Source organism: Diadema antillarum, unplaced genomic scaffold (genome assembly GCF_040938485.1).
Source record: "Diadema antillarum isolate AM-2024a unplaced genomic scaffold, OU_Dant_1.0 scf00000050, whole genome shotgun sequence".
NCBI classification, from domain to species: Eukaryota; Metazoa; Echinodermata; class Echinoidea; order Diadematoida; family Diadematidae; genus Diadema; species Diadema antillarum.
This window is the reverse complement of record NW_027270939.1, coordinates 559,417-631,505: the sequence shown is the minus strand read 5'-3', so window position 1 is coordinate 631,505 and position 72,089 is coordinate 559,417. Positions and strand designations below refer to the sequence as shown.

At 38.7% G+C, this 72,089-nt stretch overlaps 1 protein-coding gene across 1 annotated transcript; it reads right to left on the bottom strand.

Moving 5' to 3' along the window:
• Positions 1–43,365: 43,365 nt before the first annotated feature.
• Positions 43,366–52,351, bottom strand: LOC139715547 (uncharacterized). Its single transcript, XM_071627111.1, has 5 exons — positions 52,224–52,351; positions 49,196–49,399; positions 47,213–47,446; positions 45,325–45,406; positions 43,366–43,546 (listed from the first exon to the last, which is right to left on the bottom strand). Exons 1-5 carry the CDS (start codon positions 52,294–52,296, stop codon positions 43,495–43,497), a joined length of 645 nt encoding a protein of 214 aa, XP_071483212.1. The 5' UTR covers positions 52,297–52,351; the 3' UTR covers positions 43,366–43,494.
• Positions 52,352–72,089: the final 19,738 nt, after the last annotated feature.

Here is a 72,089-nt window from a genome sequence, read left to right as displayed (position 1 = left end):
GGAAGGAGAAAGAAGAGAAGGGACCAGAAGGAAAGGGAGGAAGAGAAAAGAGGAAGGAAAAAGAAGGCTCCTGAAGGATCAAAGAGAACATTACAACAATAATAAGAAAAAAAAAACATTAAAATACGATAAGAAGCAAGAAAAAATGGTGGCAAAAGAGCATTCAACGCTACAATAATCCCAAACAAACACACAAGGGGGAAGACACAATAATAGGAAGAAATATAGGATGATAGTGACATCCATCGTGAGGTGCTTTTTTTTTCTGGGAAATATCATTATGTTTCAGTATTCGTTTATTGAGTTCCTTTGGATAGTGCTGCACTCCCTTTCTTTCGTTGTAGCGGCGAATAGATAAGCTGGTAAATGGCATTACACCTACTTTAAATCACAGAAAATTATGATGTGCGTGAGATGTCTGAAATTTCCAGCTGCTAAGTGGACACTGGTGCAGTCAAAGTAACGAGAATCGAATAAGTGAGTGAAATGCAAACCCCAAACGTGCTTAGCTGACTTTGTCTATCTGGATAGAACCGGACCCTTCATAATTGGCTCTCTAGACGTTACAATAAGATGGTGATTGATTATAATAGTACAATCGTATTTGATCTGGCGAGGCTTATTAAAGGTAGCATGCCGTGCTTTAGAGGTGGGGCAGTCTGAAACACAAGCAGACATGGTATAATACATTATAACTGAAGCTTCTCTTGATGTCATTTCGCATACATAAGTACATTGTCTATGAGAAACATGTACAAAAGAGAATCCAAACTTTCCTCGCAAAGCAACCAGATGGTTTGTGTGCTCATTCTGAGATAACCAAAGTTAAAAACTTTTTTGAAAAATTTGGCTTACTCTCTGCCCTTTGCAATAATTGTTATGTTACGTAAGAAGAAGAAGAGCAAAAAAAAAAAAACACGAGAAAGAGAGTATATTGATAAGAAGATAAAAAGAAAAGAGATATAAAAAGTGATGACGAAGAGAAGCTGCAGTGGAAAACTTCAAAATGTATGCGAGATGGAGAGAAAAAAGACAAAGAGAGAGAGAGAGAGGGGGGGGGGTGGGGTGAGGGAGAGACCAGAAATACAGTAGTATCTAGGTCAAGCAAAAGTCGCTTGTTACAAGTAACATCCCGCAAGCCTTCATTTCCAATCAACCTTTACACGGGGCATTCTTTTTATTAGAACGAATTTCTTGAGTCGTCGCTCGCGACACGAGTAGGCCTGATGCACCTCCACTAAAGACATATAGTTCTTCCCAGTTCTCCTCTAGCATAATTTGCTGTCTGAAGCTAGTATTTGCATTTCTTTGAGCAACAAATTGCGTTGCTGATAGATTGATTGATTTGCGAATATACTGTATATCCTTTTCTTTAAAAAAAAGCATACAGAAAATAATCCGGGCAACTTAACTAAAATGTCAAGCGGGTCAGTTTGTCTCCCTCCGGCTAAACTAGAAGGGGAAAAAATCTCAGCTATGTGTATTGTAGATAGAATGCGCTCTGTTAGCGAGTGATGCTTTCATTACTGACACACTGGCACCGCTTTCAATAGCGGACACTACTGTCACTCTTTCACTCGTGTCAGAATGCGCGCCTATTATATTCTTTTCATACCATATCTTGCATCATCGCTGAATTGGATCTACGGGAAAAGCAGAATGACGCGTTCTAGTATGATAATAGAATTCTCGACTGGAGGTCGAAAGAAGTGACTGTAAAACATGTAGACGGAACAATTCATTATTCGACTCTGACATTTCTAAACTATGTAAACTCATTTGACCATGTGAGGTGCTAATACCACTTTTTTTTTGCTTGTCAGCTGAACAAACCCGGTAGTGGAAGGAGAAAGATGAGCTGATGACCTTTTTTTTTTTTTTGCTTCTTAGCTCAAGAAACCCGGAAGTGCCCCCCCCCCCCCCCCACACACTTTTGAAAACGCTCCGCCGGCCCTGATATATAGATGTATATTTTATACAGTAATGAAATAAAACAAAGTTTCTCCCTTTACATGAACAGCCCCTCTGTAGAACATGAGGATTCTTAATACCTTAATAATCGGTTAATACCTTAATAAGCGTGAACTTGACAAACGTCTATTCCAGCCAGTTTCGGGTAATTACCGCTTTCCCCATCAATACAAATCAACTGGCGAGACATTCACCAGACCGCTCTATTGCTACTGCGGCTGTTTTCACAGTGGAAATCGCTATTTTTTTTCTTGAAAAGTTCGCAAGATCGAGTTGTTATTAATCTGGATATCCAAGACCAAGCTATAGAGCAAACCCCACGCATTCTCTGACCTTTTCCCGAAAGTGCAACTCAAAAAAATATGTATTACAAGCCATTGTTTCCCGTGATATCTCGGGCACACGCGAGAACATTTTCATCCCGCCGATGAAGTAACACTGGTATGATGTATACATATGTGTGCTTGAGATATTCAGACTGTTTTTCTGATCACGGAAACTAGTTCACCACAGCCGATTTATTTTTTGCTGTTGTTATTGTTGTTAGAAGCGGAAGTGTTATTGGCGATGCTGCTTTTTTTTTTAAATCAGAGTTCCATTTCAATCATTTTGATGCAAGTTCTGAACTCCACCATCGAATGTCTTTGCCACACAAAAGGGTAGGAAACATTGTACCCGTGATTTCCCGCCAATATCAGAGTTAAAATAATATCGTTCGTATATCCACTCGGCGGCGTGTATGGTTTGTCATTATCTGAGGACACTGGAGAGGGGCACCCGTTGTGAGACTAATTGCATAACAAAAGGGAGAGAGAGAGAGAGAGAGAGAGAGAGAGAGAGAGAGAGGTGGGGGAGGGAGGGAGAAGAAGAGAGGGAGAGGGAAGAAGCGGCAGAGCGCCAAACGAGCCGGGAAATTGAAGGGGCCGATGCGATGCCGCCATTTGGAGTCGCGTCATTTTTCTTCACGTGACTCACACGAAATGACGTATAAAATGCATCCACATGGCGTGAGCAGTTGACGCAATCAATACATGTGTGATGCTGATAGCTGTTTTATTCTTTTTTCACAGTATCATCATCTTCATGTACATCACCTCTTATAAATTGTTGTATGTGGAAAAAAAAAGATTAATGTGCGTATTTTTATATCGTCATGGTTCTAATTCTGTAGGCTAATAATTAACGATTAAAACATAAATTTCGATTAATTTTGAAACACAAAAATATTAATGTCAATATCAGTTAACGGTGCATGGTGATCATGAACACACACACAAACAAACACACACACACACACACACACACACACACACACACACACACACTCTCTCTCTCTCTCTCTCTCTCTGCATTGTTATTTTCTTTCACTTGGTTTCAGCCTGGGTCCAATCAGTTTGACAATGAATATGAAACAAAAACAAAAAACAGCGAAAAATCGTGTGTGCGTGAGAAAAAAAAAAATATGAGATCAAGCAAGCAAAAGAGTTAACAGAGATAGAAATTTAATAAGAGAAGGATGAATATGAAGAGAGGTAGAGAGAGTTAGGACGAGGGAACTCGAAACACCTAAACACATTTCAGATGTCTTACCACTCGTCGTATGTGTAATCTAATCCGATGAATCCGGAAATGGTTAAAGCGCGACAACATAATCCTGTCATTTCTTCAACACATCTTTTCGCGTGTGACTATACAAACCCACTGTCGAGAAGATATTCGACGGCCTCCTATGAATACATTAAATGATATTATCACGAGATATTCCCTCAGTTAAAGTTTCTTATGTTTTAATCCCATGGTGAATCAGACTAATCCAAAACTTGCAGAAATCAAGCATATCAACCTGTATTACTGTCCGTTCAAGTAACATAATAGGGTGACGCGTATAATAATTATGTCAAAGCTTACGAATAAAAGTCAACGTACCCTCAGATCTTAAGATGACGTTGCCGATTTAGAGAAGTTGAGTGCCTGAGGTCTATTATCCTATAAGGGCAGAAGAACATATTTATCAACCGTTCCGAACCATAGGCGCTCTTTTAGAACCTTTAATTGGGTTAATGTGACATTTCTGACCGAGAAAAGAAAACTAGGACTTCGCCCCTCCGCCCCCTTTCTGGCCTTATTGCCCCAATTTGGATAATCAAATATCTTGCTAAGATGTATGCATATCTGTATCACCGGACTGATTTGCTTTAAGGCAATCAGTCACATGTTCTCAAGTGCATTTGTTATCTTTATGTTTGTCCCTACAACGAAAGGAAAAAAGATAGGCAAAAGAAACAAATATGAGGGGATAATATTTTGCGTTCAGTCGCCTCCAAGGCTTGCACTGAACGCGGTTAAGGACACACGCCTCTTCAGGTTTCTACTTGAGATGGCAGAAGTTACAATACGATGTGAGGCCCTCCCCTATTACTCTCACTCCGTGCTCTAATTATACTGCCGAAGTGTAATTTTTGTCCACCTCCTATATTTCTCGACTCCGACATCAGTGATTCAAGATGAATGAACTAGAGTGTGGTCCTTTCCCGGTCTTGAATTTTAAGCACTACTGAGCATTTCTCATGTATGTATAATTCATATCATGTATTGGCATACTTCTGACTGAACTGTATTTGCTTTCTTCTTTCTACTATTCTTTAACTAGCAAAACCTCCATTGCCATGATCTACTTTGGATAGAAAGGGAGCGTGATGGAGTCTTTTGAGCCGTCTTTTTTTACATTTGTCTTTGTCGATCATGGGATATGGTCGTATCAAATGCTGACATCTTACTGACTATTCCCTTTATTTCATCACAAGGTTAACACCCTTTGTATCTCCCTGGAGAAGTAGTGGGCTATCAACCTTTCAGAGAGTGGAATATGAGAGGTGTTTTTTTTTCTTCTTTGTTGTTGACGTGGAGGTTAATGACACGACGGCCGAAAGCTTTGCTGGACAACTCGACCGTAATGGCTATCTATCGAGCAGCTGACAGCGAGGAATTACATCCCCCACACCTTACCTTGCAGCTGATAATAATTTCAACCTCAGAGCGAGCCACTTACGTACACTTTACGTACTCCAAGACGCCATGAAGTGTGCTTAGCTTTCTCCAGTCAAAGATTGGATTTGGAAGGGAGGGAGAGGGGGAGAGGGTGTGACGCCCCAAACTCTTAGTTGAAGCTCTCAATGAGATGCCGAAAAATAAAGGTTAACTCCCTAGCAGGGCTTAATTCCTCCACTATCGAATTACGCATGAGCCAACATCTTCATCTCTTCAAAGTACGTGCGACCGGACATCGTTGCTTATATCTCGGCACTGATGCATTGCCTGCAGTGCTTAATGGGACGTTGATTGGAGTTCGTCGGTTTAAATATTCACTTTGAATAAAAGCAACGGACGTACAAAATTTCTCAGAAGTCCTTTTGTGGAAGTTTTTTTGTTTCTAACACTAAAACCTACCTTTACTGTGTTGCAATGTATAGGTTTACCCAGAACTGATATAATAACACGTTGACGAAAATTAAAAGGAATGGGCATAACACGTTGTAAGTTTGCAATAAGACAAGGAAACCTCTGGGGCCTACTTTCTAAAGCTTGCTGACATATTCTGATTACATCAATGAATTGAAGAAGTTTCCAAAATATGCCTTCATGACTTCTTATTTACGATGTTCACTACATACTTTTCCGGCAAATTCTCTTGATTTCGTTAAAGTCCGTGTCTTCTTTAAAAGAAGGAGTTGCCCTGCAGGAAATATCAGTAAAGGTGACTTTCCTGTGTCTCTGATTCTGGTTTTTTTTTTCGTCATTCTAAGCTGCCGTGTGGGATGTTGCTATTGGATCACAAGCGGTAATGATGCACAACACCTGCTCGTCAGACGATGATGCTGACGCACGGATGTTGGGGGCGTTTGGACTGGAGGAGCTTGTGCCTCGCGGACGAACGGACGAGCGCGTGGAGGAGCGCACTCAGGAGCAGGACGAGTCTTGTCACTTTTTTTCTTAGTTTCTTGCCTCATCTCATTATCTCTAGTCTCGTCTCGGTCATTTGGCCCCCGCACGGTGGCGATGGGGGTATCAAATCGCCGCATTCATTTCACTCGGTGCCAGCCCAGGGGTGCACGTTCATGTCAAATCCGGCGCGGCTGTTGACATATCGCGCGCGAAAACTAGAGGGAGAGAGAGAAAAAATGGAGTAAGAAAGGAAAAAGGAAAGAAAGATTAGTTAAAAAGACGTGGGAAGCCAACATGGGTAAGCACTTATCCTTGGCAAATAACTCAACAGTGCTTTTAAGCGGGATGCTGGGTGAGTGTTTGTATAGAGTGGTCTTCACAGCGGTGTATGTATACAAACAAGTCAAACGGATTCACAAATTGATTAGGACTCGCCCATTTACCGTTTACCAACATCCTTATACCTACCTACACACACACACACACACACACACACACACATACACACACACACACACACACACACACACACACACACACACACACACACACACACACACACACACACACACACACACACACACACACACACACACACACACAAGTACGCCTGAACGTTACTAACATGTAACAACTTCTTATCCAAAGTTAATTTGTTAATAGTTACACTCTAGAATTATTAAGGGATTCGATTTCTTCTGTTCGAATGAATCTAAGATTAAGTTATACGAAGTGTGTATTCTGATCGAAGGCTTGTCAATAGCTTGTGCAACTATTACTTCACCACTTCTACTGATTTGAATAGGAAATGTAACCGAATCACTGCTTCTCAAAAATACATAAGACTGTGAAATTTAACATCATGTTTTCTCAGTTTTATCCACTTTTCTTTTCTTTGACTTCATTCTCGTCATTGAAGTCATCTGGAAGATGGCTATGAAATCTCACTTTAAGCCCCGTGGAAAGAGCCGTTGCCTTCCCTAATACACCTCAAGACGATGAGGAGCTAACGCATGCATGCTGCCACCAGTGGTTCACTCGTAAAGAGGTCGCACAAATAGACAGGTGATAAGATGAAGTGTGTCTGGACCGTCGCCTCTATTGGTTCACCTTGATTCGAACAAACCTCTGTACATGGGCAGCAGAAGACTCTCTTTACACCTCGAAAATAGCACCTTTTTCCTTCCGTGTCAATCAGGGACTGATAAAACTTTACATTTACTACTATAATCATTGATCCACATATATATAAAATGTCAATAGATGAAAAAATAAGCACATATTCATGTACATAAACATGTACATGATATTACATTTGTATTTTTATGTATGAGAGAGAGTGTTTGTGTATGTGTATTTGAATGTGCGTGCGCAGATGCGTGTGATACAGAAAGATAGAGAGAATGCGTGTGTGTGTGTGTGTGTGTGTGTGTGTGTGCTTTGTCTTATTTTTCTATTAGCCATTCTTTGCATGTTCACGAAGGTTTGATTCTGATGGCATTGACTATCGATGATACTGCTACACGTATACTTCATTGTCAAGTACAAAAGGTTCACGGTTAGCCACACCCATCATACCCATTTGATCAGCCAGCGCAATTTTGATATAATGCAATTTTGTTGATAGTATTCTGATTGATATGTAATAAATTAGGCTTTCTGAAATAAAGAGACATGCAGGTTAGCGGCTGCTTTGATATCTTGTCATTAAAATGGGCATCATCGGCAATCAGTAATCATAGTCCTTTAAGCGTACGGTCATGATCATTATTATCTCAGGACGTGAATTTTATTAGCCCTACCCATATAATTATAGCTCAACTATTATGTATACGTGATGTACTACTTGGAGAGCGTGTTGTGAACTCGTTTGGTCTGGATGGAATTGGTAAGAACCATTGTAGCTCTTGACGCCTCATGCAGCTACCTGTGTTTTGTGTGTGTGTGGGGGGGGGGGGGTGTTCGTTTGCAAAATCCAATGTGAGAAATGCTTTACCAATTAAGGGTTCATTTCCAACATGGCGAGTTCTAGTGTACCCGATTTGTATTAAAAACGGTACCTGTCACCCGAGTCTCATTAACTAATATACTGTAACGACCCAAGGGAACAAGAATAAATAAAATCTAGCTATGATTTGTAGACCCTATGTTTCATTTTCATTTAATTTCGTTTATTAGGTTTCCACGCAAATCATACAGTGTTGTGTTTACGATATCCATCAATGATAATGTAAAGTGACACATGAATTATAAATTATAAGTTCAGTATTTACAAAAAGCATTTAAATAGCACAAAATCAATTGAAATTATTCTCAAGGGAACATTCATGACGGATGAATAAAATTGTGTGTGGAGGGAACCTATATTGCAGGCGTATTGTCAATTTTCTAACGAATTTCTCTTTTTTTATGAATTTTAGAGTATGGACTGCAAAGAATGAGTTGGGGAACTGCCAGTTTTGTTCCTTTTATGGGTTTACTTTTCGAAAGAAGACGTTAAGGAGGCATAATCCTACTAATGTATATACCTTGTACACAAACGTTGCTCGCGATGTCAGTATTTGAGAGCTTGCTCAGGGTTTTGTCTCACCTGAAGCAACAGCTGAAATGTATGCAAAGTAAACTTCATCCTAAAAAAAAATGAATTGAATGCAGAAGGTAAATGAATTGGTAGGATCACTACAGGCAGCAGCACTGCAGTGGCTGTTGTTTGGTTTGTTAGCGTTTGTCAAGTCAAACATGTCTATTTACGCCAGTGCAGTCCAGTGACTAGGCCTACAGCACTGGTTTCTGTTATGTTCCATAAGTGAAAACCACGTCAAGGCTACATAACCCTTGTTGTTTTGTATTTGATAGGACAGTGTTTCCATGTCATCTGGTCAGTCTTATTTTATTATTCACGCAAATTGATTAATCTTTTCAGGGGGATAGGGGTTTTAGGTGATTACACTTTTGTATCGGATGACTTCGACGATGACCATTGTACAATAATGTTTACCACTATGGTATCACTCCATGGGTATATACTAACCAGTCTAAGGTTAGCAAAAAGTATATTTCTTTTTTTTTTTTTTAAAGTCATTGATTTTATACGGGAGCGGTGGAGAGCCACTTGCATATCGTCCATGGTTGTGGAATTAATCATAGTGGGTTATTAATTTGGATAAGTTGCCTCACGCGTACGGGGAGGTTGTGGCATATGGGTGCTTGGTTCCCCTAAGCTCTTAATGGAATAGGGTGTAGCATATCAAGTTGTATCAATTTTGTTACGTTGAAAAGTCATGCCAAACTAAATTAGTGCCTTTATTATTGTTTTGACGGAAAGTATCATGGGAAAAAAGTGGGCGTGGTGTGTCCCTTTGTTCTGAAATATTCCTTAAAAAATGAGCTATGATGTTAAACCTCCTTTGTTTAATCATAACACACACACACACACACACACACACACACACATACACGTCATCAAATGATGGTTGTTTCTATTAATATTGATTGAAAAGGAGATGAACTCTTGCAATATGATAATGATGATGATTCTTAAAACTCAATCATTGAATAATGTTAAGGATAATGTGGTTCATATTATACCTCGCATTATACAATTGTTATAACATCTGCATATCCATGCCCACAAGTCTTCATCAATGTGGTAAGTGGACCGCAAAACATTATCTGTGTATGAAATTGGGGAAAAAATGTTGCCGATCAATGTTAGCTGCTATTCTTTATATGGATCATGATGGGGCCTATATACCGAAAGCTTTAAGCAAACAGGATAATGTTTTATTACCATCAGTCACTAGACAAAAAAAAAAAAGGTCGTTTCATCAACATTCGTCGTATCTTTTGTGAATATTAACCCATTGATAGAATAATTCGAGTATACCATTTAAGGGTGTATATAACGGTTCTTTCTGTTCTCAATGAAAGAGCTGTTCTTTTGCTTTGATTGAAACTGACACATCGACCGCTATGTACTATGTTCGTATTTCTTTTTATGTATATCCACGATGGACATTATGTATAATCATAATTTGTTATATTTTTATGTATTTTCCATAGACAAATACGAAAATAGAATTGAAGATGAAAAGGGATAAAGAGAACGCATGCGCTGTCGAGTATTGCACTCCTCACGGATAATAAGCCGTTCCGTATCATGGAGATACCAAGACAATCATTGTTGGTGGTGATATCGATAGTCTGTGCCGTCTTATCGATTCTTCCACCAGATATCGATCTGCTTTGATGCAAACAAAGTCATGGCCATGGTTCTTGCTAGTTTACATTCCAAACTCTTTCCTTTCCTCCCTTACTCCAGGAAGACATACTGCAATTTTTGTCCTTGAACTGAGCCAGCAGCTTGCTCCGCCTTCCATAATTATATGAAGTAAGGATGGAGTCGGCAACGACTTAAATAACGCGCTTTGATCGTGAAAACATCTTATGTCAAGTGCCTTAGAATGTAACAGTATTGACAGTTGAGAAGAGCATAATTATGTAGATCATTCTTTTGTTATGTATTTGAAACAATCTTCTGTGGCAAGCGATTATTATGCGTATACGGTTTCGCTTTGCAGACATGAAATAGTTGTGACACTATAACGAAATCTTTCTGGAATGTGAGTGAGTCAATGAGATTCTTTTTTTCATGATAGTTTTGGGAATCATCATTATCATCATCTGATCATCCTCACCACCACCACCACCACTACCACCATCACCATCACCATCACCACCACCACCACCACTACCACCATCACCATCACCACCACCACTACCACCACCACCACCACCAACACCACCACCAACACCAACACCACCACCAACACCAACACCACCATCACCACTACCACCACCAACACCACCACCAACACCACCATCACCACCACCGCCATCACCACCACCACTACCACCACTACCACCATTACCACCACCACCATCACCACTACCACCACTACCACCATTACCACCACCACCACCACTACCACCACTACCACCATTACCACCACCACCACCACTACCGCCATCACCACCACCACCACCATCAGCAGCTCATCAGGAGCAATGAAGCATTTGTTCCATATAACCTGTTACCGTATATAGCCATAAACAATTTGACTTTTTTAGTATCTTCACAGTTCTCTTTGTTGACCGGATTTAAACTGGTGCGAACGCGCGCAGAACTTTCATTTCCCTTTATGTAACCGCGCAAGAGTGAGCTTCCCTCCGTGTGTAATAATCACATATGTCAGGGCACGTACTCCTGACTTTAGCCTGGAACCGTAGACACGTAGCCACTCTTTGACTGGAACTAGTATACGTAACCATAGTCGCATTACAACGTAAATAATGCATCTGAAAGTTCCCATTTCGACACGTGGTATATCAACATGAAGAATGATGGTACGTCAAAAAACTCTAGGGAGTGTCGTCACTGAAAAGGGGTAGAATGGGAAAGGGGTGGGACTTCCCCCGATGAAGGGAGAATCTCCGGGCTGCGCATGGGATAGTAATGAAGGCGTGATTAGTAGAGCGTTGTAGAACGTGTCGTTGGAGCGTGCGCTCCTACGTATCACATGGCGTATCCGGCTACGGTCAAAGATATCGAGTGCCGACTCGTCAATGCAGGCGTTGTCGGACAAGGAACGTCGTTACTGAATGATTATGAACGACGTATAAGGATACCTTTTGAGGAGTCTGGATTAAGTGTCGTACAGGTCACATGAAGCCCGCCAAACTTTTCATTCCGTCTTTTCAGCAAGCTTTTTTATTCACTTGATAGGTTGTTTCTGCTCTACCGCCAAAACAAAAAATCGCCATGGAATGGGGTCGATTTATTTGCTGTTACACTAACCATGCAAAGGGATTACTGGCAAAGCAAGCATTCCGATATCCAATGAACTCCCTCCTATTACTTTATAGATGACATGAATTAAGATACACCTACACTTGTACCAGCCTTCTTTTTCCACACACACTTGGTTTGGTTTGGTTTTATTTCTGCATTTTCTTTTTCCAAAAACAATACAAATGAAGACAAAATGATACAGAGTATGCAAAGAAAAAGGAGAGTAAAACATACAAATCAACGCAAGAATTGTGAATTTCGTAACAGCATTATCTCTAATAACATATGAATGAAAGGAACGTGTTAAGGCATATCGTATATATTCGTATGTGAACAAAGGAAAAATCAATACAGGGACCGTCATCATAAGCAGAGCTTGACGTGGATGAGGCCCTATCTTATACGAACATATTGCAACACCAATAAAACCTACACATATAACTCTTAATTTCGCGTTGTTAAACCTTGTCTACCAAACTCGTATTCCTAAAGAACAGTGACTGAGTGTTTTCAAGAAAAACAAAACAAAACAAAAACAAAAACGCAGCACCATTGACTACTAGTAAACAGAAGTGTAGGTGTGCTCACATGTCCTGTCCTCTCTATCCCCTCGCTTTTTCCTCTTTTTCTCTCTATTTGTCATTCGGTCAATCTATGATTTTACAGCAACAAATCTGAATAAAAGTTAATATGAGATATAGATTACAGCTGTTAAAAATACCTTGCTCCTTAAAAACTAAAAACACCACCCCTTCCGAAGAAGTTGCGTCCCCTAGATCCTCATGAAGAATTAGTCAGACAGCGAATCCAGTTGTCAAATGCAGATGATCATCGTCCAAAATCCAGTGGTCAATCTTGATGACAGTGACACCTTGTCCATCGATCGATATTTTGAGCATATCAAGATGACCAGCATATCCCGTAATGAGATTACGAGCGTGGGTTTTTCCGCACGCATCGTCACGTCCGGGAGTGGGGATGAATGAATTTAAGCGAGGGAAGTGGTCAGTGAGCCTGACATGAGTTGACAGTGATATTTTCGTCTAAATATCGTGCACTTGTTGAGGATACAAACGTATAGATGGTGTGCCCTATACATTACGTATAGTGGGTAGCCGTTGCTAAGGTATTGACCACGTGACCGGCTGTACTCGGTGAGCGCATTGACTGCATGTGAATGCAAACTTGTCGAGACCAGCTAACGTATAGAATAATATACCTATATGGTATGCGTCGATACAGCATCTCTGGAGATATGAGGCTTTCGTTCCTCATATAAATTCTTTCACTTTTCATCCATATGAATAATTTCGAATTAAAGATTCTGATTATAGAGTCGGTCACTTGTGGGTTTAGAAAATCAAAGCTTTTAAAACAAATTAATCTAATAATATTGTTCTAGAAATGGTCATTTTCGTTACGATGAAGTGCGTCGAACACAAAATCAGATCATAACCAAGTTATGAAGGGTCCACGTCACGAGTTCGACACCCACTTATCATACAGCCCACGAAGTCATACAGCTCACAAGTCATACAACCTATGAGTTATACAGCCCACAAGTCATACATCCCATGAGTTCGAAACTAAGTAAATGACGCCCACGAGTTCGACACCAAGCAAAGAAGGCCCACGAGACCGACATATTAAGCCCCGTGGTGTAATGTCGCACCCATGGGCCATTTTTTTCTAGTGTCGAACTCGCCACCCTTTTTGCTTAGTGTCGAAGTCATGGCCTTGTTTGCCTAGCGTTGGACTCACGGGCCTTACTTGCCTGTGTCGAACTCATGGGCTGTATGACTCATGGACCTTTTTATAGTGTCATCACCTGTGTCGAACTCGTGGGCTGTATGATTTGTGGATGTCGGTCTCGTGGAATGACCCCGTTATGAAAGGCAAATATACCCTACACTTATCTCACATTTAATTTGTTATCTTTATTATGAGGAGTGTCTTTATGTAAAAATAAGAACAGCTATATAGCTCTTTAAACCTCCTAGCAATCTAGAATTAAACAATGTTTATTCAGTATTTTTTTATGCTGCTTAGTCCATGCCGTCAATGGGATTTTAATTTGGGATGTATTAACCTTCAACCTTCAACCTTTTACCTTCAAGCATTCAGACAACATCAAAAATAGAATTCCCCTTTATCTTTGTTTGTTAACATTTTCCTTCATATTGAATTTTCCAGGCTGTAAGGGTAGTATCATGTCCCTAAACCCTTTTCATTTTGTGTTGTGTAGTTTCGTTTGTATGAGGATTTAGTGTAATCGGACTTATAAAGTGTTTTCTCTGCAGATAAAGACTTTCACTGCTTCATTTAGTATGTGAACAGCTGTGAGACGTTCGTGACATGATGTGGGTCGCAGAAGGGAGAACGCGGGAGGACGAAAGTTTTTAACAAAATCGAAAACGTGAATTTTCATTTGTTGTATCCCTCCACACCTGGCTTTTATCTGGATTGCTTTCGACCAAACACATCACAAGAGGAAAACAGCAGAGCCGAGGAAACTATTCCAATGTCAGAAAAACAAAAAACATAAACAGACAACCAAAGAGACCAATGTATATGCAAGACTTGTTCCAGCTCTGTTTTTGTATGATAAACTGGTGACATAAGTGTGGTTAAAGTATGCTACTACAATGGTCACTATATTCAATTTTGGATACCTTATATATGAGTCTGGCTCACACAGAGCGGAAATAATGAGAAGCTACTGTTTCGCAATTTAAGTACACGACAACAATGTCCCTTGGAAGTATATTCACTCCCTATTTCTTTTTAGTTTGTAAAGTTTGAATTAAGTAAATCTCATGCAATTTTGATTTTTATTTCATCAAAATAGCCCGAGAAGATGCATTCTGAAATCATAAATCATAAATTATAAGCGTGCCATGAATTTTAAAAGCTTTTAGTTGAAAAAGCAGGAGTAGGCCTACAGACGGAACCGTCTTGCCCACTAGCAATTCAGATAGGAATGTCTTTATGTTTTATAAGTAAATTTACAATGAAGGCTGATAACCACTCTGAAGATTGCTTGCTATGATTTTTTTTTTTTACAGTAAACCTGACATTTTACTGCCGTAAATAAGGAGTGTACTTTCAATATGCAATATGCAAAATGCCCGATGGGGTGAAATACAAGTTCCGGCAATAGTAACGAAGTTACGCACTAGTCTGAAACAAGAATGTCCCCTCTTCAGTCTGTAGTCAGCGAACTGAATTTGTAACACAGGGTTAGGTAGTAGGCTTCAATAAAACCTTTTGCAACTATAAGTCTCAAAGCAACAACAAAAACAACAACAATCTGCTATATTGACTATTTAGGTTGAATTGGCCTAGACTTGGACTTACATAAAGAATGACGATATGAAGGAAAGCTTATACATTCCCAAATTATCCGCAAACTTGCAGATTTTTCTACGCTTAAGAGAGAATTGATCTTTCGTTAAGTATTTCAAACGTTCAAGACTTTTGAAAAATGAGAAAAATAATCATATACAAACAAAACGAAAACAAGAACATTCGAAAAGCAATGATCGAAAGGTGTTTTAACCCTCTAAGAGCAATCCCTTGAAGACGCTAGTGATATCAAATGCCGTGAAGGTGCCCGCAGTAATTGGAGAGTTAATTGCGACGGCGGGGCAAAGGTCGGCGGCATGTTGCAGCTGCAAAACACTGATCTGGCGCCGCCATGGTCACGTGATTAGCGGCGGGTGCTCCTTCCACCTTATTGGCTCCCCAGGGTACTCATATTAGACTGGTATGCAAAACAAACACTTGCCACTAGGCCGTAAAAGGGATCGACTTGGTTCGCGATCCCTGGCCGCAGCACAGCGCAGTGGTTTTACACCAACTTTCGAGCACGAGACAACAGTTTTTAAATGTCACGCCAACGGGTTGGCGCAGGCCTCTTCATCAACTTGCCCTAGCGTTTCCCTTGTATTAACCAAGGGTGACGTGAAGCGTGGTTGTTTGTGTCTTACCCCTCCAAGTCTGCCCAAAGTTTCATATGTCCAATATTGTTTTTTTTTTAAGAGCAGACCAGAGTTGTTCACGAACAATTGAAATGAAGAGATAGATATGCAGACCTCCGGTTGTTTTATATTTAATGCTTTGTTTGCTCACAAGTAGTTTTCTAAATCATGGCGTAGTCTCCTTCACATAAGTTTGTTTGTTTTTTCGATTTGTTTGTTGACATTCAGAGACGATGAATTATTTCTTAATTATTTGATATTTCAGTACATCAAGATGTTCTTCTTTGCTTATCCATTAGATAATTAGAATTTTGATAATATAAAGAAAAACTCTGTACTTACTTATATAGAAAATCGGATGTTATTGATGGTAATGAGCATCAGAAAATCGTTCGTTGACTGTAACTCCAGTACAATTCTTCTGTTCTATTCCATAGGCAGTCAAAATCAGCTCATAAACAAGATAAGCAAAAAGCCAGTAATGACGTAGACGATCCAGACATCAATAATTTAAGATGTTTACTGCCAGTTCGTGCTTCAGGGAACAGCGTCACGAATTCAGCGTGCATTAAGTGCAATTTAGAGATTTTTTCTTTCCTCTTGTCAATTTTGATTTGTGTCGCGAGCACTCTTTTTCAAGCTGTTATTTTCCACCACTCTCATACACGGGGCTAATGCGATTGTCATTTCTCTAAATCGAGACTGCGTGCTCTTGATATTGCTGGCGTCGATGTGTTTGTGAGAAAGTTACGTCCTCATCTGACGAAGATAAAGGAAGTAACTTTAAGCTCAAGCGGCAATTCATTTTGAGCGAGTAATCTTATCGAATCTGTCTGATGCGGACATGTCCTCTGCGTTCTTATGGGGCGAAATCTGAATCACACACGAAGTATGTTGATTGCGCATCATCACTTACCGCCGTGACTAATCTGACTTTGGAGCATTATATCTTCGATATTGCGAAGACCCACAAGGCATCTCCTTCAGTATTGGTTCCAATTGTCACACAAAGTTGCCTCAATCAGGCAGATAGAATAAGCGGCTCCCATTACCGAAGGAAGAAGACGAAGAAAAAGGAGAAAAGACATCGGTACCGTTGACATGAATGTGGATGTGCGATGTTTTTATCACTATTTGCTCATCGAATGCAATATTGTCTATGACAAATTAGAATTGAGCTCAATGTCAACTTTGACTTATATGTGCACAGTATAACATCTTTGGTGTTTGTAACTAAAGTTTACAGTGTGTCTTGCTTTGGAAAATGGTATACATGAAATCTGCATAGATATTTACAGTGATGTAATTTACGTGTTATTGCGCTGTTTGCCATTTGGCCTGTTCCTCAAACATGTCCTGTATGTCGACAAATTGCGGTTTGTCATTGATGCAAAGATTGCATGTCAAAATTCCGTAGCTAAACTAAATTTCACATTACTTTTGGTATAGAATGAATAAACGACTGGTGGTGAATTAAACTGAATTGAAATTGGAACCAAGAAGAATTGTTCATAAAACTCAACAATGCTCCCACGAAGTTCGCCCTGTAAAATGCGATTCAACCTTTCGTTTGCTTTTCTTCATGTATGCCATTTTCGTAAATAATTCAAACTCGATCCCAGGATAAAAGTGAGCGAAATGTTTGCCGTTCTCCTTCTCCATGTCAATGATACTCTGGGGAATATGTCTCCCTCCAGGCAGAGTGATTGTAGCCGTAGCTCTTGAATAAATCAGAATGCAATCCGCCTCGCACCCCTTCGAGGAGTATGAATCAACATTTCTTTCTAAATCCTCCTCACAGTTTGGAGAAGCTACACCAGAAATAAAAAGACGCCTTGCTCTTTCTTTCAACGGCTAAGAAAGTAAGACTTCATATATGAACCGTAACAAATCATGAGGATGAAACAGCAACAGCAACAAAAACTCCTACTGGGTACCATAGAGGCAATTGACTTCTGACATTCTTGCAATTCGATTAACCCCCTATCATAGGCCCATAGGTATGCTGCTGGTCCTGTATCAGCGTACATAGTCTTGAACACAGATTATACAAGACGCTATGTGATCAACCATTTAAATTAGTGTTATTCATTTTTTTTTCTGAAAGAAACAAAAAATACAGTCCGTTTACCTATACTGACACACATAACCAAATGCCTCTGAAAAGATAAATGAGTTCTGGGGGGCATTTAATGAAGGAACTTGTCGGATAAAATATCTGACAAGTCAATTATATCGGACAGGTTTTGAGAAATTCTTTGGTCTGATTGGCTGATTTCTCTGAACTTGTCGGATATAATTGACTTGTCAGACATTTTATCCGACAAGTTCCTTCATGAAACGCCCCCCTGGTTTGTACGCAATCAACGTTGGAGCTGTTTTGCAACGTGTGTTAGACTGTAACAGAATGAATAGTTTGTTCCTTGATAACGCGTACATTATAACATGCTGTCCACATTGATCAATCTACGGTAGGCAGATCGTATTGTTTTATCAGGGACGAAGCTCTCCCCGAATACCCCGAGCGGATATCGTACGGAAAAAAGGACAGTACTTAAACGATGGGTCACTGCATATTTTGTGCCCACCCAAAGGTTTCGATTCCATAAGACACTGTGCTGTGCTTAATTTGAGCACGAACTGAAAGTTATCGGAATGAAACAAAGGTTACCTGCTACTGGAAGCGTAATCGGGGAAAACCCCAGAGTGGACCGACAAATATTTACTCAGGTTTACACTACGTAACGTTTGTCAAGACCATCTTTTGGAAGGCCCCTTTGTGTCAGAATAGAATGATCATGTGAGATCGTAAGATTGGCCTGAACAAGAGGTAGAAAGCCACACTTTTTGAAGATGGGTACCTCGTGCATCAGGTTCGTATGACCAGATTCATATCTGCGCATGCACGGTGTGGGATGTGTCGGCATCTATGGAGTTGGCGATCTTGTTGTGGATGGGAACGTGGAAAACACTAAAAAATCGGGAGATTCCGGACTCTCACCTGTTTCCATCCACGGATATAACAGTTTTTGATAACGTTTAAAGGGATCGTATAGTTTTGGTGGAGACTTAACTTCAGGTTTTTTTTTTCATTTTTTGGTGAGATAGTGAGAAAACTTTTATGACATATAAAAGAGTATGCAATTCCATGAGGATTTCAACGTTTATTTGATGAAAATTGATTTTGTAATGGCTGAGATATCCAAAATTGAGTTGATCCTAACAAAGTGTGGGACCCACATTTTATTACGATCGTTTTGCTCTACTTTGTTTTTGGATGTTTCGGCTATTCCAAACCCGATTTTCATCAAATAAACTTTGAATTCCTTTTAAAATGGTATGCTCTGTACTATTTCATAAGTGTTTTCTTGGTATCTCGCAAAAAGTTAAAGCCCAATTTTCATCTCCACCAATACTGTACCCAGGGGCGTCACCAGCTTTTTTTCAAGGGGGTGCGTTTTGACACTAAATGTAACGAGATTTTTTGGACAGACATTTTGAATATAGGAAGCTCTCAATCCCTAGACTTTTACTGTTTTTTTAAGGGAAACCAAGCGGGGAAAGGGCACCGGCGTAGCTAGGATTTCATCGGGGGGGGGGGGGGGGGTGTTAGTATGCGAGGGAGCGAGCAAGGGGGGGGGGGGAGGGTGTGAGAGTGCCTGTTGTCCCCCCCCCCCCCTCCCACGGTGAGAACTTTTTGCATTTTGATGTTGTAAATGGTGCAATTTGATGCAGGCTTTTTGCGTGTTTTTATCGACTTGAAACAGTCCCACTTGTTTAAGGTAGCAGTACATTTTGATGGAAATTGTTGTTGAATAATGTGCCTATAAACTATGTATCATTTCAATAAACTTCTTGTATTGATTCTTACACTGACGTCATGAATGCGACCGAGCCCGAGCAAGCGGATCGAGCGAGGGGGGAGGGTGTGTGTCGGTTAGAACTGAAATTGCATTTTGATGTTGTAAATGGTGCAATTTGATGCATGTTTTGCTTGTTTTATCGACTTGAAACAGTCCCACTTGTTTAAGGTAGCATGCAGTATATTTTGATGTAGATTATTATTGAACAATTTGCCTATAAAATAGTATCATCCAAATAAACTTCCTGTTTTAATATTTACACTGAATATCATGAACGCGGCCAAGCAGGAGCGAGAGGAGTGAGCGAGGGGGAGGATGTGGGAGGGAGTGTCCCCCTCCCACGGTGAGCACTTTTTGCATTTTAATGTTGTAAATACAACACTGTAGTGCAATTTGATGCAAGTTTTTTGCGTGTTTCATCGACTTGAAACAGTCCCACTTGTTTAAGGTATCAGTACATTTTGAAGTAAATTGTTATTGAACAATTTGTCTATAAATGGTATAATCTAAATAAACTTCTAGTAATAATTCTTACACTGATGTCATGAACGCGACCGAGCCCGAGTAAGCGGAACGAGCAAGGGAAGAGGTTGTGGGAGGGGGTTGTCCCCCTGTAAATGGATTATGGAATGACGGTGTGAAACGACAAATTACTGGCAGCAATATCATCAGGAGAATGGCATAACGACTGCATGCGAGCGAGCGGAGCGAGTGAGCTTGAAAATTTTGACATTTTACAGTCCAAAAACTGCCGTTTGTAGCCATATATTTTTGCTTTGGAAATTAAGGGGGGGCGCAACTGCTGGCAATTACTGGCAGCAACATCAGGTGAATGGCATAAACAATTAAATGCGAGCGAGCGGAGCGAGCGAGCTTGAAAATTTCGACATTTTACAGTAAAAAAACAAAAACTGCCGTTTGTAGCTATATTTTTTTGCTTTGGAATTTAAGGGGGGGGGGGGGGGCGCATCGGGCGCAACTGCCGGCAATTACTGGCAGCAATATCAGGAGAGCATAACGATTACATGGGAGCGAGCGGAACGAGCGAGCTTGAAAATTTTACATCTTACAGTCCAAAAACTGCCGTTCTTAGCCATAGTTCGCTTTGGAAATTAAGGAGGGGGGGGGGGGCATCGGGCGCAACTGCTGGCAATTTACTGGCAGCAACATCAGGTGAATTGCATAACGATTCAATGCGAGCGAGCGAAGAGAGCGAGCTTGAAAATTTTGACATTTTACAGTAAAAAAACTGCCGTTTGTAGCTATATATTTTCGCTTTGGAAATTAAGGGGGGCGCACCGGACGCAACTGCTGACAATTACTGGCAGTATCAGAAGAATTGCATAAAGATTAAATGCGAGCGAGCTTGAAAATTTTTGACATTTTACAGTCCCAAAACTGCCGTTTGAAGCTATATCTTTTTTGCTTTCGAAATTAAGGGGGCACACCGGGCGCAACTGATAGTAATTACTGGCAGCAATATCAGAAGAATTTAAATGCGAGCGAGCGGAGCGAGCGAGCTTGAAAATTGTGACATTTAACAGTTCCCAAACTGCCGTTTGTAGCTATATTTTTTCGCTTTGGAAATTAAGGGGGGCGCACCGGGCGCAACTGCCGGCAATTACTGGCAGCAACTTCAGGAGAATGGCATTACGACTAAATGCGAGCGAGCGGAGCGAGCGAGCTTGAAAATTTTGACATTTTACAGTCCAAAAACTGCCGTTTGAAGCTATATTTTTTTGCTTTGGAAATTAAGAGGGGGGGGGGGGGGGACGCCTGGTGCGCCCCTCTCCCTGGATCCGCCACTGGTAGTCAAGGATGTCGGTTTATGTTCATGACTGGGGGAGGTATGACGAGCGGGGTGGCGTCGAAGTGACCAAGCGGGGGAAGGATGTCCAAAATCTGCACTTTAGAGCACCCCCTACTTGTGCGTGTTTGTGTGTGTGTGTGTATTATATAAATGGAAAAGTTAGGAATTAGCCCAGGTCAAGTCTTTTTATTGGCAATGCAAGACATTTTTATATAGACTAGTATAAAGCAACACTGCAAAATGATCCGCTTTGATATAACGAAGCGTAAGGTATACAAAAGTGTACATTCTACGTCACATTGCGCAACATTGTAGCGACTCTTTTTGCCGTTCGGATGTTCTGAGTACACTGCGCACATCCTGCTTATATGCAGAATGCCAACCAGGAATCACGCTGAATTACAATAATGTCAGGTCAGGGCTTTTTGAACAATGTTTCACACTGTATACCTATTTAATTATGGTTAAAAGAAATCATTAAAAATATCTTATTTCTTGATCACCCTTTCATTCAAAAGCAGTTTACTAACCCTTGAATTACTATTTTAGTAAGTCTTTTTTTTTTTTACCAGCGGATGGGGGGGGGGGGGGGCGCACCCCCCCCCCCTCCGTAGTTACGCCACTGCTTTTGGGTGAAATAATTGGACAGATTTGTAACAAAAATGCAAGAAAATCTTTTCATCGCGGGAATTATGATTATGTGGGGTGGGGCAAATGGTGAGCTTGCCTTCCAATATTTTTATGGGTGCTACATTTTTGTTTTCTTTCAAAAGCAAGAAAATCTTCTCATTTCGGTAATTATTATTTAGGGGGAGGGGCAAAATTAAAATATGCTTGCCCCTCCAATATTCTTATGGGGGTAACATTTTTTGTTTTTCTGTCAAAAAAAAGGTAAGAAAATCTTCTCGTCTCTGGAATTATGGCGGGGGGGGGGGGGGTGGGCAAAATGATATGCTTGCCCCTCCATCTTTTTTTTTTTTTTTTTTTTTTTTTGATGAGGCTAAGGCTCGCTCTTGGGCTGGCAATATGGATTGATCAGAAGTAACGTACATAGACTCTACATACTTGTAAGTAGCACACGTACATGCAAACGTGTACGTGCTCCGTATCGTACGGATGTACAGTACGGTCGATTAATAGTAAACACTGTATAGAATACTAGTAGATATGTGTAAAATCAGTGCTGCCAGAACCAGGGGTGCGAAGTGTTTTATTTGCCCACGATTTTTTTTTTTTTTTTTGTCACTGGTGCAAAATTAAAAAAAAAATAGAAAAGAATAATTATTTAGCGTTCGGCGTTGAGGTCGCTCGCTGGCTGAAGTTTTTTTTTTTTTTTTTTTTTTTTTAAAGGATCTGAAGGGGGGTGCGTTCGCACCCAACGCACCCCCCCCCCCCTGGTGACGCCCATGCTGTACCATCCCTTTAACGTCCGTTCATTTTCAAGGATAACAACGCAACGGCGCCTTTGGCTTCCTAGATGGACCAGTTGCATGACGAAAATGGCGTCAAGAGGGTGCAGTAGGCGGGGCAATTACCAGATGCTAGTCCGATAGAGAATCTGTGGGATGCCATCAAGAGAGCCCTCTAGAAGGGCCAACCAACCACCAGGGAGGGGTTTGATCCGCCCTATCTTCAGGGCCTCGCCGTGCGGCGTCACCCAAGAAAGACTGCATGGTATCCTGACGACACATCCAAAGAGGATGCACGCCATCATCAGAAGGCACAGGTACCAAACTAAATTACTGGTACTAGAATTTCATAAACTTTACATGACAAATGACTTTTGACAAATGCCTATAAGATGTGGCTGATAAAAGTTCTTAGAATTGCCGATTCATTAAAAACGACACTTGATTTATCAATGATTGAATGCATGAGTTACTTTCTGTGTAATGCATGTGTCTATGCTGCAACACTTTTGACAGGGGGAGTGCATATACATGTATGTCATGAATATGCATGTATGCAAATTTCATCAATGCATTCATTAATTTGATTGAGTAAACCCACGTGGAAGAGAATTTCCGAGATAAAAAGAGATGACACTCAGGTCCCTCGAGAAATCAAGATGTTGTGTTGTTGTTGTTTTTTATTCCTCCTAAACGTTTAGTAATCATGCAGCGTTATTATTGTTCATAATATGTTACAAAATATAGTATAATTATGATATATATGTGTGTGTTTATACACTGTATAGACCTACATTACTAGTATACAGGTAATTTGATTTTTCTGCCAAAGATCAAGACATTGTCCTTTTTGAATACACAAAATCGCGACAGGAGCCACTGCTATCTTCTCCGATCACTTTGCCTCGTCACGCGTAGATGTTGACTCACCGTGGGGACCCGCACAGTGTCAAGCAGGGATTTCGCGCTCAAGAGTTAATCCACTCCCGCTGGTATACGACCGCAAAAAAAAAAAAACGGGCACGCCCAATTCAATACCCCCTCCCTCGAGACCATCGCATTGTTGTCGGACCGTATCCCAGCAACGAGGGGGCCTCTTAGATAACATGAGAAAGACCTAACGTGAGAGAAAGAGAGAAAAGAGAGAGAGAGAGAAAGAGAGAGAGAGAGAGAGAGAGAGAGAGAGAGAGAGGAAGAGAGTGAGAGGGATGGAGAGGGGACGGGAGAGGGAGGGAGAAAAACACGGAAAGAGGGAGGGAGGAGTGAAAGGCGAAAAAAAGGAAGAAATATTCAATTGCATGTGTTTGGTCGTTTGGTCGTTATTCCGAGGATGATTTAAGTAGTTAAAACATACTGTGAGTTGTGAAAAGTGCAATAAAAATATTATAATGATGCTTTAATACTGCTACTGCTGTTTACCTAGATCGATGTATTACTTCACTGAAAGCTTGTGTTTGTGAGAAAGAAAGAGAGAGAAAGAACGAGTCTGTGAGTGTATGTGTACGTCTTTTTTATGTTTGATTTTAATGTATGTTTATGTATAAATAGCACAAAAACGGCGCAGCTGGAAGGGGAAAATCAATACTTAAAGATCTCTCACCTGTGAAGGAAAAGACCACAAGACCCATCACTTCGTCGTTCTAAAGGGTGTTGAAGGATTCCAAACGCCATTAATGAAAATGAAGCAATGCTCTTTACATATAACAATGTCGGAATTTCGAAACTCTGGTATTTTTGTTCCAATGTCATCGTGTCAGTAACGGCAACCAGGGATGGCCCGGTGGTACTGTCGCTGCCTGCAAAACCGTAGATGATAGGTTCATTTCCCGCTGGTTCATTTTTTCCTACATGTTTGTCAAAAAAAAAAAAATAACCCTGAGTATCACAAAAGCATCACAAAAGCAACCTTTCAGGGAATGTTGGAGAGAATGGAGAACGTTAGATGACACTGAGGTGAAATGAGATCCTCTTTTTGTTAACATTATTTTTGATGTTCTAATGATTATCATTTTTTTCTTTTTCAAGCATAGAATTAGAGCATTTTGTGGTATTCCAAAAGATCAGTTTTGGAAATTATGTTTGTAAAAACGCAAGTTGAGTGAATCAGAAGTATAGGAAAAGCAATAATAAGAAAACCTAACTGTTTTGATATCACACTTCTGGCTTTGATCTATCATATTTCTTGCTTCCACCGGCATGAATGAATGAATTTCAGCATGATTGAGTGTAAGAGAGAAGGGTAGTGTTGGGGTGCAGTGATATAGAGCTTAGTCACTTGCCTTCTGTGAGTGTGATAAAAAAGTGCCATTCATGATTTTAATAATTTTATCTTCGCACACATTGAACCAGAGAATTTTGATGAATTCTTAAAGATCAAATCTGCGACTGCGTTTGCAAAACCTTAGTGCCTCAGTTCAACTGCAAACAATTACAACAAGAATAAACAAAATTCAAAGCTATGATTTACCACATCCCTGACATCTATAGTTATGAATGGCATTTAGAGTTATCAAATCAGGGAGTATTACATTTCGCACGAATCATACAACCAGAGCATTTCATATTGCATTCGTTTTTAAAAATAATTGTCTGCAACTGTGTTTGCGAAAATGTAAACTGTGAGCATCTGGCGAGCTTTCCTCGACGTTGAATTGGAGCGTAAATTGATTCATAGTCGCATTATTGACATTAGCATACTAGAAGTCTCCATTGATATCAATCGCTATTACAGCACTGCGCTGCTGGAGCTTTTGCAGCGTGGCGTTTGTACGTGTACCACCTTAATACCAACTCCCTACTGAAAGACAAACTTGGATCAAAATCACGACTGGTTATACATTTGCACATGCTTGTGATGATAAGGCAGGCACATGAAGCAATTGAAACAAAAACAGAACTCCAGGCTAGAAGATATGGACGTATATCTTGAAAGAAAACTTAGTTTTTTTAAACTTAGAAAGAAATCAAATTTCGCGACAGTTTTGTTTTGGGGGTATTGTGAGTTGTTGTTTTTTTCTTTGCAAAAAGCACATTTCTGTTGACTAGTTAAAATGGCAAATAAGTTTACATCACTTTTACTATCATTCAATTTCTTATCACTGTTACTGTCAGTAAAATATTGATAACTGTTTATGAATGTTGAAATATCTATTATCGTTACTCAAAAGCTATCCACACTATGATATTGTTACTATTACCATTATTACTATTACCATTAGCATAATTCTGATCATCATCATCGGAATCTTTGAAAATGTTTCAGAAATCTAATTATCAGGAAGGGAAGACATCAGGGAAGAGGGAAAATCCCAAATTCCCGATCATTCCTCTAAGGCGCAACTGGAGTTCCGCGAACCTTTTGCATTTCATGGGTATTATGCCCGCTGGCTAAGCGGCGGCGGCGTCTCACCAGTTTGACATATCAACCGCGGGGCGCCCAAGGTAATATCTCGCCTTCTAATGAAGCTCTTTCCGTGAATAATGTCATCATGCCATGTAAATCATTTTGAAATATGATTCATTGGTTATATTACTGAAACGGACAAGAGAGATGAGGATAATTCTCCCCCTTTTTCCTTTGTCTACCGCTCTTTTTCTTTTTCTCCCTCTCTCTCTTTCTCTCCCTTTCTCTCTCTCTCTCCCTCTTTCTGTCTTCTTCTCTCATTTTCTCTTTTCTTGGCAGCGATATACGGAAATGCCACAATGTATTACCAAGTGAAATCCATTAGCCTATTTAAAACCACGTAATGGTATGGACCGAGAAAGTGGCCGACACAGTGCAATAGCACCGTATGAGGTACATGGGAGAGAAGGTTGCTTTTGTGATACTCAGGGTTAGGGGGGGGGGGGGCACTGTCTGTTTAACGGCCGCTTTTCGTAGAAGTTGAGCGGAAGACGTTTCACGACTTTGAGTGATGTCTATTTTCTCGTTTATCCTGGCTCGTAGCCATTCCTGTTGCGATTAAATTCGAAATTACGTGCTTCATGGTCGTAGAAAGTAATCTACCCAGAAAATCTTGAAGGCAAAAGGTTTTTAAGCAAGAATTAAGTATCAAATTTATATGTGAAGCAATTAAAAATGGGTTTCATAAAAAAGTTTCCTGGAGGAGTAACTGTAGTGCCATAATTTGTCTTATCCTTTATGTTAATAATCACCTGTTGATATTCTTCAATGCAGTTCTATTTTTGCAGTCCATTGTCAATACACTATAGAAAAAAAATAAAAAAGTTTATGTATAACCACATGAACTAAATCATTATGTAGTACAATCTTACGAAAAAACGTACAAAGTAAAGAATTAATGTAATGTCAGATTGAAGTTACACTGTAGAAGAGGAAACATTTCGAATAACGTTTTGGGAAATGTGGAAATGCAAGACTATCTTTCTAAAGCAGAGCTGGACTAGGTGGATCGCACCATGTAAAATTACATTAAAAAAGATAAACTATCGTAAAAAAATATGCATTATAAATCTTGCTACTTACTGAGTGAACAGCAGTACAATTACTCTGCTTTAAGTAATGTTGAATATCTTCCGTTCCGTTCAGGGGCTGAGGAACATTTTTGAATGGAGGGGGATATGTATGTTTGTTAGTGTATACGTACGAATGTCTTTGCATTGCTTTATGATAGTTTAAAGGCTTTACCATGCTAAATATGCCTTTTTTTTTCCTTGTCACATATCAATGCAGGCAATGATATACGAATTCTCCATAAGTCGAATCTAGATCTCTGGGAACAATAACAACAAAAAGGAGCAAACTCTTCACGATACTTCCGAAAAGCAGAACTGAGGGTAATTTTAAAATGAAGTCAAAAGCACCTTTCTAATGCCAGACAAGGCCCGGAGGTGAGTTCAAATGCATGTAGTATAGCCCTGAGTGGAGGAAATGCGAAAAGAGTGTCCCGAAACGAAACTTCCGCTCTCCCTCCTTTACCCCTATATATCATGCGATATCACTTCTTTAAAGTCCACTCAACGAGATGAACCATCCGCACCTAATACTTGTAGGGTCTTCACAATTTCAATTCAATTTTTGGTAATCATATACTAAAGACAAAAATTTAAAAATAACATGATTAAATGACACAGTGAAGCATTATGTTTGGACCAAAAGAATAGTCTTAACACTGAAGTTATGACATTCCAGAAAATCGTTATTTTCAAAGAGGAAAAACATAGAGAGAGCAACAGGTTTATTTTACATGTCCAACATACCAGACAGTGCTGTTGGGGTTTCTTCAATAAACGAGGTATCCTTATTAGCAGCAGCAGCAACAAAAATCATTACTACATTGTTAGCTTTGCTATGCTAAGACATACTCATGTGGCCCATACACATCTGGCTGCTTAATGCAGCCAAAACGTTAGAAACGGAGAATATTTTCACCAAAGAAAAAAAAAGTTCGATTTGTTGATAAATGTGTGGCCTTTAAGGATCGAGCTAAAAGGCCCCGTTCTGAAAGGAACGGGCGTTATAGGTCAAATATGCGATCTCAAAGGTTAGAGGGAGAGGGGTATATAGGACGACTTTCCTGAAGGCCTTGCTCATAGCATGCCCTGTGCATGCAACGGCACCAAAAGAAATCTAGACGTATTTATCAACTTTAAAGCAAGGATATGGGTATACTAGTAGTTCTGACCTCTCCCATCCCCACCCATGGGTTTTTGGGATGAAAGATATCAACAGGAGATAACCGTCAGTTATGTCTAGCCAAAAATAGAGTCTGTATTGAGAATAGAGGTTAAGGGGATGCTTTTTATATAGGATTTTTTTTTTCAAAGTTGAAGAAATTTGTCTTGTCATATAACGAGCTCCATCACGCCCCACCCCGTTTTCTACAAAGACGATTTGAAAAAGGATAGAAAAATAATGAAAAACAATATAATAACTTCATGTCTTCAGATTATCCGTGCTTGAAAAAAAAAACACGCGTCTTTGTCTATAGATTTCGTGAAATTTTTTCTGGAGAGAAAAAAAGAGGAAACAAAAAGAACAAAAACGAAGGATGACTATATGATGGCGAAAGAGATAAATATATAATTTGATATAATCGTTATGAAGATATGAAACAGACACTGATTATTAAATCAATGCTTATTTCCCAGAGGTCAGGTAAAAATGGTCACAGGAAAAATGTTTAATCTGCAATTATTCGTTTAGTCAAAAAAAAAAAGGGAATCAATATAATAAAATTTGTACTTCGATAAATAAAAACTAAGCGAAGAGAACTCATAAGTAGCACGGATCCTCTTCCACAAAAAGATATCATATTTTGTTTTGTTTATTTTGTTTTGCCTCTGTTGCTGCTCACGTTGTTATTTTTGTTGGTGCTCAGAATTTCCCAATCAAAGCCCTTGGAGCCTCTTCCGTCATGTCCGTGAGTTGGTGAAAGTGGAATTTCGTCTGGTGCTTGTCGAAGGGTAGGTCTGTGTAGAGTTTACACTCGGCCGTCCAGCACTGCTCCGTTGAAGGAGTTCTTACGCTAGATGGAATATTAAAAAGTGATAGCGGCAAAAGGAGGTACAAGTAGGTCTGTTCCAAAACCCAAAGCCAACAATTGGGATGAAGTGGTTTAATTCAAAATGTTGACCGAGAAAAAAAAATCAATAACGAGCTGACACAACCATAGAAAAAAAAATCCGTAATATCTCGGCTATAGGATTCAATCTAACTACAAAGCTGTAGATCCCTGGGACAGCGGCCAAATGCTGTTTGCCCTTAGGTTGAGCAACATTATACTTTGCAGTGGTCATCAAATCCAAAGGCGATCTCTGCACTGAGGCAATGGATTACTTTAAAACACTCGAGAGTACTTTCTTGAGTTTATAAGCTCATCTTTATTCATATATCTATTCAATGCAACTTTTCCTGAGGAAAGTGTATTCTCGTCGATTTCTGATGTTCTTTTCTTTTTGTAATGTTCACTGCAGGGATCATCATAGAAAAAGGGAAACAACATGAAGAGAGGAGAGAGTGAATACAGGTAAGAATGGTCAAGTTTATTGAAGATGTTCACAATATCTTCGAATTTTAAGGACAAGAGATGTTATTGGACAGCAGTGAAGATTAACAGCTCTTTTTTAACCAAAGAGGTAGTGTAACCGGCCCCGGGGTCATCCCACTAGACCGACACCCACGACATGCACGACTCATACAGCCCATGAGTTCGACGGTCCATTAGTCATACAGCTCACAAGTCATGCAGCCCATGGAGTTCGACACTTTGCAAATAAAGCCCATGAGTTCGACACTAGGTGAAAATAGCCCACGAGTTCGACAGACACAACACGGGGCTTAATGTGTCGGTCTCGTGGGCCGTGTTAGCTTAGTGTCGAACTCATGGGCTGTATGACTCGTGAGCTGTATACCTCATGGGCTGTATGACTTGTGAGCTGTATGACTCGTGGGCTGTATGACTCGTGGGTATCGGTCTCATGACATGCACCCGTTTAACCAGGCAAAATCATTATGAATGCAAATCGGTTTGCATTCAGGTTATAACGGAAGATCCACAGCAGCTGCGAAACAGGTGGATGAAATGCAAATTCCTTAAAATGCACCTGAAAGACACATCCACGAGATCAGAATACGTTACTACATTTTTTCATTATTTGAGAGATTTGAATAAAGAGGAAATGGCAACATTACAGAAACCAGGAGAAGAACTGTCGTTCAGAAATATCTTTCAGTAGACGGACAAGAGAACAAGACAAAACCAAACAAAATCCCCGATCTGAATACGTCATACCATGGCGACATGAGGCTTTTTGTCATGAAACAAAGACAAGAAAAATCATGTTACGTATCGAAATATCGTTTCTGGTGATCTGGCAATCTTTTTAACCATCTTTTTAAAACAAAAAACAACAACAACAGCAGCACAATCGAAATGCTCCCTAGTGATTAAATTCATATCCCCTCATTTACGTCAGTGAATGTTGAAATGAATGAACGCTACAACGGCTTCTCGCAAACATCTAATGAATCATTCCAAAATTGATATAATCATCCCTGTTAGCATTCAATATGACTTCCATTAATTCTCGGCGAGCGCCATTGCAGAGACCTCATGCGGCGTTTCCGAAACATTAGATCCATCATCATCAATCCGCAAAAATTGGATATCTGAAGGAATAAAAAAAGAGGGAGAGGGCGAAATAAAAACAGAAAGCAAGCGAGAATACAGGTCATCCCATTTTTCCCCGCGATATCGATGGGCGTAATTTGATAATCCAATTCAAACGTAATTACAGCGTGTGCCTTCGTGTCGGTGCAAGCCTTCCTGATACGGTGCGAGTCTCGACCAGAACAGCTTTGCTTGGGCCATTCCTTTTCTTCTTCTACGAGGATATTTGCCGGTTAGGAGACGCCTAACCTCCGACAGTCGATTATGCGTATGTACCTTGGGACTGAAGGCTGTTTTGGGCAGCTCGAAAGTCGCGGCAACGCGCCGGGTTGGTGAGCCGTACGTCGTCGGTATCATGCGAACAAGGAGAAAAACTGGAGAGTTAACAGTTATCACTTCCGCCACACGGAAAACGATACGGGTAGCTGTGATTACACCATATTCGTACAGGACACGGACAAGTTTGATAGACGAGTCAACTCTCACTGATTGCGGAGTGGTCAGATTCGAACATTTGCGAGGCGAATGTAACGAATGCAGTAAACGAAGGAAGCAATCTTTCACTGTTAACAGGACTTACAAGTAATGTTTTGGGTGTGTCAAGGAGTAGGCACTATTACAACCCGACTGAAGACGATCATTACCAGCACCTGATGTCTGTATACGTGACGATTTTAGAAGATTAAAAAGAAATGTCGGCGTGTTTCATCTTCTGATGATGGTGGTGTTAATGGTGTCTGCGTGTGCATGTGTGCGTGTGTGTGATCATAATGTACTGAGTACATGATATTTCTGGTAAAATATAATATTTTGATATACCGGTAATACTCATTGATATAAAATTCAGGCCCCTTGACCTCCCCCCCCCCCCATCCCCCCCCCCAAAAAAAACAACAACAACACGAGCCCTAACCCCCCCCCCCCCCGCCCGTCCCAATATCTGAGAGCCCTTCCCTCCACTAAGAAACGCCATCAACCCCTATATCATAATGAAATCCATTGTGGTTCTGTAATGCTATGATAAAGCTGCTGTACCGGGAGTGTAGGCGGGACGCCTGCGGTGTAAAAGCTGAGGTAAGGTATACAGTATTCTGAATACAGGTGTCTGCCCGTGCGTAGGCGCGCGTGTGCTTGGTTGTATGAGTGCATGCGTATGTTCGCGTTGTGCGTGTGTGTGTGTGTGTGTGTGTGTGTGTGGGAGGGTGGGGGAGTTGATGTTATTTTCTGCCAGAATATGACAGAGATGTACGATGAAGATTTATTTTTTTATTCAAGTTTGTCTCTTCCTCAACTTCTCTCTTCTACATACGAATTTATGTATATGTATACATGAATAAACATACAAGTAGGACCCATACAACAAAAACAATATTATTCAGTATATTCAGTAGACCTATTAATCAATGATATTCTTTTGAAAGAAAAGCGGGAACGTCGTTTGGAATTTATTTATTTCAATATTCTTTTAGCAGGGTAGCCCTTTCAGTTGGTTAACTGTTCTGCCAAGGGGCCCTGCTCACATTATGTACAGATAAAAATGTCATGAACATCAAAGCAAAGTACAAACTATGAAATAACTTATACTACAAATCAACCTCTACACCATAACATAAAATATACAAACAAACTCAAACATTAATGCAATTACAGCTTAATGACAGCTTGATAGGGCAATCAGAAAAGTATTGCCACTTCACCTACCCCCCCCCCCCTTACAATTGTTATCATACAATATTATCAAATTTCGGACTTCATTATCATTTCTCAATGTGCTCCTTCCAATGCACGGGAACTCGCGTCGTGTACATTTCGAGAAAAAATACACGCTTATTCGTACAATAATAATAATAATGATAATACAGGGTACTTATTTATAATGCGCCAATTCCACATAACTGACGTGCTCAAGGCGCAGTATAAAAAGTGAGTTATGAAGTACAAAAATCATTACACAAACATGCACATGAAAATGAATGACACAATAATGATGATGAAAAAAAAAATCATAGTATACAATTCTACTAGAAAGCGGTTACAAACAAATGAGTCTTGAGAGCAACTTTAAAGGAGTCAACATTCGAAATGTGACGGATAGCTTGAGGCAACTGATTCCACAAGTAAGGTCCAGCATGTGCAAGTGACCGATCCCCCCCCCCCCCCCGAGATTTCTTCGTTTTTGGAACAACAAGCAATCTACAATCGGATGACCTTAAACATCTGGGAGGATTATAAAATGTCAGCAAATTAACATTGTACTCTGGGGCAGACCCGTGTATGCAATGAAAAACAAACAGTAATAAATACAATGCGAGATTTAACAAGACACGGGGAAAGTTAGTGGCTGCAGACTGCAGGTGTTAATTTTTTTTTCCTCGCAGGTGTTTATTTGTGCGTGTGGGTGGGTGTTTAAGAGGGAGGGGGTGGGGAAGATGTGTTAAACAGTGTTCAAGAAGAGTTGAGTATGTTCATCAAAAGGTAACCGCATCACTAGAGTGATTTGCTTCGTGAAGACGCATTTTGATGACTTCAAAGGATCATGTCTTCAATGATCATGTCAGTGCTGAATGGAAATGATGAGCTTTCTTTTATCTCAAGTCCAAGCTGTGGCTTTTGCTATGCATCTCCAGTGAAAGGGACGACTTAAAGGGGATGGCTAGTAACTGATCAGCGGGAATCAGTGGGAATGCTGGGGGATGATTGTTCCAATCCTTGAGGGATTCATTTAAGAGTGCATTATATATTTATTGTTGTGTGAAAATTATTTGCGTCAGAACGGTCTCATATTATTCAAGTAATGTGCAGTTTAATGCCCCGTCACTGTACAGGCATGCTAACCTGGAAACATTAAACTGCACATTATTTGAACATGATACCATTCTGAAGCAAATAGTTTTCACTTAACAATAGATATATAATGTACTCTTAAATAAATCCCACAAGGATTGGCACAATCATCTCCCAGCAATCCCACTGATTCCCACTGATCAGTTACTAGCCATCCCCTTTAAGGTCCTGTCACAGCCGAATATATATATATATATATATATATATATATATATATATATCCCTAGTTGGCACCTTAGGGAGACATATTGGGGGAAGTGTCTTCATTAGGGAGACAACTGGTCATTAAGGAGACAATTTTCGTGTCTCCATTGCGTAAATTGCCATTAAACATGTATTTTAAAATTTGCATATAAAACAAATGGAAATGTCTTCCAAATGACCCATCTAGGAGTATATATATATATATATATATATATATATATATGTATGTATGTATATGTATAATGAAGAAACAAACGGGTAATGCAGTTTTGGCCAATAAAGCATGAGTTTATTCTTCAGTTTTTGTTTTGCTTTGTTTTGATACTGTTATTGTCAAGACTCCTGAAAAAGGCGTGGGAAGCCGAAAATTTGAGTTTAATAACTCAAGCTTTATTGGCCAAAAATGCATTACCAGTTTGTTTCTTCATTTCTTCGTGGAGCCAATGCTTGAATTCTCAACATGTTTTTATATACATATACATAAATATAATATAATATAATATATACATATATATATATATATATATATATATATATATATATATATATATATATAGCTCAACAATATTATGTTCACAGCAGTACTAATTAAAGAAAACGTCTTTCACGGAGTTTCTTTAATTACTACTGTTGTGTGCATGTAAATGTAATAACTTGGAAATTGTTCTTCTGCTTGAATTTGGACAAAGTCCAGATTCTAATTCCTGGCGAAAATCTGTTTCTCGTAGTAGATTGATCAGGACATTTTCCCAAGCTCAAAGTTTGTCACACGTTCAAAAATTGTGTGAGAGTTCCAGGGTATGCTCTGCGAGTCTCAAATCGTGTTAAACGAACGATTGACAACTCGCGCCAACATTCACTGAACTTTTTAAATATATTTTACAAGCGTAATAGTTTTATACTCTGTAGATTGCCATGGTGTTTAACTATGTTTCACGGTGAAGACTTGGTATTGTTATGCGCGTTTGACGAGAATGCTGATGATACTCTGTGTCAGATTCCAAGGTTAATGGCTCTCATTTACATTTTTTAAAGTCTACCATTTATATACGCACTTATGATCATTTTCTTCATTGTAGTGGTACATAGTAACCTGATATCTATTTCCCGCGTCAGTGGCAATTGTTGGTAATGGCCTGGTGTTTTGTTTTGTTTTGTTTTTTAATGTATCGGAGTATTTTTGAGGACTACACGACCAGCCATTGATGTATAGAGCATTTTTTGTCGATGACTTGGTATGCATCTGTGAAGAGGACTTGGGGACATAGAGGCCGATCAAATCGCCAGCCGTGGTGAACGGATTTGAAGTCGACTTGTTCGGTAGACCAAGGAGGTTCCCTCGTACCCCCTTGGGTAGACTTGTCTGTGTATCAGCATTGATTATGTTGCGGTTTTGGTCTGGTGGTTTGGCTGAGTGGCCGTCCAGCTGAGGGTAATGGACTGACACTCGTCTTTTTTTTGCGGTGAATTTTGTATCGCTGCAGTTTGATTTTCTACTCTCCAAAGAACGTGCAAGTTTGTGTCATTTACACACACACGCACATTTCATGAACAAAAGCTTAATGTTTTTTTTTTTGCGCTTTGCAACTTTCTAGAACAACAACAACAAAATAAACGCAAAGTTACAACAATGAAATATTCAGAAGATCAGAACACAAACAATTTGATATTGCTACCTTATAGCGATACACACACCGTATACAAGGCCCGTTTCTCAGCCGCTAATGGGCTTTGGTTATATGTACTGCCCACTGTGTTGCTGTCTCAAACTTTCTTGTTTATGATTAACCATTCACCTTGGTTATCTTTAATAACATTTTTGCAGTGCATAATTAGAGATACGTTATCAAACAGTGCTTATCCTGCGGCAGAAAAAGGTTTCAGATACGATTTTCATGCAGGCGAGGACTAACAGAGAATACTCTCACACACACAGGCAAACAATAAATAGTCCACGTGAGGGCGCTATTGCAATATCTATATAGGGCACTAACTGATCTATCTCGGAGCCTTCTGATCTATCCCAGAGCCCTTTATTGCAGTCCCTTACAATCAGTGCATACGATCACACGATGCCCCGCCGGTGTTGCACCTTGAACATTCTCAGTGAAATTTCTCACCAAGTTAAAGTTTGCCTTACTAGACCCAAATAGAGCAATTCAAATGGACAGAATTCCAAATATTTCATGAGAGTCGGGCTTAAAAAGTGTTGATGTGTTGTACCAGCACCTAGTAGTAACAACGTTTAAGGGGGAAGATTTTGTAGTTGCGTAATCATCGATCTCGAACAAAATTGTAGATATTTCAGCTGACGATGAGGAAGTTGTGTATTTCTAACAGGTTGAAAGGGATCTATAGTTTTGGTTGAGACCTAACTTCGGGTTTTCAACATTTTTGGTGAGATAATGAGAAACCTCTTAAGACATCCGAAAGAGCATGTAATTCCAAGAGGAATTCAATGTTTATTCAAGATGAAAATTGGCTTTGAAATGGCTGATATATTCAAAACAGAGTGATCCCAATAAAAGGCGGGACCCACCTTTTATTAGGATCGCTTTGTTTCAAAACCAATTTTCATCAAATAAACTTTGAATTCCTATTCGGGTGCTATGCTTTGTACTATTTCATATTAAAGTGGTTTCTTGCAAAAAGTTAACAGCCCAATCCTCACCTCCACCAATACTGTACTATCACTTTAAGCCATCTGGACAAAAAAAAAACAAACAAACAAGCTCAAGATTCGATAGAAAACAAGCCCTAATGCATAATACAGAATTATTACTGCTACACGGTAGTCCCTATGTGTCTCATTTCCTAAAGGCCATCCCGAGGGCCAAATTCTACGACTCTGCAAGTCCTATATAGTCCCGAAAAACCCTTTATTTCTATGTGACCATGCATGCTACATAAACACGGAGCTACACCATTGTACACATTGTAACTCCAGGGGCCCGTTGCATAAAAGTTACAATTATGTAACTTTGCCATCCAATGGTAACTTCCATGGAATTCTTGATTTTGATTGGCTGTTGAGTATTGTTGCCATGGTAGTTACCATTGGATGGCAAAGTTATCATAATTGTAACATTCCCAGTTATTCTAGTGTCGCTTATAAACAAACAAACACATTGTTTGGGAGCATGTATCCGCATTATGCGGGTATATGCCCTCAAACGTTGTGTTTCTGTTTGTGCGTTTTTAATCGCATTGATATTCCCGTGTGTCGGTCATGCTCACTTCATCTCATCACATGACATGCAGGTAAAAACAAACAAACAAACAAAAAACAAAAAACAAACAACAAAACAACAACAACAAAACAACAACAACAACAACAACAACAACAACACAATACAGCAACAGCAAAAACACACATGTCGCGGCAAATATTATCATAGTATGCCATCCTGCAGTTTTGGATGGCGCATAATGCTGTTTCCAACGCTGTATGTTCATTACTTCATAACTTCTTCACGTAAGTTCCAATTCCGAGTTTCGCCTCCTCATTAAGATTGTTGTTTGTGATATCAGGTCTTTCAATAATATCATACTCATTGTTGTGTTATGTGGTCTATAAAACAAATAGTGAATAGTTTTCATTCGCGTAATGAAACAAGATTTCGCATTCGGTGAGAAATGAGTACGGCACCATATTTTTACTTTGTGCACCATCGCACTTTTGTCTATTCACTATTCAATTACAGTTCACTCATGTCATAAGAAATCTATGGGGGGGGGGGGGGGGGGGGGTAAATAAATGTATGAAATATAACGATTGTAGGGATTTTCACAGACCACACACACGCACACACAGACACACCAAGCGTACGGGGTGAAGGCGAATCCAAGTGACTATATTGCGTGGAGAAAACAAAGGGGGCAATTGCTCATGTTGACTCCTTCGATATGTGTATCACTTTGGTGTACTTCTGCGGCGCCGTGGATAGAGAACACTTTAGCCATCAGTCTCGTCCCCATACCGGTCGGCCTTGATTCCTCGGGGAGGCGGCCTCCGAGCGATGACCAAGTAACGAATCGATATTGGCGCATATAAGAGATTATCTGGGAGGGACACATCAATTTCATCAGAGAGCTGATGTAGAAAGACTCTTTCCTTCTCATTCCCTCTCTCCCCCCCCCCCCAACCTCTCTCAAGCTCTCACAAGCTCTCTTTTCCTATCTATCCAAGCCTCTAAATCTCCTTACCAACAAAGTCTACAAAACTCTACCACACCGTTCGCTGTTAACTTCTGTTATGCATAATATGGGAAAAAGAAATTGCGTGCAGTCCAGATTTTGTTACCCTTCTTATAGCACAGAGCTTTCTTTTGATTTCAAAGCAGGTGTCTTCGGACATTATGATAAGAAACAGTCAATGTGTGACTAACTTAAGTTTTCCATCATCAAATACTGCAAAGATTTGTGCATGTCCGCTTTATGAGTTTGTAAAGTCGAGATGTAACAAGCTTGCGAATTTTCGATCAAAAGAAGAATTGTTATTGAAAATAAAAGGGCAGCTCTTACAACAAATGTTCTCTTAATAATCTTCGTCATGGAAATAGGTCTCGGCGACAGTAAATAAAGAGTTACGTTTACACGCAAACAACCATGTTCAGTGTTGTTTACAATGTTCACAATGCAACAGCCACTAATAAATATAAACTGTGCAGGTCAACTACAAAGTATTAAAGCCAATTCCGACGTTGGGGGCGTAGACTACAATCGTCATGTACATTAATTAAAAACTCGTCTAGGGTTCGGCACGAGTATACGCTGCAATTTCGAAAACCTCAGCGGTTACCCAAATTAAAAACAACAACAACAACAACAACAATAAAACCAAAAAAAACAAAACAAACAAAAGACAAAACAAAACAAACAAAAAAAAGACAAGAAATTTCAAGATTTTGCGTTGAAACTATGCACCAAGTTGTAAGGCTATGACAACGTCAGCTCACTCATTTTACATATTTATAACTGAATTCCAAAATTTCACATAACTTTCCTGATTTTTATGTGATTTTGGTCGAATGTTCATTATTCTTCTTATTAAGCATTTTCATTGGTCCTGAATCTTACTTTAACAATTTTCCCAAAATCAATCCTTCGGACGCAAATAGGTTTCTTCGTCGTTTTCTTTGAATATACCGATGTTAAAGTGTACATAATTATTTATAAATACATTTTGAGCGGGGAGGTTCTAATGTTGTTTGGTTGTCTATGTTCTTCAAAGTCCTATTGCAGCAGCTTATCGGATTATTAGTAACGTTTTGAAATCATGTTATTCAGACACTTAATTGGGGCATCACCAGAAGAGCAGCAAAGATGCGACAGACTCATTCGGCATAAGAAAGTCCACAGTACAGAACGAAGGCTAGCCAATAAAAATTGTTGCTTGAAGCTTTGGTGGTTTTGTGGTGTATCTTATGCCCCAACCAATGAAAGTGCCCTGTATTGTAAGTCTTTTATCGTGAGTTGTTCAGCATCACGAACCTGTTCATCTCGTCCTCAATGATTGCTTTGCATTCCAAAGAAAAGATTGACAAATGATTCATGAATAAGAGGCAATTGCATGCAGTAACATATTTAGGCCTATATTAATACACACTCACAGAGGTAAAGCCATCACACTAATATTGACCGATTCGGGTTCGTTGAGGGCAGCAGACATTTTGTGGCTGGGCGCAGCCATTAGCTCAAATTGCGGTGTCCCAGCCTACCCCCCCCCCCCCCCCACCCTACGGGCAACATGTTTACCGCGCACTTGTAACAAAGGTTCGCCCATGTTTAGCAAGCGCTCGCACACTCAGTACGAGACGCCTATTGGCTTAAGCAACCATGCATCAGTTTTTCATTCCGTGCGCGTGCTAATGTAGGGAGGGGGTGGGGGAGTGCGGGGGGGGGGGGGGGTCGGCTGGGACACCGCAGTAATGGCGCTGCCCATGCCGATAATACACAAAGCACGTCACAGAATCGGTCAATATCCAGCATGAACGTGAATATTGAAGCACTTGTCACGCTCATGAAATCGTTTGAATGCAAACTCGTTTGAAGTACATGTAATAGACTGCACAATGTTTAATGTTATCACTATCGTGAAGCACTATATAAACAGACAATACAAGCTCATTCAAAATGTATGTACATTAATCGAGTGATATATCTTTCTTTATATTATGCTTTTATCAAAACACATGTGATATAACATTGACTCAAACCTAAGTGTATAATCATTGTAATCATAGCGTCATGCTCTATGGAAGTTTGAACGAAAATTAGTTTGGATGGTACAATTTGTTACAATATTCTCTGTTTAAATAGACTATTTTGTCTATTTGAGACAAATCTATAGCAAATTGATTCGATCCGGGTTTTTTTTTTTTTACTTTTTTAATTTGATTTTCTCGCAGAAGAGCAAAATGTATTTCATATTCTTTTTGCCGAGGTGATGAACAAAGTTGGTTATTATTTTTTTTTAAAGAAAACTATCATTGCCACTAATAAAGACGACTACAAAGATTTTGTCGCGGTGATATAGTGTTTTCAAAACACATAGACTGGTGTATAGATAAATTTAACTGCATTCAATTCTGAATCTCGACTTTCACAAAGCTGTGCATCTGATCGTAAAATATTACCAAGCAGTTGCATGTACAGTATACATTTTTGCGCATGTTTATGCTACGGTGAAATCATTGATTACCTTTATTAATGTGCAACACAGCATACGAGCTATTCTCTCTCTGAATTCCATACACCGACAAATACACGACCTCTACATGTGTTAGATTTAGCGTTATAATGACTAGATCGTGTACATGTCGTGATCAAAGATATGCTTACACCAGCACAGCAGAAACACCCTTTCGTTCACATTAGGGTGCTTTAGATTTTCGCGACGCGGACGTTCAGGGGGAAGGAGGAGGACCTGTTCTGCGCATGCGCAAAATTGCTTATCAACAAAATCAATCTCGCGTCGTCTGAGTTTTCATGCTCCGTTCTGGGCCATTTTTACGTACGCTCAAACAACGCAGAGAGCTAGCTCATGATGCAATGACCTTATGGGGGCGCCATTAATTGTTTGTATTATTAAGTTGCGTGTTATCTAATCTAAGGCTACTTTGCAACGCGACGCAGGGAGAGAGGAGAACGGCCAACGCTGCTGTCGTCCAAAACGTCCGCGTCGCAAATCTAAAGCTTCCTTTTAGTCACATGAAACGCTTTAGATAATAAGAACATAAAATATATATCAGCTGCTATCAAAATCATGAAGACTCAAAGCATCGCTCTCTGTCTAAAATGTACATACCTTTCAGCAACGTCTACATAAGATACGGACACAACTAAATATATACTGGAGTTCTGTTTATAGGTAAGTGTTTATCAGTCTAAAAGCTGATATTAAATGAATGAATTTTGTGCGATTTCACAGACGTTTCCTGCAGCTGTCGTTAAAAAACGAACTCTCATGGCCTAGCAAAACGACCATGAGAAACTTTGCAGCCCTAGATCCAAGAATATTCTACAATGCACTTTTAAACTCACGCGAGAAGACTGAGGGAAACAAAATCCAACGAATAATGAATCGCGTTTTTCTTTTCTTTTCCTTTTTTCCCCTGGTTCGCAAAAGACACTGTTACCATGGTTACTTTAAGGAGAAACAAGGAGCGAGGTGAATCCGGTACCTAATTACGTCCTAAAAACGATCCTATACAAGGCACTTTTACTGGCACCACTTGCTTTTTTAAACAAAGTGGAGGGGTTTTTTAAACAAAGCGGAAAGGGTTTGTCATCACTCGGGGCATTAGTTGTATCTGCTGCATGTAAGCTGTAAAAGAATGAAGTATAGAATATCCATACCCATACCTTCCTCGTTAATCTTTCTATCTACGTGTATTTATCTTTTCTTCCCTCATGCAAGAGAGATGCTTAGTGATTGTTAATGTGCGTTCTTGGGTGTACATGCGTGTGTATACTACACTACTGGTTTTTTTTTTTCATCTCTTAAGCAAATAGTCCTGTCTTTCTTTGTGCAATTTATTCTTTTTCCCCCTTTTTATGAGGGAACTGCATACTACAAGCTCTGCTTTTCAGCGGTCCCCTCCATCCCCAACAATTTTGTTTCTCAGTTTACTATAATGATATAGCATTTATTTTTGTCACTGTTAAAGATTTACCTGTGTCTTTATTACATGTTATTATGTTCATCACATTGTTGTACTGATTTCGTGACATAATTTGTATACGCGAACTTTTCACTGTTTCTTTCATTTGTTGGAAACGAAATAAAATAAACTTGAACTTGAATAAGAAATGATATTCCCTATAGTTCGGACTCAAATTTGTCAAGTGCGGTTTGCGACATCAAGGAATTTCATTATATAAAAAAGGGTTGCGTAGTATTTTTCGGTTTGCTCCGGTTTGTAAATGCCTGCAATAAGTAAGTTTTCAATTAAAATATCAATAATACAAGTAAATGCATGATCACGACAACTGCAGGTAAAAGGGTAATTCTACTGCGTGTGATACAGAAAATATAAAATGATAATGAAACACGAAGTCAGATGATTAATAAGCAATATTATTTATATACATGGCCTATAAACATGCCTTCACTTCCATGCTTCTATATACACAACAAACTCAACCTCAAGTGGGAGACGAAATGAGTTAAACTCAACGAAATTTTGAAAGAATCAAAAAGTGGAAGCACGCCTTGTTGGTGTCCTTCTCCCTCCCTTCATGGTCTTTGAACAAGGTAGTGTTTTATTAGCAATGCATAGAAAAAAAAGATAACTCTGTCTCCTCGAACAAAATCTTTCTACAGCCAAGCAAAGTGACGAGGGCGCTATTTTACAGCACCATCGAGGAGAAATGACATGTAAACTTTATAACCATTGTTATCAGTATCATTCTAGTCCCACTGGTTTTTTTCGTCGAACGTTAGTCTCTTGTCAAACTGACGTATAATTACAAAGTATTGTATTCGAAATCATTCCTGCTTTCACTTAGACCGTAAAATTATTCAATGCATCTATACTTTCTCTCTAAAAAATCGAGTGAAAATATTCACTCTTGAAAGAGTGAATACAAAAAAGAGTGAATTTAGAGTGAAATTGGAGTGAATTTTGAGTGAAAATGTTCGATTTGGAGTGATCCCTGAGGTCACTCTAAAACCAGTGAAAAGGAACATTTTCACTCAAAATTCACCCCAATTTTACTCTAAATTCACTTTTTTGTATTCACTCTTTCAAGAGTGAGTATTTTCACTCGATTTTTTTAGAAAGTTCGTTATCTGTTAATAAAAAAATAATGGTGAAATTAATTTCTTTAAGGATGAAATGTAACGTATAGGTTATTGCTAGCGATACTGCTGTACACTGTCAGGGACATTTGAACTACCAATACCCGATTTTGGCACCATCCCACAAAATAGACCTCGCGGCTTCGTGAATCCGTCCAGATGTAGATCCATTTGTCACGCAGATTCAGAAACGCGTCCAAGGGTATTCGTCGTTCTCTCTGCACGCTCGAACAGACCTGCAAAAGGGTACATAGCCGTACAAGTTTAAAGGGATAGTACAGTATTGGTGGAGATGAAAATTGGGCTTTTGAGTTTTTGCAAGATACCAAGAAAACACTTATGAAATAGTACAGAGCATACCATTTTAACAGGAATTCAAAGTTTATTTGATGAAAATCGGGTTTGGAATGGTTGAAACATCCAAAAACAGAGGAAAACAAAGTGATCGTAATAAAATGTGGGTCCCACACTTTTTTAGATTCGCTCTGTTTTGGATATCTCAGCCATTTCAAAACCAATTTTTATCAAATAAACGTTGAATTCCTCATGGATTTACATGCTCTTTCATATTTCATAAGATGTTTCTCATTATCTCACCAAAAAAATGTTAGATACCTGAAATTAGGTCTCAACCAAAACTATACGACCCCTTTAAAGTCTGATAATGATGTTGGTAACTTCATATTTCAACAGCTTATATTCTCAGAATATGTTAGTTCATGACGATCTCAAACTAAAAAGTTAGTTCCGCATCTTCTCATTCTATATTGCAATTCTAAGAGGGTGCATTAGAGGGCTCCCTCTACTAATCGTTACGGCCAATCTTGATGACGGTGTATCGACATTGAGCTTACTTACTTGTTAAAAATGTCCTATAAGTAAATGTGTTAACATTAACATCTAAAGATATCTATTACATGTAATGTCCTATAAGTAAATGTGTTAACATTAACATCTAAAGATATCTATTACATGTAATATCCGTCATGTTCATATCTAAGTTAACCTACTTGTTTCTCTTCAGCTTTGAAATTTGAGAGAGAGGGTTTTTTTTTTCAGCTCAAAGATTCTTCAAGACTGTTTTCGCTTTTGAAAAAAAAAAAACCACACGTGTCTTCTGAATCTGGGGCTATTTTGTTTGCAATAATTCATTATCTTGATCGCAGTATATAGATGTAACTACGTTTCGAGTAGTGGAAGATTCACATTTCGAACCAAGAAATTTATATTCTATTCAGTGGAGTGTCGTACATAAACTCAATATTATTTCCTTGCATCTCGTCTGTTTTCTTGATAAGAAGAGTCCAAGATACACTTACACGGAAACAATGCCTTCTAGACAGATTTTACACTGCAAAAAGTCCGGTGTTAAATAGTGAACACCGAGCTGGTGTTAAATTTTCGGTGCTCATTTATGGTGTTAAATTAACACCTCCGGGTGTCATTTCCAAATATAAAAATGTTTTTTGAAGAGTTTCTTAGTAACTGCACTTCTTGTTGATTTTTAATTTAGACAAGACGATCAAGAATTTTACATTAAAATACTAGATTTTTGAAAAAATGTGAAAATAAATTTACACCACAGTAACACCAGCTGGTGTGGTCTCTTATTGAAGCCGGACGGGTGTTAAACCATTGATATTAACACCAACAAATATCAAATCAACACCATGTGGTGTCATTTTTGAATTAACACCAGTACAGTGTCAAAATAACACCAGGTACAGTGTCAAATTAACACCACGAAGTGTCAGGTGAACACTTTTTAACACCATCACAGTGCATTTTCAACACCTGTGGGTGTGGTCCTTTATTGAAGTTTGATCGGTGTTAGATTTAACACCCGTGGTGTTAAATCTAACACCGATGTTTTTACAGTGTAGATTTAGTCAGACGAGTGGTTAAAACAAGCTCAATATAGGCTTGTCTATATATGAGTTGAAATCAAACAAGTTTGCGTGGATATTTTCAGCATGTCAAAAAAGAGCACCCTCTTTTGTTCAACTTGACCCACCGAACAACAAACGCGAGGATCGCAGAAAAGACGGTGAGGCCAACAAAAACGCCGCCGTAGATGGCAGCATTTCTGAATCCCCCTGTGAATTTAGAAAGAGATTTAGAAACATTTTATTCACAGAACCAAAACAAACAAACAAACACACACACACACACACACAAACAAAAAACGTAATTCTCCTTAATCAAAATGGCGTAATTTTTTAACAAATAGGTTTAGAGCAAAAAAAAGTTTGGCACGGGTATTTTCTACACTTATTGACTATTGATCTTCCTATTCAGTTAAACATGAGTGCGCACACATTAAGGATAAGATGTTTACTTCTCAAGTCTTTGGGGAATCTGTATGGCATCAACTGGTGAAAGTTCATAAGATTACACAGCTGTTGTTCTATTTTCCACTGTTTGACCCCCTATTGTATTAGTTAAAGTACATTTTAGCATGTCTTGCTCATATTTTGCTATGTTTACTCAACTACACTATAACAACTTTCTACATGTACTGTTATGTGTTGGTAATAATGTCTAATAAGAGGATTGAACACTACAATTTTACCTACAGAACCTTAAACAACAGCAGTATTTAAAGATACAACGGTGACAAAATGTTTCACACACATCATCCCCCTCAAAAAAAATGACTCTTGTGACTTTTGAAAAAAAAAGACTATCATGTATTTTTGTCTTTTATGTGTGCTCACTCATGCATGACCAAACAGATCATTCTTATTTTCACGCAGAAAGTAGCAATTAAGTGTAAAAGCATCTCTGTCAAATCACTTTGCTTAAAACGGTATGCCATTTTGATGATAGGGGAGTTATTGTTTGTTGTTTTATCTATGTTACCTGTGAACACATTGCCCTCATAGAGCATAAGCTCCCTTCTGGCAGGATTATGTAATCTGATTTTTATTTTGACATATTTTCTTTCGTTTCATTTGTATTATAACGAAACACGTAAGTGTGTTTTGTTCTACTGTCCTATGTGTTGTTTGAAAACATAAACCTAGACTTCCGAAGGCTTGACTGCATTCCATTTTCCCCTCGAAACGATATTCTCTAGTGAGCAGCTTCAAAATTTATTTTTCTGATTGTTTGATTCATGTAAAGCTGTAAATTAATGTGTCAATTAAAAGTTTACCGTCAGGAATAATTTCAAAGAATTCAACAGCTGGAAGATTTTTTATTTTCATTTTTTTAACGACTTCTGCTCATAGATGGATAAATACACGACCTTCATAAATACATGTAATACATTCGCATGATTATTCATCTTTCTTATTTACTTATCTATAAACCTATTGATTCATAAAGGGACGGAGAGATGATAAAATCTAACCACTAATGGGGGACGAGAAAACTAATGATTTTAAAACTGGCAATCGGGCCACGCTTCACTGGCCTAATTATTGACAATATCAATTAATTGAAATGATCAAAAATTAATTTTCAAGTGAATAGATCTTTTCGATTAAAATCATAAAGCACGTAAGTGTTGTTCCAATCACTAAAATCAAATACGTTTTTTTTTTCCTCAACTGCTACTGAAAGCTGAAAATGTCAGCAGAGCTTGAAATGAATTGAACAAATATTTTTGTTTTGTTTTGAGGAGAAGGATCATGCTTGAAAAAAGTAACTCACAATTTCAGAATTTCTTTTAGCAGTTGTTCAGTTTCTTGAATTATGTTACTCACAGATCTGCCATCGTGCACTTATCATCCTACACGTATGTGTTAGTGTGTGATGGCTTGCGATGTGTGTGTGTGTGTGTGTGTGAGTGTGTGTGTGTGTGTGTGTGATGGTGTATGTGCGTTTGGAGTACGTGTGCGTAAATGTACAGCATTATAACATATTAAAAACAAACAAACTAGCATCACGAATCATACCGGAGACAGGATTCTCCAAGCAATCCAGCACGTGTACTGATGGCGAGACAAATCGCCAGACGCCGCCGTCCACCGCGCCGTCGCAGACGATGCGAGCCTTGTTGGCGGAGTACCGACAGAACATGGTCATCTCTTCCTTGTTGGGGTAGCGATCACGTTTGTCTTTGTAATACGTTAAGTCTTGGTCGAAGTCTTCGTTGATAAAAGTAGGTGGACCGCAGTACTCTACCGCAGCTGATGATGTTTGGGGAGGGGTAAGGTGGTGGAGAAAAATGAAAGTGCCTTGAAAATTAGACTATAAGTTACCTAAAAGTGAAACTATGTAGGCCATCTAAAGAACTATTGAAAGCGGCGACAGCATTTTATCCGCTGTTAACAGTATCGAGTAAAATTGCATCCTTCTTCTATTAAAGCAATTATTTTGAAAAATTAGTTCCATAATATATATGCATTTTTGTTGTTGTGATACAATTGTATGTTTTATTTTCTTTGAACCTGTATCGACAATAAACGTGTAATTGGAAATAAGATTTGAATTTAATTTGAAATTCGCAAAAAAGGTCATTCAAATTCAACGATATATACTATCGTAAAGCACTGTTATGTAAACATAATACACGCTGGCTCGACATCAGCGGTGGTCCAGTTGCCCGGGGCACTAAAATTGGTGTCTTCCACCAACTTTATCTTTTGGTATCTCGATTGGACAGCTAAGATTCACAATTGATTGTTTTGCTTTTATTTCGAGCCATCAACATGTCAGATTTAGAGATTTTAGTCAGGCCCGTATAACGAGCCAGCAGATAAAAGTTCAAAGTTAAGAGTTCAAATTTATTTTCATTTCCATCAAATAAACAGAGAAAATTATATGCAATGTATAAGCAGAATATATTTGTAATTATTGCAAAAATGTAGATTAACAAAAATTTATACATGACTTGTGATAATGATTAATGAAGAAAACATAATAATTATGTACAAATATGATAAGGATGAGAATGTAAATAGAGGGTCCCACTAAAAAGCAAAGCTTGTACGATATGGACCCCTCAGAAAATACATAAGAGAACGAATAATAAATCATGAAACTATAAACAGATATAAAACGTAATCAAATGAACCAATGTCAACTGACATCAAATTAGGAAGGAAAAAAAAAGAAAAAAATAGGGGAAAATGAAACTTCAATACGTACAATCGTGGACACAAGCAAACTGGATTCCATGATGTAAGAGTAATATATGTTGATATATGATAGAAACGCCCTGTATTGTGTACATAATATGTCTCTATAAGATACTTTTATGCATTATAACATTTATAATAATTGTAATTATACAATAAATATACATACATAGGGATTATACATCGTACTTCACATGAAGCCCAGAATCTTTGCTATATTTTTTGTTATGATTGCTTGAAATCATTATGAATGGCTTTGTTTTCTTGTTTCAGTCGAAAAAGGAGACACTCTTTACAGACACCAAAAAAGACTTGGCCGGTATTGGAGGGAGCCGAGGCCTAGCTGCGCGCGCATGCGCAAGCTGAGAATCCTGTTTACTGATACCGAACCGGGCTAGCCAGATAATACATTAAAAAAAAACGGTTAATGAAATGTGATAAAACAGTCTGAAATGTGTCAAATATATATTATTGACCTTCTTCTTTATTCTAAGAACATAATAGCCTAGTGGTAAATATTCACAAGTGAATGACAAGAGACTTCAAACTCAGGTATAACAACAACAACAACGACCACATATTAGTTGCATAATTCTTCTGGTCTAACGTTGATAGATGACGATATGCAACTCTTGTGACTTCACAAAAATGCAATTCTCCTAAAATGTTATAATCAAAGTTTAATCGCCAGTATTTCGATGAAAAAAATTTAGAGTTAAAGATTCTGACGTAAGCAAGAGGTTAAAATGCATATACGTAGTAGGTCCTACCTAATATGCGTGCATGTTTACTACTTACAGGGACACGGGATGCCAATAAATATAGTGTCGTCTGCCCGGTTCATCCATAGTCCGAGTAAATCGCAATAGATGTAGGCATGCATGTCCGAAAACTTGCAGGATATAGTGAGGTTACTTCCCATGGGGTACTCGTCCTCAAAGTCAATTGCATCGGTGTAAGGGATGGATGCCTCTAGCGGCCGATTACAGGAAAACAGCGAAGCTGGAGGGAGAATAATCGATGCGTATTATGTTTCTCACCTGTAAACAAAATGGACGATCACAAATCCTATCACTTTCATTTCATTTTAATTCATTCATTTTATTGTTCATGCACGGTACAAGTAATCATTAATGATCATTTTCAGATATAATATGTACTTATGGTTCATCATAATTCATGGGTGATTTTGCACATGAAAGGTAAGCAAATCATTGTGACAGAGAACCGATACATGATTTTTAAAAAAATCAAGGTACCATACAGGAGGATATAGGAGCTCCTTAATTGGGGCCTCATTGAAAGCACAAAAAATAAATTAAAAAAAACAGTTTTAACCATCTATCGACTTACTTAACTACAATAAAAAAACTATTTCACACCACAAGACATACACGGTCATGTACTTTGTTGTACAATAGGGAGGTGTTCGTTAAACTGAAGGTTTATTATTCCGAAACACACTAAAAATCCATATACCCAGATTTTCGCAATCCAAAATTGAAATCGGCTTCGTTATTTTTATTGTGTCTCTATTCCGAAGATTCGTGATACCGAAGTGAAATAAGGTTCGTTATTCTGAAGGTTTGCTAATCCGAAAAAGATAAAATTCGTTAAACCGAAGGTTCGTTAATCTTGAAATAGGGTTTGTCAATCCGGAAATGAAAGATGTTCGAACCAGCGAACATTATTTCGTATTCGGAATAACGAACCTTATTTCCTTTTTTGATTATCGAACCTTCGGGATAACGAACTTAATTTCACTTTCGGAATGACAAACTTTCGAAATAAAGAATCGTATTTTATTTTCAGATTAACAAGCCTTCGGAATAACAAACCGAAATAACAAAGATGCGAGTATAAATCAACAGCTTTTGATTATATAGCAAAAACAAATGATACCAGCGTTTTAATGGGAAACACTGATTTGATATAAAAGCTGTAGTTGCTTAGGGTGTATTCATCTACACAATACATCTCTGGAGGTTGTACACGCTTCCGTGTACATTCAGAGGGACTGTAGGCCTACATTGTTTCGGCGTAAATTCAAAGTAGTGAAACCAAAAGTGGTATATACGATCGAGTAGTGATGCTGGTAATCGTCGTGTAGATAACCTGAGAAGAGTCGATTTCCGGGGGTTTGCATGTGACTAGTGTACAGTATGCCCCCCCCCCCCCAAAAAAAAAAAAAAAAAAAAAAAAAGATTGCTATTCCCAACCTTTTACTAACATACGGATTTTACGTTATGTTATTAGTAACTCGAATCAAATTAGAATTCATATGTTTAAAGGTCCTATTTACTTTCGGGAATAGTGATTTAAAAATGCTCAAGATATCACTTTTGTTGCATATAATGTAGGTCAGGTGTATCACAAAACATCCTATCATATAAAATTTTTGGGATAAAGACTGAAATATAAGTATATAATACATCACTATTTTTCTCATTAAACCATAACTGTAGACGGTTTAGCCTGGAAACACTTTTATTATAACTATTGTCCACATTTTTTTTTTTTGTATTTAACAATTGATTATTACAAATGAAATTTCCGGAAATTATGAGACATAATATCGTGTCATCGGTACATTCAAATATAACTAAATTACGTTTACCTTACCAGTGGGCTAATAACAATGAAAAAGACTTAGAGCTATTCAGGAGAGAGAAACAAAGTTGCTGTGACTAAATTATGGTGGAATAGGTTGGACTGGAATGCAGCAAATAGCTAAAAGAGTAAAAGTGACAATGGCCTGAAGAAAAAGTGCATACAATAATTAATGCAAATATACGCAAAAGCGTATATCTATTGTATGCACGAAGAGAAAGCGAAGCCAGTTTATCCTTTATTCAGGCGTTACAATTCAACTATAAAATTCTAGATTGTAAGGTTCAGGGGGTGCGGTGAGCGCTGGTTCCTAAATGTACTTGTTGAATGGAATCAGGAAGAGTGACCCAAAATATTAAATGCTAGAAAAAAACCCATATATTGGGTAAGATAACAAGAAATCAACTAATTCCCATAATTTGATATGATAGAAGCATGCTGTTTTAATGGTAGTCTGAATGAAAAAGAGATTTGTATGATTTTTAATTCATTCGAGCTGGGAATTCCATCCGGACTGTGGTGTCGGATTTATAGATCTCTGAGCGAGGAAAAGCTTCGGGTTACTTAAATAAAAATAATTACGACTTGCGATGGCATGTAGGATACGAGTGGACATTGAAATCGGGGATGAAAGTGTCGTGAAAGGAAGTCTGTTGATGTATATCTAAACAGAAATGGCGGATTGAATTGGTATAGGTGTGAAGACCGTGTACGTTCATGGTTTTTGAGCTGTTTGAAACCAAGGAATGATATGACTTAGATCGGCAGAATGTATACAAATTCGAATTCCCTTTTTTGTAAAAGCAATGACAAACCAATTTTAGATTTGTATTTTACAGTTACCTCATAAAATGTTACAGTAATTAACGTCAGGTAAAAAGGTGTGTAACATACTAAGGACTCTCAAGCGATTATTCTGTAGAAGCATAAACGAACCAAATTTTAGATTTGTTACAGTTACCTCATAAAATGTTACAGTAATTAACGTGAGATAAAACAAGAGAGGCATTCAAAATACCAAGGACTTTCTTATTCTAGTCAAGAGGTTTCAACTTCCAAAGAATAACAATCGCTTTCGAAATAGAGGTACTTAATTTTACTTATAGCACGTTCGTTCCTAGTCTCTAAATTCATTTGGAGGTTAAACAGACAAAATACTAATTTTCCTGCCATTTCTTCTTGTCATTAGTTTTGATTTCTCTCAATTTCAACTTACCAGAGACATGAGGTATGTTAGACGCCAGCATGAAAGCCGCCACGAAGACGATAGGTAATTCCATCCGTCCCATTATGCCAGATTTCACACTTTTCTCTGGAACACCTGATTTCGCTAACAGTGACAGGATGGCTTCCGGAAAAAGAACAGAAACAGAGAGAGAGAGAGAGAGAGAGAGAGAGAGAGAGAGAGAGAGAAAGGGGGAGGGGAAATCATATTAGTGACTCAGATCGCGTCAGTGAATCGATAACTAATTATAAATTTGTGAGTCTAAAGCTTCATGCAGTCTGTAAGCATCTCGTTACACAGTCTAAAGAAAATTGTGAACACAAACATGACTAAACGGACTAAAAGAAGACGAACGTTTACTATCGTTCTGCCATTGCGTCATATCTTTATTCAAGCAAGGAGCTGTGTTTTTGAAGCTCCTTTCCTCGAGTGATATACGTGCATGATGACACTCCTGTGATACGGGAAAAGAAATGAAACCTAGAAATATACAGATGAAATAATGAAGACGTTCTAGACGGAGAATGAAAGAGTAAGACATGGCTTCAAAAATACATCCACAACAATGCGAGGCACATTTTGATATATCTCGAGAAGATATTTGTAATGTTTTAAATAATAAATGCAAACACAACTCATAAAAAAAACAAAGTTTGTGACTAGACAACAAACTGCCAAATTTACAGATGACTTCTATCAAGCAAGTATTTGAATTGTCACTTTTACATTATGTGATTGATAATGCGCGTTTCCAGGATTTGAAAATTTGACGCTGAAAAGACCGATACTTGATAAAGGAGGCGGGGGGTTAAAGCAGCAAAGAAAGCCCCTTTGGACTGACTTCGTTCTCGTTTTGCTGTTTCCTTAGTATGATTTGTTTTTCTTTTGTTTTTGGTGATATATCAAGACCATTTTACACTTTCGACAAAAATACCCGAAACGTGCAAACATAACACTAAGGTGAACGTCACAAGCCGATATCAAACAACACTAACGGCATAACTCTTTAGATATCTAGCGTTCATGACTGCTAATCGAAATAACAGCACACATTGGGGAGACTTTCACTTTCTCAACGGATTTCACTCTCTCCAACCGGGGTTAATTTCCCTTTATTCTTTGTTAGAATCACTTTCCTAATGTTTGTTTTAAAATTGACTGCAAGTTCAACGCCCATTGTGTTATCACTATAGACAAGAAGTTGAATATACTTTGTATACACACGGAAACAAATCCTACTTGACACCAGAGGCGAGGAACTACAGAAAAAAAAAATGTAATGATAATCCATTGCTTGTGCTGATACAGGACGCTTAGTCCTATTGCTTGATATGCTAAGTTTGCTGGAGATTCCAAAACCTGGTATATATAGGGAAAAGTTTATGTGGCTTTTGGGTACAGCGACTCTCGTGTCTGCAGTGACCATTATGGGTCGTGAAAAAAGACACGTACATTGCGTGACGTATCACTTTTCCCATTCTTACAGACTCCATAATTATAGCTATTCATTTTCTTAAAGAGAAAGATGTTTATGCACGAAGCTCTGTATAATACAAAGACATAAAATTCGTGACGTCAAGAACTTATCCAACTTACAGCTGACTTAGTATTTCATTTCATTTCATTTCATTTCATTTCATTTATTTATTGTCCATAAAATGGAAAATTTTTGTGATTCAAGTGGCATACAATGTACATGGATACACAATATATAAAACACACATTTCGGAATGAAGTACAGAAAATATCAACACACATCAATAATTCATAATAAAGTAACACAGAGAAACTTAACACTCAGTAACAAAATATACATCCATGACATCCAATATTGCACCTGTTGTTGTTTTTTTTTAAATCTGTCCAGGCATTATATATATATAACAGCAGTTGTAAAATACAATGAAATACAGGGGGGGGGGGAATAAGGCTGATGCAGCACATACAAACAAACACTGACACTCCTATGAATAAAAGAGTTACTACCTGCATAAAACTCCTCTTAAAGAGACTCAACAAATTGAACAACATCCCACAGAGAATGTGGCTGAAAACAGCACACACAAAAATGTGCCACGTGCAGGGCATACAGGAATGTAACAGCTACAGCTAGGCTACAGCACAGACAAAAATGCGAGAGGTAAAGTACATGTACACACACCCGAGAATGTGGCATGGCATTTGCATTTGCACTATTTCCCAGACAGGGGATAATTTGTGCATGAGATTATAATATACTCATCCTTCCTAATAATTTTCTGTCTACAGATACCATCCCATAAATATTGCACACCAGTAATTTTACTTACTTATTTCAATCTCCTTATGGTTTGAGCAAATTTCCCTTTCCTAAAACTGCTATACAAACCCACACATCTCAACACAAATATACTCTCCATATTACGGGGTAAAACGTAAAAGGTAGTGTCAACAAAAAAACAGTACTGTGGCTGAACTGAAAACATTGGTCAGCAAGAGTGACAAAACATGATATCAGAAATTACCTTAACATACTACATAGTCTGACCACATGTTGTAGGATAAAAATAAAAAACCCTACAAAACATATACATCACTGATCCTTCCTTTCAAATACAAACAAAAATTGTTATTGAGAATGAAACAAACAAAAAAATCAACAACCTCTTTTTTCTGCCCCTGAAACACTATGATCTCCCATTCCTCCTTTACACATCATTCTCAAACAAGGGGTAGTTTCCACATAAAACAATATATTGAACTTTCCTAATACATTCTTTATCTGTAGATGTCATCCCATTCATATTGCACTCCAGTAATTTTTCTTGCTTGTTTCAGTGCCCTTGTGATTTGAGCAGTTTCCCTTTCCTAAAACTGCTGTACCAGACCACTCATCCAAACACCAGTATACTTTCCAGTAAAACAAATATAAAATAATGGTATCAACATAGAATGATCTCAATTTCTGTATAAGGATATAAAAAATGCATTCTTTGTACACACTTACTGACCAGTCCGGTGCAGTATTCCTCCCAATTTAAACTTATTATCAGTCACCATACCCAAATACTTATAACTATCATAACATCCTAAGCTATCCACCTATGGTGAATGAGAACACCTCCATAAAAAATATACATCACTGATCCTTCCTTTCATCTATACATGTTAAAAATTCTTATTAAAATGAAACAAAAAAAATTCAAAAACCTACTTGTTCTGCCCCTGGAAGACTGTAATCTTCTCCCACTCCTCATGTGCACATAATTCTCAGACAGGGGGTGGTTTATGTTTGAGACAATATACTCAACTTTCCTAATAATTGATAGATGTCATCCCATTAATATTAAATTTATGCAATTTAGCTGTGTTACTATATAGTTGTCATGCAAATCTAAAAATCTTTAGCTGTTATTCTAAAAAGGTCCGAATATAAGCAAAGAAATAACGTTCAAATTCATGAAATTCTTCCGTCGAGATGTTTTCATTGCAACTGATTGACAAATTGCCCTACATCGACGAAAATAAGCACTGAATTGATCAGTGCTTTAGTAGTAGCCATGATGAAAAATCATGGGCGTACATACTCAAGCACGATTCGAACCCACGACCTCCTGATCACCGGACAGGCGTCATCTCCACTAGACCACCGAGCTTTCGCCCGACAGCAATTGTTGGTTCAAATCCTTATAGCATGCAGCGGGTACTGCTTTTATTATTCAAATTCATGAAATTCTTCCGTCGAGATGTTTTCGTTGCAACTGATTGACAAATTAAGAAATAACGAGTACACTGAAATGATAAATATTATAATGACTTATTCCTATTATATAAATTAAAATCTTTTAAAGACAGCCAGGCGATCAATACAAAAATTTGATAGCAAAGACTTCAGTCTGCAGCAAAGTTAAGACACTATATCACCAGAATTAACATTTTCGGACAAAATGTAAGAACTTCCTCATCAAAATACCAACACCATCCCCGTGTTTCCTTCTATGGTGTTCTAACAAACGCATAACCAGACTTTCAACTTCCATAACTTCACCACGCTTCATATACTCGAGTGCAAACTTAATGTTTGTTTCGCGAAGAATCGTGATGTCCGTGGCATTTCATGCTTTACAATCAATGAGTATTGGAACAATGTTCATTGCATTAATCTTTTCTTCAAGAGGATGGACTTTAGGGTAACAAAGTAGGTTCAAACGAGCTAAAACAATGATATTTACTCTATGAAACAATGATATCTACTCTATGTTACTCAAACTGAGATCCGCTCTTTGTGACCTGCTCGACCTTTTTCTTCTTCTTTTTTTTGCACTCAGGTGGAAACAAGGTAAGACAAAGAAAAACAAAACCGATGCAAAAGCAATCAAGGTCGAATCATCAATGGTTCTGAAAAGTGTTCATGAGAGAAAAAGAATTCTTACTTTATCAAAATATAATGTTTGTGAAAACGTTGACAAAATTTGGTTCGATTAGCATCTTTTTCGGTTTGGTTCTTCGAATGTTATTAAACAATGAAATGATTCCAAACCAATATTCACTATAAATCATCTGTAATTATTACAGTAATATCATTTTTTTTCCTACCCCCTCTTGTTTGTTTGTTTGTTTGTTTTTCTTTTTGGCAAGGTGGGCTTTGATCATGTTGGTGTTTTATGGTTATGATGTTTTGTTTCTCATCTAAGATTTATATTGCTTTGTAATTTGGAGTCATAAGGGGCCTCAGCTTTTTGATCCTAGCTATAGCACAATTTTCGTCAGGGACAAAATGATAAACATGAAAGGAAAGCAATCACAAATAAGAACTGCACATAACAAGCACTTTCTGGGGAGGGCTACCTCATAGGGGGCAACCTGTGAAGGATATAGGGAAGGATAGGGAAGGCAACATCAAACTAGATAAGGAACAGTAGAAGGATAAGAATAGGAAAAAGGGCAATACATAATATTTAGGAGTGGATTGATATACAAGCAAAAATCCAAAAGGGAGAAATACGATGTATATAATATTGTTATATAAACACAAACAAATACAAGTGTGTGCGTGTGTGCGTGTGTGCGTGTGTGTGTGTGTGTGAGGGTGTGTGTGGAAAAGGGCTATGTAATAGTGACTCTGACAAGAGCAAGGAATAAACCAGGACTAAGAGGTGGACACTGGGAAAATGCATAGGGTAAGAAATGACGGAAATTATGGTCACAATTCTCTCCTGGATGTTGAGGCCATGGGGTTGGAGTGTGTGAAGTCATCTCATCCAGAGCTTCTCTATACTAGTTCGGAATGTGTCTAGACGAGTGCCAAAAATATTGCTGATATGATAGGGCATCGAATCTTTGGGCACTAGATTGTCTATATAAAGTCTGTTGTGTGTTGCCCTTTATAGGTACTTTCCCTATGTTTGTAATTCTGACGAAGATTCTGCTGTGTTCTATTGTATATGCAGTTTTCAGCATTTTTGTTTTTGCTACATAATGTTTTTACACACATTATTATAATGTTTTTGTGAAGTAGTACTGTCTAAGTGTTCTAGGACACATTAAGCCACCTATGAATGAACCCTTAAAAGGTATATCTTCATATCGTAATGCGATAATGAGTGCATCGATTACAAATCAACACGTTAAAAGCTCTCACAGCTTCCGCTAGTATATAACTAACACAGCCAAGTGCCATAATAGTATAAATGTATATGAATAATGTATGAAGAAAAAACATGTAAATTGCTTTTGTTGCCTTTGTAGAAACGCATCAAAAGTAAATTAATGACAACATGTAAGTAGAAAAACGTCACATTTTCTCAACCATGTTGTCAATTATTGTTATACTTGTGGCTGTATGGGTTCTTATTGAAACTTATAGACAGGGTTTTTTTTCCTCGATATATTTCAATTTTTCTGCATCTATATCTGTATACTTTTCTTAAATTTCCTGCAACATATCACATATAGAGTTCTAACACTGTATGACATCCTGAATTTTTATTGTGTTTCGTTTTCCACTTGGCATTCGCCATCGTCTGGCTCTTTCACTCAAAGGCTTTTATTTTCTTCTGTCAGCAAGCAATAAGCAGTGACAAAATGCGTAGTCAAAAGATATCAACAAGCACAAAGAGCTATTGATCCCTATAATATGTTACGGGAGACGCTGCACTTTAAAATATGAATTAGATGAAATGAATATACTTTTAAGATGCCATGCCCTCTCGATTTTATTCCACATAAATACAGCAACCGTTTGTCAAACAGACGATAACACGAACCATGCTAATAAATACACAAAACAACATACACGTGTTAAACACACAGACACAGACATAGACACACACACACACACAGACACACACACACTTTTTCTAAATCACTTTCATTCAAATAGTACCCCAAAACAGCAATCAATATGTTATTTCTGTACAACGTAACGAAAATAGTTCCTTTAGTAACATTTCCGCACTTGGAAATGTGAACTGTCAAATTAGGTAACAACTGAGACACATATTTTGATTCAAGCTTCATTGTAACAAATGTAATGAAAAAAGTACATCGAATTACCAACGAAAATAAATGGAAGCATATTTAGAATAAGACCTATCCCCATATCGACCCTAACAAATATACCCTTAAACTTTCTAAATAGTATCTAAAACAATCCATGTTTACGATCTTTGTCATCATTTTCTTTTAATTCGATAACTCCTTCTTGTGCATGAGATATTGATAAATTATCCCTAGAGCCCCCTTCAAGTAAAGCCCAAGTATTCGTATATCTTAAGAATTTGCTTGATAGATACTTTATTTTCTGCAAATCAATATACATAAGTTACATAATCATGGTAACATGTGGGAAATATACAAAGTAAATTTAAAACAGAGTCGTTTGACTTGCATAAACAACGATACAAAAGGAAATTAATGATATTTCATACAGTATGCATGTCTATGCAGCAGGGATTACAATAACAATTGCAGTTAAGAAGCGATTGTCCAGAGGGCCGCCATTGCAAGCACTGCTTGAAAAGACGGCCGACCCGAGGAAAAGGTATAGGGACGTACTTGATTCGTAGCAATACAAATTGCAAAGATAGCAGGGGGAAATAAACTCTGATGTGTGATGGTGGTGAATGTGCGTGTAAGTGCTTGAAAGTGCACAAGGGCAGATAGGCTTGAATTTAGAATAATGGAATTGATTCGCTGGAAGAGGGAACGATATGCGATGTTGCTATAGGGAGACCAACATTAGTCATATAAATTATTCGTGCTTAATTCATATTTCGCTATAATTCGTAATAAAATGTGCTTCTTAAAGTTTGCATTGAATGAACTTGACAAGAAGGCACACTGTTTCAACTCCTCAGGAAGAGTGTTCCATGTATAAATGCGGACCATGATGTCTGATCGACTTTTGAGCTAGTAAAAGCTTTGGATTACTTTGGTATAGGGTATGAGTAAATACGGTCATTGGTTACTAGGGCATTATGAAAAAATGATAATACATTTCGAGTGTGTTTATACATAAATATGGCAGTTAGGTATAAATGTATATCATGGGCCTTTAGAGTTTTTAGGCGATAAAATATGGGATCAGTGTGAGCCGAGAAATTTGAATGTGTGCATATAGTATTACGAAGAGCCTTTTTCTGGAGAAGAAAAATTGTGTTCAATTTAGTCTTGCTTCAGTTGCCCCATACGATACTGCAGTACATTACATATGGTAAAAATAAGGTGTTATATAACATTATTAAAGTTTGATCGTTAATTTAGTATTTCATTCTCCTTAAAACACCAGTTGCTTTAGATATTGTTGTTGTAATATTCAGGACATGAGCATTCCAAGTTAGATTGCTATCTAGGATCACTCCTAGGAACTTGGTTGAATGTTTCTCATCAATGTTTGTATCATCAATAGAATTACTTTGAGGAAGGGTGGGTTGGGATTGAAGCGTATGGAATTGTATAAAACATGTCTTATTAATATTCAGTAAAAGCTTGTTACTTCTAAACCATTTGAAATGTTGCTTAATTCCGTATTTAGTATATCAACCAGTGTTACAATGCCCTTGTGGGCATAAAAAAACATTGGTGTCGTCTGCAAATAGGCCTAAGATGAAGTTTAAACGAGGAGAAGAATTGATAATAACATCAATGTAAATCAAAAAAAGTAGGGGTCCGAGGATAGATCCCTGAGGGACACCACATGACACGTTAGAATATGATGAGTGACTGGATTTAAATGCAACATATTGTTTTCGATGACTTAGATGACTTCTGAACCACGACAAAGTAATCCCTCTCACGCCATAATTATGTAATTTTTCAAGTAAAATGTCATGATCGATAGTGTCAAATGCTTTACTAAGATCCATAAAGACTTGAATTATGCGCTCCTTTTTAGTAAGCGCATCAATAATATTGTCGACAGATTTGATTATAGCATAATCGGTAGAAAATCCTTTCCTAAAACCAAACTGATTCGGATTTATTATTTCATTTTCAATCACGAACGGGTAGAGACGCTTGTAAACTACTTTTTCAAGGATTTTCGATATCGCAGGTAACAATGAAATGGGTCTATAATTGTCCACCATTGATGGATCTTCTCTTTTATAAATGGGGATATCTTTGGCGATTTTGAAGGAGTCTGGATACTTACCGTTAAGTATAGAGATAGATTGAATACATGGATGAGAGGGGCTGCTAGGGGGTAAATTATTTTTTTTTTCAACAAATTCACCCTTAAGTTATCAGGCCCACATGATTTACTACATTTCAGAGATCGAACAGTATCAATAATTTCCGATTCATTAATTGGAGTAAAGAACAAAGAGTTTTGATTACTTTCAGGTAAGTAATCTTTATAATTATTGATATCATTTATAGGAATGGATGCTGCTAGAGAAGGACTAACATTTACAAAGAAATTGTTTAAATATTTGCAGTTTGGTCAGGATTGGTAATGACATTATCATTAAGAGTTATGCTATCAGGACATTCCGTAGGTTTCTTTTTGAGTATTTCATTAAGGGTCCGCCAAAGAGCACTTTTATCGTCCTTATTAGATTCGAGTTTATTTGAAATATATGATTTACGTGAAACTCGAATCCAGGTAGTTAATTTGTTTCTATATGTTTTATACCTTTTCACGTTTTCAGGAGTAGGTTTTCTCAGAGATATTTTATAAAGACGGTTTCGAGTAAGAATGGAATGTATAAGACCTTGAGTAATCCAGGATTGCCGAGCTCTTTTCCTTTCATTTGTTTTGGGAGTTAAAGGAATATTGACAAATTGCCCTGCATAGACGTAAATAAGCACTGAATTGATCAGTGTTTTAGTAGTAGTCATGATAAAAAATCATGGGCGTATATACTCGAGCGGGATTCGAACCCACGACCTCCCGCTCACCGGACAGGCGTCATCACCACTAGACCACCGAGCTTTCGCCCCACAGCAAGTGTTGGTTCTAATCCTTATAGCATGCAGCGGGTACTGCGTAATTATTCAAATTCATTAAATTCTTCTGTCGAGATGCTTTCAATGCAACTGATTGATTTGTCAATCTTATTGTCAGACTTATTGATGTTGTATACTCACCCTCTCTCTCTCTCTCTGTCGACTATTCTTTCTTGGAACTGTTGTCTTATTCTCCTTCGTTTTTCTTGAATTTTCTTTGACATCTTCATTTGCAATGCTTCTGGCTTTGCGCCTCTTCTTATCTCCGCGTCTTCTCTCTCCACAGGGGATGGTATACTCCCATCCCCACTCATAATATTCCCACTTGGTGTCGCGTCTCGCGCCATCATGTATTATGCGGTTATACCATTTTAACCGTTTTACCATTTAAAATTATTTTCTGATACTAATTCCCTTTTGTGATACATCACCCCCCCCAAAAAAAAAAAAAGGAGGAAAACCGATTTTCTGATATCGCAAACTCAGTTTGTGATAGAAAGAATTGAATTTGGGATATCACAAATTTACGAAATTGTAGCCGATGAACCTAAGTTGTCAAGTTTGTGAAATCAAGATATCGACTTTGTGATATCACAAAAATAGTTTCTCGATACCGCAAATTCAATGCGTAATATCAAGAAATTGAATTTGAATAACACTGTAGATTCAAAGTTTTGAACGAAGGTTGTTTGACGGGTTTGTCCTATAAAGTCTCGTTTTACTATTTTTCACACTATTATTACATTTCATGCAAAGAAACATCTGAAAATCCATCAGAGTTTCTCAAACCCTCAATCAAATTCACAGTGATTTTCGACACTGAACTTAATATTTTCTGAGTATTTCTGCACAACAACGGCGTAAATCCGTACTGAGGAGTGGGGGGGGGGGGATGATCGGCGATAGTCACCATCACCACGATTACAAGCCCATAACCGGATCGGCGCAGCCTTGGGGGGGGGGGGGGGGGGGGGGGGGGAGAAGCTTGGTACCTCCACCCACACACACACACACACTTTACAGGGATCGGATGTCCCACTCTTTTGTATGAAATATAAGTGGGAGGAGAGTGGCAGCAAAAATATGAAGTCTTTTTGTTCTTCTTGTTGCTGTTTTTTGCTTGTCAGATGACTTTCGGCGGAAGTAGACCTTAAAAGTATGAGGACATTTTTTGTTTTTGAAATATATGTGAGAGGGAGCGCAGCGACCGAACGGGAGGAGGGTGTGTGTGTGTGGGGGGGGGGGGGTATCCCTCTCTCACACGAATAAGATTTTGCATTTTCAGACCTGAAATTCGGCGATCTGGGGGGCATTTTATGAAGCGTTTTGGTCGGATATATTTCTGACAAACTGTTATAAAAGCTATGGAAATCCTTGCATCTGATTGTCAGAGATCAAATTGTCCGACAACTTTGTCGGACAAAATGCTTCATGAAATGCCCTCCTGGTGCACACTTTTGGTGATTTTTTTTCTTTACAAAACAATAAGAAAATGAAATATTCACAATATATTATTGAATGACTAAATCGTGGTATTTCAGCTCTTGCTCCGCCTGTGCCTACTAAATAGTGGGGCCTATCACCGGCGTAGACAGGATTTGATTTTAGGGGGAGCGGTTATGCGAGGGAGCAAAGCAAGCGAGGGGGGAGGGTGGGTATGGTACTGGGGTTTACCCCTCCCACGGTGAAATCTTTTTGCATTGAAAATTTTGATATTTTACAGTCCAAGAACTGCCGTTTGTAGCTATATTCTGCGCTTTGGAAATTAAGGAGGGGGGGGGGGGACGCACCGGGCGCAACTGCTGTCAATCACTGGCAGCAACATCAGGAGAATGGCATAGCGATTAAATGCGAGCGAACGGAGCGAGCGAGCTTGAAAATTTTGACATTTTACGGTCTAAAAAATGCCTTTTGTAGCTATACTTTCTCGCTTTGGAAATTAAGGGGGGCCGCACCGGGCGCAACTGCTGTCAATCACTGGCAGCAACATCAGGAGCATGGCATAGCGATTAAATGCGAGCGAGCGGAACGAGCGAGATTGAAAATTGTGACATTTTACAGTCCCAAAACTGCAGTTTGTGACTGTATTTTTTCGCTTTGGAAATTAAGGGGGGCGCACTGGGTGCAACTGCTGGCAATTACTGGCAGCAACATCAAGAGAATGGCATATAACAATAAATGCGAGCGAGCGAAGCGAGCGAGCTTGAAAATTGTGACATTTTACAGTCCCAAAACTGCAGTTTGTGCAGTTTGTGACTGTATTTTTCCGCTTTGGAAATTAAGGGGGTGGGTACGCACCGGGTGCAACTGCTGGCAATTACTGACAGCAACATCAAGAGAATGGCATAAAAATTAAATGCGAGCGAGCGAAGCGAGTGAGCTTGAAAATTTTGACATTTTGCAGTCCAAAAACTGCCGTTTTTGATTGTATTTTTTCGCTTTGGAAATTAAGGGGCTCGCACCGGGCGCAACTGCTGGCAGTTACTGGCAGCAACATCAGGAGAATGGCATAACGATTAAATGCGAGCGAGCGAAGCGAGTGAGCTTGAAAATTTTGACATTTTACAGTCCTAAAAACTGTGGTTTGTGGTTGTATTTTTTCGCTTTGGAAATTAAGGGGGGAGCACCGGGCGAAAACTGCTGGCAATTACTGGCAGCAACATCAGGAGAATGGCATAATGATTAAATGCGAGCGAGCTTCAAAATTTTGACATCTTACAGTCCAAAAACTGCCGTTTGTAGCTATATTTTTCGCTTTGGAAATTAAGGGGAGCGCACCGGGCGCAACTGCGGTCAATCACTGGCAGCAAGATCAGGAGAATGGCATAGCGATTAAATGCGAGCGAGCGGAGCGAGCGAGCTTTAAAATTTTGACATTTGACAGTCCCAAAAACTGTCGTTTGTGGCTGTATTTTTTCGCTTTGGAAATTAAGGGGGGGGGGGGGAAGCACCAGACGAAAACTGCTGGCAATTACTGGCAGCAACATCAGGAGAATGGCATAATGACTAAATGCGAGCAAGCTTCAAAATTTTGACATCTTACAGTCCAAAAACTGCGGTTTGTAGCTATATTTTTCGCTTTGGAAATTAAGGGGGGAGCACCGGGCGAAAACTGCTGGCAATTACTGGCAGCAACATCATAAAAATGGCATAATGATTAAATGCGAGCGAGCGAAGCGAGCGAGCTTCAAAATTTTGACATCTTACAGTCCAAAAACTGCCGTTTGTAGCTATATTTTTCGCTTTGGAAATTAAGGGGGGCGCACCGGGCCCAACTGCGGTCAATCTCTGGCAGCAAGATCAGGAGAATGGCTTGCATAGCGATTAAATGCGAGCGAGCGGAGCGAGCGAGCTTTAAAATTATGACATTTTACAGTCCCAAAAACTGTCGTTTGTGGCTGTATTTTTTCGCTTTGGAAATTAAGGGGGGGGGGGGAGCACCAGGCGAAAACTGCTGGCAATTACTGGCAGCAACATCAGGAGAATGGCATAATGATTAAATGCGAGCAAGCTTCAAAATTTTGACATCTTACAGTCCAAAAACTGCGGTTCGTAGCTATATTTTTCGCTTTGGAAATTAAGGGGGGAGCACCGGGCGAAAACTGCTGGCAATTACTGGCAGCAACATCAGGAGAATGGCATAATGATTAAATGCGAGCGAGCGAAGCGAGCGAGCTTCAAAATCTTGACATCTTACAGTCCCCAAACTGCCGTTTGTAGCTATATTTTTCGCTTTGGAAATTAAGGGGGGCACACCGGGCGCAACTGCGGTCAATCACTGGTAGCAAGATCAGGAGAATGGCATAGCGATTAAATGCGAGCGAGCGGAGCGAGCGAGCTTTAAAATTTTGACATTTTACACCCCAAAAACTGCCGTTTGTAGCTTTATTTTTCGCTTTTGTTTGTCCCACTTTTATGGGTGAACCATCCCCCCCCCCCCATCGACGCCTCTACATATGAGGGAGCTTTTGTTAAGTGAAAGATCCGCTGCACACTCTTTGATAAAGTAGGGAAATATACGTCAATCTCAAAAGTGTACTTATCGAAAGGGATCCAGTATAGCAGAGCTTTTGCATGTTTATGATTGCAATTCTCCATTGCACTTTTTCATTAAGAAAGTTCGAGATTTGTCCTCATCTCGGGAATTGCTTGGGGGATAAATGATTTGTCTGCCTAAACACAAATGCCCCTTTGCCCCCCGCCCCCCTCCCCCCCCCCCTCCCTCCCCCCCCCCCCTCCCTCCCCCCCTCCCCCCCCTCCCCCCTCCCCCCCCTTCCCCCCCCCCCCGAGATAGATTCGACGCCCCTGATCTTCCCTGGGTATGGCCATAAATGCAAGTACTTATAGTATCCTGACTAAGTCAGCAGTCACTGTCGTTTCTCATGAATGATTCAGGAAATGGAGGGGTTTCAATTATGACAATATAGTTTTTGTTATTGTTTGTTTGTTTTCGTACATATTTTGCAGATGGTCCCAAGTTACTCGCGTCATAGCATATACTGACGTTGTCAATGTCTGAGCCATATAACCTTACAGTGTATGTCCATGTTACTTTCTTCGCGAGCGAGCGAAGCGAGCGAGCGCTGGAGAAAATTATGTATACATTTTCCTACAAGATAGAATACTGTTCAGCTCTGTTACCTGTCTGAAGGCCGGCGTACAAACGTCATGCAATATGCCAAAATTGATACAATCACATTTCTGCTTCCTCCATTTTTTTTTCCAAAATTCAGGGGGGATGATTGTACAGGCCATCCCCCCCTCCTCCATTTCATGGGGGGATATATCCCCCCCCCATCCCCCCCGGGATTTACGCCCATGCTGCACAAAAGTAACGTTCGAATTCACTAACTCTCGAATTCCCTATGTATATCTGAACAAACTAAACGCTGCACATTTCTGCACAAAAGTGATATTCGAAATTCAATAGATTTTTAATAAAGTGAGTGCTGAAATAATTCATGTAAATTATGAATTATCACAAAATGGAATTAGTGATACGACAAATTGAAAATTGTGATATCAAAAATTTGGTTCAAGTGATAAACCAATGGGTATTCGTGATATCACAAATTGAATTTGTGAAATCAAAAAATTCGAATTGATTTGTGATATAAAAAATCAAATTTTTGATATCACAAAATGGAATTTGTGTTATCAGAAAATAGTTTTAGATAGTAACTCAAGTGTTGCTTATGAAGCCAAACCTGCCGAAGCGGTGCTTGAAAGGCGGATCTGTTGTACCCAAAATATGAAGCTCTCCCAACCCCCGCACTCCTATATACCACAGGTACCGAAGCGCTAGTTATATAACTAAATAATTCCGTTTCCATTTTGTTTCAGGGAACACCATCCTATAACATATAGCACCTCTACTAATAATCTTAAAGATGATGTGTTATATTCGGACACCTCAGTAATGACAGGTAGAATACATTGGAAGTAGACCTAATCTGCATTTTACAGCAAGTCGTGGTAGACACCTGATGAAATGGACGGATGAGGGACAAATAGGCCTATAGGCCCTGTGTATAGAGATCAAAAGGATATCGCATTTCTTAGGATTTCATATGATAAAATAAAGATGACACATTTCTTATAAGAAGGCATTTTACACATCGTTGGTATACCACCAGTATGATTATGACAATAATGACACTAAAAAAGTAGAATACCTCTGCTTGTTATCTTTACATAATCTTATGATTACTAAGGACTTTTTTACATCCCAACTTTCTCTCAAATAACTTTCCCAAATAAGCAGTAAAATGGAGTAAAATGAATGCACGTATAATCTTTACTCATCGCCTCGTACAGAGACCAACGACAGATGCCAAGACACATGAAAACATCGGTGTAGAATAACAAGTTGACCTTTCTCATTACAGAGGTTACACGCAGGTTTTCATGGCAAGCGGGGTTATCCGCTCGAAGAAAAAAATAACAACAATAGGTACATTACTAGTATGCTTTCCTCGTGCCCTTTGACCCCGTCATTCGGGTTTAAAGGCCCCCTGGTATCAAACTCGGGTTCTGAGTCTGTGATCGCTTCTGCCGATGTGAACACTTATCTTCATATCACGCAGTCAGGAAATAGATGAATGTATCAATTATGTCTATATATTTCGGGGTGTTTTTTTAACCGTCTTGTATACATTCCTGGAAAGAACATAGCATTTCACAGTGTGGAACACAGTGTGAAATACAAATCTCTTCACATTGTTATATCCGAGCGTTTTAATATTGTGAACACATTGTGAATCATCAATTCACAATGTGTAACAGAATATCAATATGTAAATACTGATGTGAAAAACAAAACACACCACAGTGTGACATCATCTTCACACTATGAATTTGAGTGTTTTTACAAAGCCGACTATAAGTTGCACATTGTGAACACACTGTGGGACACTGTGTTCTTTCCACTTCTGAAAAGTTTTCTCAGCTTTCATGACGTCATCAACAATAAGGTCAGCTGAAATTAGAATAACCTGTTGATAACCATGTTCACCTTGTCATAAGCAGGACAACCGGCGCACCACTGCTCATAATCTAGGACAAGCTCCATTTAAGATAATGAAACACCTTTTTTTTGCATACTTTTTGCACCTACAGTCTGTGGCAAGTGACAATCATATACTATCGTACCTGAGGTGCAGTTCTATGAGACTTATCTTGTTGAAGTCATCATTATCTTTAAATTGGAGTCGGTGGTTGAAGCCACAGTGAAATATCACTGGTTTGTAAAAACATTAGAAACTCAATAACGAATTTTTTAAAAGGATCATTATCATGCGTCCGGTTTTTTTTTTTAATGAAATCTCCATCATTCCGGTTTGACCACATTCATAATATAGGACATCTGGAATATGAAATTCAAATTTAGTTCAAATTCAGTCTTATTTTTCGACAGACGAAGAACATGCACTTCACCTTTTTTTTTGGTGACAAAGTAATAATGTAAACTGTACGTTGTGAAAGAGACAGGGAGTACATCAGCTAAACATGGTCTACATCGTAACTGATTGACAAAAGATTGACAATCAGTTGCAATGAAAACATCTCAACGGAAGAATTTCATGAATTTGAAGGGTCTACATCGTTGTAACAACGAAACACTGAAATAAACCACCCATACCAGGATAACAATTATTATACGCGTCGTACGAAAAAAAAAAAAATGGGGGGGGGGGGGGGAGGGACCCACTGAAAAGATAGTGCTTGTGATATGAGGGATCACCTGAAGCAGAAAATCAAAAAAATAAGTAACTTCAGAATCCCAATAGAGACAAGACTAGCATTACAATAAGATAACAGAAGAGACATGTATGTAAATACAACGGAGACAACGACCTGCAGACGTAGGCCTATATATCGAGGATATTATGCAGCTTCAAAAGGGAAAGGAAAAACAAGTATGCGGAAGTGACTATGAAGATTTTTTAACAAAATGGGAGACTTATGAAGCCGGAAAATGAGACTGTGAGCAATATCACTCATCTTGGCAAATATGTGTAACCTTAACACTCTCTATAGGTTTTCCTTTCTTTCGCACAATTTTGATGACACTTTCATGCTCCGATTGCTTGATTTAGCTGCTGTCACTTTAAAGGCATAATTTACCATTTGCAGATGAAACAAAAACCCCGTATTAGTGCTTTAAAATAGTTCTGAAATGTGGGTTGTGGATAAAAAGAACCACTGTAAAAATTTGAATTGGTAAAATCGATGTTTACTATTGTTAAATATGCAAAATGTGAACATTAGTTATAATTAAAATGTTTCCAGACTAAACCGTCTACAGTTATGGTTTATTGAGAAAAATACACATCATCTCCTTATATTTTAGGCTTAGTCGCGAAAATTTTATAAGATAGTATATTTTGTGGTACAACAGACCTACACATATGCATTAAATGTCATATCTTGATTTGTTTTTAAAATCACTGTTCCCAAAGGCAAACAGCACCTTTAAGTGAACGAGGTCGGAGTTCACGATCACTATGTACTACTTGACCCCGAAGGACAACTGCCACGATCATGTTGGAATATGCACGAGCTACACGGCGGAATAATGCCGCGTTAATCCCAATCGCCATAATGGTTGACTGTCATCTCTGTATAGCACAAGTCGATTTTGGCTGATTGGACGATTATTGTATGCGATAATGCTTGATGCCAACTGCGTGTTTTGCATGGGTGTGATTTATCACCCAAATCTCCTTCATTTTCCCTAGCTTCCTTAAGAAGTTTTTTGAACAAAAGGGGAAAATTAAGTTGTGTCGTCTAGGATGTGACACCAAGTGTTCAAGGCCGCTGATGAAATTGTCGTCCCAAAGAAATGGTCAGTGGTAAACCGATGGCCTATACTACCACTAATAAGCGCGAATATCTTAAGAGTCCTACGGCATTTTGAGCAATTCGTTATGAAAATCGAATTTAATCCAACTCCAGATGAAAATGCGTGGATTTTCATCACTTGGTCTTGCGCAGCAAAGACCTACTTAATAATAATGGTACATGGTGGCACCATCGGACAAGCATTGTATGTAAGATATTATGTACTAATCAGACATGCATCTCATACTAGATGTATGTCATGTATATCCTTGAAATGCGCTGCTTGCAGTCACGGGCAACGTGGAAAGTGGATATCTATATACAAAAGGCCACCGATTTTGATTCAGCATGGATTCCACTCTGTGTAAAATTCCCTTGTGGCGATAAATCAATCATTGTTCCAGTAAAAGAAATTCAACTGTTTCTTTTTCAATTCCTGTTCTCAGTAAAAAAAAAAAAAAAAAAAAAAAAATCAGTAAACTGTGCAAAATCGAAGGATTGTCAAAGAAAAAAACAACAAATGTTATGGAAGATACAATACAATTAAGAAATATGTTCAGACACATCCGTTCAAAATCCGGGGATTTAGAAATTTGTCTAGGAAATTATGTGCATGAAACTGCTGGGTCTGCGCCTCACATCATTGAAACATAATATGAATGCAGAATTAACAGCATTGTCAAAACACTTCAGCTCTTTCAACTCACTATTATTCTGCCATGTGTAACAAAATTATTGTACATGGATATCATAGCATCGATAATTGAAGTAAAATGATATATCTTACCAGTTCAGGGGTTTTGGAAACTATCTTCCTTCGAGGCGTAATCACAAAGTAACCAGCAAGCGATCTGAATGTGCGCGTCGAACCACTTTCAGACAGCTCCCATCTGTGGAATAGGAAGATGGAGTGACGTCATGTAATGGAACCAATCCAATTCTATGGGTAATGTTGGAACCAATCCGGTTACAACTCTATGGGTAATGTTAAAACCAATCCAACTCTATGGGTAATGTTCATTGGCAGGAGGCAGTGGCCACTTGGCGCGGACTAGACTTCATTTTCAGTCAAGTCCAATTAGCGTTGAGTCAGTCCGATGAGTGTCGAGTCCGATGTGTGTTATACTTGTGTTATGTGTTGTTTGAAGGTTTGCATGGTGAAGTAAATGAGGGAGAAATATTTGCGGTGACACCATGTGTATGTGTCCTTAACCGGATCGTTGTTTGGCAGAAGAGCCTAGAACAGTAGAAAGAGGAGAAATGAATTCTAAGCGACATATTATGGGGGTTGTGAGGAGGGCAAAAAGTGAAGAGTGGGGGACAGTAATGGGCTGGAAGTTGAAGTTGCTCTAGTGGAGATGGTAGAGAAAGGAACACTGAGAGTGGCAAGGAAGAATAGTGTGAGAATCAAGTAAGATGTTCGGACATCGTTAGAAGGGGAAAGATGAAATAGAAGGGAAGAGGAAGAGGAAGGAGTTGAATGTTAGAGAATCATGGAGATAGGGGAGAGCAGTGAAGATCCATGAAATGTTGTTCGACTATCGGGCGTGTCTCAAGTAGCCGACGGCCTATAGACTGTCTGTTGAGTTCCAACGATTAAGCAGTCATCGGACAAGTTCACTTTTGTCTTGGTTCTAGTCTGGATGCGAGAGGCTGAACTTTTTTTTTCTTTCTTTTTTTGCCGTCTACCCAATATTTGTTTGTTTGTTTGTTTGTTTTTGATGGTTTTACTCTCGGAGGTGCTGAATCCGAATCTGAATGATGCAGCTCTTAATCCTTGAGGGTTTTAAGATATATAAAATGGCTGCCAAAATTGGGAATTCCCATGTATATTCCCTTTGAAATGGTTAAGAATTACTGAAAACAATTGATGGTTTTACCCTATTTCGAGGGTTCTGAGTCCCAATCTGCATGATGTAACCCTTGTATCCTTGATGTTTTTGAGATATCGTGTTGTTGCAAGTCTTGTATCTTTAAAAGTTTTGAGATATTCAAAATGTCCTGTATAAACAGAAATTCCTTTTTGCTTTTGACATAAATGGTGCAAAATTATTGTCCTGTAAGATGAAGCAGAGGATTGACCCA

What these genes read in the sequence shown, in the direction of transcription:
- LOC139715547 (XM_071627111.1), bottom strand. Translation starts at nt 52,296, where the DNA reads ATGGGACGGATGGAATTACCTATCGTCTTCGTGGCGGCTTTCATGCTG. An exon ending in TAACATACCTCATGTCTCTG is followed by an intron (nt 49,400 to 52,223) that starts GTAAGTTGAAAT and finishes TTCTCCCTCCAG; the next exon opens with CTTCGCTGTTTTCCTGTAAT. An exon ending in TATTGGCATCCCGTGTCCCT is followed by an intron (nt 47,447 to 49,195) that starts GTAAGTAGTAAA and finishes AAACATCATCAG; the next exon opens with CTGCGGTAGAGTACTGCGGT.